The 72,089-nt window shown below is 43.7% G+C and overlaps 1 protein-coding gene and 1 long non-coding RNA gene across 2 annotated transcripts; one reads left to right on the plus strand and one right to left on the minus strand.

The window, feature by feature from the left end:
• Nucleotides 1-13,530: 13,530 nt before the first annotated feature.
• On the minus strand, nt 13,531-17,527 carry FZD4 (frizzled class receptor 4). The gene is made up of 2 exons (XM_021686437.1): nt 17,126-17,527; nt 13,531-15,004 (listed from the first exon to the last, which is right to left on the minus strand). The coding sequence occupies exons 1-2, from the start codon at nt 17,408-17,410 to the stop codon at nt 13,676-13,678; spliced, it is 1,614 nt and encodes a 537-aa protein (XP_021542112.1). The 5' UTR covers nt 17,411-17,527; the 3' UTR covers nt 13,531-13,675.
• A 414-nt stretch (nt 17,528-17,941) lies between these two features.
• On the plus strand, nt 17,942-50,238 carry LOC110577218. The gene is made up of 3 exons (XR_002480107.1): nt 17,942-18,028; nt 20,454-20,581; nt 50,199-50,238. It is a non-coding gene; the product is annotated as an uncharacterized LOC110577218 (long non-coding RNA).
• Nucleotides 50,239-72,089: the final 21,851 nt, after the last annotated feature.

The following is a 72,089-nucleotide window of genomic DNA, read 5'->3' on the forward strand; positions in this document are numbered from 1 at the left end:
GCAACTCGGGACTGGCAACGTAATTTGTGGAAACAAGTGCAAAGTAAAAATATGGGGCCATTTGTTCAGAAATTATTAAGAATTTCAGGACAGTACAGTAGAACATTAAATAAAGCAGAGGGCCTTTCTAAGCATGGGGCCCTGGACACCTGTCCAGGTCACACACCCATGAAGTCTGCCCTGCCAGCTACAATTTACTTTGCAAATAGCATCTCCCAAGGAGCAAAAGCATCATAGTAACTGGAGGCCCAGACCTCAGTGACAGAATTCTCCAGTGGTCATGCTTCATGTGCACACTTCCTGATGTCACCCAGAGGGCTCAGCATGGATCACTTGGTCAGAACTTGGGGGCTCTGTGCAGTAGCTTTCCCAGAGAAGGAACATTTTTCTGTGTGGGGAAAGATAGATCATTCTGGGCTGACAAGGGTTCTGACCACACCCTCACTTTACATTTAGAACCTGAGGAGGGACTCATTTTTTTTTTTTTAAGATTTTATTTATTTATTTGACAGAGAGAGAGACAGTGAAAGAGGGAACACAAGCAGGGGGAGTGGGAGAGGGAGAAGCAGGCTTCCCGCCAAGCAAGGAGCCTGATGTGGGGCTCGATCCCAGGACCCTGGGATCATGACCTGAGCCGAAGGCAGACGCTTAACCGACTGAGCCACCCAGGTGCCCAGAGGAGGGACTCATTAATGCAGCACAAACAGAACACAGCCAAAGCCTCTTAGCCTCTCTTGTTAAAACTGTAGGGCAGGGCGCCTGAGTGGCTCATGATTATGATTGCCCTTTTGGTCAGCAATTGTGAATCAGTGGTTTTTAATCTTCTGTAATCATAGACCCATCTATGAAAATATGGACCATCTCTACAGAAAAAGGACACATGTGTACATAAGTATTTTGCATACAACTATAGACTCCCTGCACTGACTCCAGATTTTTTTAAAAACCCATTTTAGAGCCTAGTTTCCCCAATTACAGAACCTACAATTGCAGAAATTTAGAGACTATTTTTATGAAATTGTCTTATTCCTCGGAGAGGGTGAAGACCGAGGTCATTTGGGATAATAAAAGGCTCTGTACGGTTCCCAGGACTCACTCCCCTGATCATCAACTCTCCCTTGAAGTAGTTGTCCCACTCCTAATGTGCGCCTGCCAAAACATTGTTGCCACGTGGGACATTCTAGAACCACAGATGGCTGATGTCAGGACCTTAGTGAACATTCGGGGAGCACCTGACAAGCCAAGGTGTTGGGGTTAAGAACAGTTCGTGTCCTCGAGAGGCTCACAGACATCTAGAGGAGAGACACATAGCAACAACAGAATATAACAGAACATGTGTAATTACAGACGTTTGAATTAGGCTGAGAGCTGACATATGGAAGGACACCATCGGCTCTGCTTGCTTGGATCATACCATCTCCTGGAGATGGCCCGGGAGAGAAAACTCCTATAACAGGGTCTTGAAGAATGGGCTCTGGGCCATGCAGGGAAAGAGTCTTCTAGCTGAGGGGACGGACACATGGGGAGGCAGAGAAGGATGAGGAACAAGTGGGTGGGATTGGCTAGAACATAGGCTCTGTCTGAGGAAGACGTGGGAGGTGATGCTGGAAGGGACCGGCTTCTGGGGCCTTGGACCTTGGAAAAATGTCAGCCGGAGTGATGGATGAAGGTGTCTCTTCTTGGGGACACTACAAGGAGGGCACGGACTTCTGCCGGGCAGGGATGGGGTAGGGATGAGGGGCAAGCAGCCTCTCTCAGATCCCTATCACCTCTCCATAAAAATCAACCACTGCCAAACACTAGAGAACATAAGAAGGGCCCTGGAAAGCATTCAAAAATGACGGGCAGGCAGCCTAAAATAGATCTCTAAGACGCCAATGAGATTTATTCACCAGAAAAGGATGGTTCTTCTCCACTAAAAGATGGCTGAAGGGGAGGAGGCCTTGTCACAGAGAAAGTACTTTCATTTTAAAAATTAAAAAAATTTAAAAACCTGATCCCAGCTCAATGTATGATGTGTTTCCTCTGCAAGGTCTCACATTTTTTATTCATTCTTAAAATTGAACCAGGTTAGCCTTAGGTGGTGGGCTGCCTCAGAAGAAATGTTAATCAAGAGAAGAGAACATCTGGGGCGCCTGGGTGGCTCAGATGGTTAAGCGTCTGCCTTCGGCTCAGGTCATGATCCCAGGGTCCTGGGATCGAGTCCCACATCGGGCTCCCTGCTCAGCGGGGAGCCTGCTTCTCCCTCTGCCTCTCTCTCTCTCTCTGTCTCTCATGAATAAATAAATAAAATCTTTAAAAAAAAAAAAAAAGAGAGAAGAGAACATCTCCAGAAACGCATAACGGTTGCTGTTTCCTTGTCACCACTTCTCAGGATTCCTGGGCAGTATGGGCTAAGAAGTCCTTGGAAGGGGTGTGTTTTCTCCCAAGCAAAGGCAGAAACAAGAAAAATCCTAATTACTGGGACACTCCGTGGAGTAGATCCTCAGCCCTGAAGATGTCATTCCCTTGATCACCACTAGATGTCATGAAAACCCCGTTTTAAAAGAAAGAAAGCTCCGGGTGCCTGGGTGGCTCAGTTGGTTAAGCGACTGCCTTCAGCTCAGGTCATGATCCCAGGGTCCTGGGATCGAGTCCCGCATCGGGCTCCCTGCTCTGCGGGGAGCCTGCTTCTCCCTCTCCCACTCCCCCTGCTTGTGTTCCCTCTCTCGCTGTGTCTTTCTCTGTCAAATAAATAAATAAAATCTTTAAAAAAAAAATAAAATAAAATAAAAGAAAGAAAGCTTCAAAATTGCAGACCTAAAGAAAACAATTCCCCCTAGCGTTCAGATTTTTTCAGCAAAAAATGCTTTTTAACAAGAACACAAACGGCAAATGTTCAGAACTTATCTCTGGAGTAGCTACATAATGGTTAGAATTCCTCAGACTATCTGTAAATAAGATGGTTCCTACAGGCTCGCCACAGATTTTGTTGAAATACCCATAGTAAACGTATATTGCGCAGGAAATTCCATTGCATTTACACTATTTATTTAATAAAAATAATCTCTGCGATTATTTGCATTTATTTCTGAAGGAGGATGTTTTTCCTTCCTCAGAATAAGTTCAGGAAATGGGTGAAGTGTTCAGGAAGTTAGCTAAATGCTGATGTAAATCCAAAAGGAAGGTCTGTTCTTGTAAAAAAAGCTAGGAAGTGGTTCTCTCTTTTACTTATGGAAAATGTTATACAGAATTTCTCACTGAAAAGGAAAAAGACTAGGAAAAATGTGTGCCCGTGGTATCTTTTTCTGTGGATCTGGTTAGGCCGTGCATACTAGCCGCAAAGAAAACTGTGTCAAGAAATAAAATCTAGATGGAAGGACACGACTGGGGATTAAGTTTGTCCTAAATTCAGCCCTTCCTATGGCTTGGTATCAGCTATTCTAGGAAGTGTGTCTTGATAGGAAACTCTGAGTCCAGAAGAGGTGGTGGGGCCCCTCGGCCCGATAGGAACAACCAGACACAAGCGCCCTGTTCCTTCCAGCGCCCGGCAAATGGTATCCTGCCGACCCAGGCCCTTCCAGGGAAGGAGCCCCATTCAAGGAAAAGCCCAGCTCCCCCCGGGGCCGCCTGGGCAGTGTTTTGCAAATTGCGGAGGCCCTTTGGTGCGGGTGGTCATTTCTCTGCGGCTGGTGGCTCACAATGCAGGGAGGGTGCAGGATCAGGTGCGCAGAGCAAACAGAAAGCTTCTGGCCTTGAAACACCCCCAGCCCAGAAAGCGAAGATTCGGCTCGTAGAACAGGGCCGTGGAGGACGCCGCGTGTTGTGGTTTCTCTGAACGTCGCCCTGGCCTTTCCATCCCTCTGCGACCACCCTCCCTCAGGCCTTCGTGGTTTCTCGTCCAAACTGGTCGGCCGGCCTCTGCCCGGCGTCTGCCCGGGCTCCAGTCCCGGTCCCTGCGGCAGCCAGGGCGAGCTGTGCGGAACCACCGACGTGGACCGGAGCCCTCCCTGCCCTCACACTGTGCCCGGCGCGGGGGCGCGGAGTACGGCACGGCCTCCCAGGCCTTTCCTAACTTGGCCTCCGGCCACCTTCCCTCCCACTCCAAGAATCTCCGGTTCCAATTCCTCTGAGCACAGGCCGCCCGCACCCCCAACAGGCCACTCTTCTCAGCGCGTTGATTCGCACATTTATTCCTCTCATTCTGCGTAAACGAGGAAATGGGGATTGACCACGTGCTTTTTTAAACTTCTACAGAATAGTCTCTTTGGATTTATAGAATTATGACATGAGAGAAGCAAGGGAACGGGCTTGGAGGACACAAGGCACACCCCCCTACGCAGCCACCCATTCAGAGCAAATATTCCAAATTAACATGGCTGCTAGAAAAGATGCTCAGGTGCAGGTGGTTCTGATGATTCAGTGCCTTCAGCGGCACGTCTCGAGTACGTTCTGGTTTTGTTTTTTAAAGATTTTATTTCTTAGAAAGAATACAAGCAAGGGGAGCTGCAAGCAGAGGGAGAAGGAGACTCCCCGCAGAGCAGGGAGCCCGATGCGGGGCTCGATCCCAGAACCCTGGGATTATGACCTGAGCCGAAGGCAGACGCCTAACAGACTGAGCCACTCAGGTGCCCCTCATGAGTACGTTTTTATGTTTTATTTTTTACATACTGAAATCAGCAGGTGGTTGTGATGAGCAGACCAAATCGTAAGAGTGGTGATCTCTGGGGTCCACCCCTTCCTTTCTCCTCTTCCCCCTGCCTCCCTATACATTTACCTATTGAGGCAGAGATGTCATTTTCGCGATCGAATGATGACATGACAACAGTTTGAAGAACTTTTTCCCATTGTACTCGGTACTCAGAAGCTGTTCTTTCTGAGCAAAACCAGCAAGGTCCTGGGACTTCGGTTAGGGAAAAATTACATAGTAAATGAGCTAGGAAGAGGAGCACTGATCCTTTAGCAGGTAGGGATAGACCAGGACGTGAGGTGCAGCCGAACTTCTGGAGGGAGACGTGGTATCTTACTTATCTTGGTGTCCCCTACAGTGCCCTCCGAGGACAGTGGCTGGTGCATGATGGGCCCTCATTCAGCTATTCAACAAATATTTACTAAGCAGTAGAGGATTTGTTTTTCCAGGTTTGGAGTTTTAAGCTTGTTAATAACAGCTGAATTCTTTCTCTGTTTTGTCATCTGCACTTTTGGACTCTGAGTTGGACCTTGTCTTTTTGCGGCTTTTTACAAGCACTCCATCTCCCCCTACCCCAGCCTGGCCCATATTCTACAAACAGTAGGCTCGCAGCAAATGTTGTTCGGGAGGGGAAGGAGGAAAAAAGAAGGGAAGAAAGACAACTAACAATAAGCGACACAGAGGTAGGTGATCATTCTCAAACCTGTCTCTGAGAGTAGAGAATTTTCATTGAGAATTTTGCCAGAGCATCTTTCCAGAAAGTCCTACCTATGTGATGGCTCTTATTGTTAGCTCTGATTTCTTTCCTATGCTGGTTATGTTTGTCAACAACCACCCCTACGCCCCCCCCCCCCCCCCCCCCCCAGTTCACCTACCTAAAAGCCCTGCCTCCCTCCAGTCTTCTTTCCATAGACATTCCTGAGACTCATGCCCTGTGTCAGGCACGGCTAGCACCAAGCCCCGAGGGCACACAGGCAGGCACCTTTGGGCACCCAGAGTCATCCTCAGGGATATCAGTCCAGTGACGAGATGGACACATGAAAAGACCATTATAAATAGTGCCGTGAAGGCTGCCAGAGGCTTAGACTATGGTAAGAAGGAAAGGCCAGAAGTGTAAGGAGGAGAGTCAAGGAAGTCTTCCCAGAAGAGATGACTCAAGACTCGAGTCTTGGATGAAGAACAGGCACAACTTTCCCTGGTTGAGGAAAGATGGAAGGGGCATTCTAGGCAAAGGGAAACACCTATGAAAAAGCAAGGGAGTGAGAGGGAAAGCGTGGACAAATTGTTCTATGTGATTTATCAATTCCATCTCATGGTTTTATACTCGACCCATTTGCCTCCTATCATGTGAAATGATGCAACCCTCGGGCATTTTAGAAAACTTCGATAGCCAATCACTTCATCTCTCAGAAAGAAAGGCACTGATAAGGTGGGCTTGCCAGGAGATTAGGCACGTCCTTGGGTGAAAACAGAATCAGGCGCTTAGAGGAAACCACGCAGGAGGCTAATGAGCATCAGGACACTGAGGTTAAATGTAGTAAATTTTAATTTTTATTCTCTCTCCTGGGAGTGAGACGTTGGAATCCTTTGTGTGAGGGCAGGTGAATGCATGCATTCTCAGCCTGAGAATGAACTGAGAAAGAGGACAGGGTGATTTTAGGAATTTCAGATGGGGCCAAGGCCCATTTCGAAAGCCTTTTGGAATACACCTTTTCATGTCCAACATTTTCACAACATTTAGCGAGATGGTCCCATTCCTCCAACCCTGCTGCCCTGGGAAGGAAAACTGAGGAGAGGATGACAGCCTTCTCCAAGAATGATTTGTTTCTGTCCACGGAACCTCTGAAGACAGGAAGCCGAGGCTGACCTCTCTAGTCAAGAGTGAGCTCAACTTTAAAATTGTGATCGCATGTGAAAGCTAAAATGGGAAAGAAAAAATCAGTTCTCAGGACAGAAATGCTAAAAACCCTTGGGCCACATTCCAGTCAAGGTCCTGGCCCTGCACACACAGCTCCCATTGGGGGTGGGTGGGTGGGAGACCAGCCAAGACCAGCTTAAGTCAGTTGAGTGTCAGGGATCATGGGGTTGATTCTAGAGGTGTCCAGTTTGCAGATAAAGAAACTTATCCCAGTGATTTATGCTACATAATCCTTAAACAACAGAAGCTCATGGCCAGGTCTCATTATTGAGAGAGTTGCCTTCCAAAACATTTACCCATTCCCACCAAACTGTTTGCAGTGGTTGAAGGAATCCAAGGAATCGAGTAGGTTTTCATTTCCTAGGGCTGCCATAACCAATGGTCACAAACCGGGTGGCTTCAGACCCAGAGATGTATTCTCGTGCAGGTATGGAGGCTACAGGTCTGCAGTCAAGGTGTCGGCAGGGCTGGCTGCCATTGGAGGTTCTGAGGAAGAATCGTTCTTGCTTCCCTCCTAGCTTTCGGGAGGCTGAAAATCCTTGGGGTTTCTGGCCTGGCTGGCAGCTGCATCACCCTCATCTCTGCCTCTGCCTTCACAAGGCCATCTCTCCTCTCAGTGTCTGTGTCCAAACTGCCCCCTTACTATAAGGACACCAGTCATTGAATGAGCACCCACCCAAATGTAGTGTGAGCTCATTTTAACCCGATTACGTCTGCAAAGACCCTATTTCCAAATAAGTCCATATTCACAGGTACAAGGGGATAGGACTTCAACATGTCTTTTGGGTGAATGCACACACTCACCACACAGTGTGTAAGACAACAACAAAAATCCATGGGCCGGGCGTGAGAAGACCAGGATGTCCAACCTGTTACCTCCCTGGGTGAGTCCCTTGCCCGAAGTTTCAGTTCTTCCTTAAACAAGACAATGCCTGCCCTGCTTACTTTAAAGATGCCATGAGAATAAGATGAAATCATGTAAGTATAAAAGTATTTTCATATGGAAAGTGTTCCTACAAGTGCAATTATGAATTCATTCCAGATTGTGTTGACTTTTCCTTAACTTCATAACTACCTAATGAGTAGGTTGTGAAATGAGAAACACAGCCTGTCTTCCAGGGAAGAGAATTTAAATTACATACCTCCCTTCATTTATGGTTTCAGATACAAGTACAATAGCAATCTGCAGTGAAGGAGAATAGTATTACAGATCCTTCTTCCCTGGACTTTTTCCTTACACCAAACAGGGTAGTATTCAGGTGAAACCAGGGTGTGGAAAGTAATTTAAAGGCAAACGAAGAGGGCTGATGTTCTCTTCTGGGCCACAGCAGACATCTCCAATGGCCGTGGTTCCCCTTCATCTGTGTCTGTGTGTCCTTATTATTTGCTCTCAGGACAGTGTCCTGATAATGGCTTTAAATTTGCTTTGTCTGATGACTTCTGGTTATGGAGACATAGACCACCCAATTTATAAAATTAACGAAAGAAGTCGTCATCTGGTTGACTGATACAACATACTCCCATGTCTATTATACAAAAATGACCACTGGGTAGCCAGGAAAAAAAATTTAATGAAAATGTTAAAAAAAAAAAAAATTCCCCTCGCCCCTTTTAAAGACCCCTGAAGCTCTAGTGGTGATAGGAAAAACTTTTTCAAGCCACCAGATTAAGTCAAAGGTGCTTGGAAAGAATATTAAAAATGGCACCCATAGTGGAAATGCCAAAAAGAGGTGTCATGGATGACAGCTTGGGAACTATGGTTACCTCCAAAGCATCATGTGACCATTAGAGTGATACTGATGACCACAGTAGTGATAAATTCTGTTGACCTTGGACCTCAGGGGTTTGCTGACCCAGGAGAAATCCCAGAGGGGAAAAATAGCACCAGCAAAAAAGAAACAAAGAGGCTCTCAGAAAGAGGCTCCCAATCTGCCCTGCAGACCAAATTCTCAATTTCTCACTGCTGGGAATGTGTGCTTCCTGGGAACTATGATATTCCTCCAGGAACACGCCACATCTCAGACCAGTTAATAAACAAAACTTTATTTTCCTTTAATACAAAAATTAAATAGCAAAGTTGTTTTTTTTTGTACAGTGATAAATTAGAAATTTACAGTACAGACATCAATGCAGACACACGTTGTACATCCTTAAAAGCAGGGTCCACTTCCTTTGACGTTCAGCAATTCATCAGGGCACGTGTAGCAGGGCTTTGCCTGGTACCTGTATGTCGAACATCTGAAAGCCCCCAGGGTTGGCCTCAAGGTGGCTGGAGCTGCAGGGTGGCGCGGGGGCCCAAGGACAGGCCACAGGGCACCAGCCTGCCTGCTGCACAAGCAGGCCGAGGCCCAGTTCGTCTTGTCACACGTCACACTTGATAGTTATTCCACCCTTCCTGCAAAGAGCTCAAGGGGCCTTCATCCTCAGACCTTCGGAAGTCTCACAACATCCCTGTGAGGTAGGAAAAAATTCTGAACCACCTAGATGCCCCACTGGAGAGAGAGCGAGAGAGCAGCCTCCCTCTCCCAAAGTGCACAACCAAGTTGGGGCCCGAGCCCATGAGCAGGACACGGAGAGGAGCACATCCTGGGGGAGAAGATGGACCAGCCTTCGGAGAGCAGAACTGCTCCCACCCCTCTTCTCAGAAGCCCTTCTGAGATGACAGTGATCAGATCCTGAATATTGCAGGGGATCAGGGGCCATCAAAGCCCGGAGGACATGGCTCACAGAGGACCCCAAACAGGCCCTCTCCAAACTGCCTGGGCAAATACGGGGAATTCGCTGGTGCAAAGAAGAAGGGAAATAGGTAAATCAGAAACAGGAACAAGCTGCTACAGGGCAAATGGGCCGCCCGAAGGGAAGCAGCCTGTTGGGGAGGGTCAGGGTTCACTTCCCTCTTGGTGAGAGCCAGGGTGCCGTGACCGCACAGCGCATGGCAAGCCGCAGCAGCAGAGAGCCCTGAGCAGGCCACAGGGAAACAAAATCCATTATTTAAGGCTCCGGTATCTGATCCTCGGTAGGAGCAAAATGCTCTTCTAGGAGATTCCAAGATCTATGACCTAGGCCCAGAGGAAAAATGATAACCTGGGTCCTTCGCCAGGCATTATACAAACCCAGAGGAGGACTCTGAATCCAAATACAATAAAAGAATACCAGGAACCATTAGAGTCCAGTGACTGGACATAATTGGCTGGAAAGGCAACTCCCTCCAATCTCTCCCATCACAGAATGAAATTCAGGACGTAGGGGGGCTCCTTCCAAAGTCTGTGCCCTGTGGCTCTCCCCACGGACTGCTGCTGGGGCCACCTCCCCAGAAGCCACAGACTGCACCAGCTTGGTGACATCCCTGTAAACTGAGTCTGCGCGCCAGGGCTGAAGCTGTCGAGCTCCTCCGTGTCCTCGGGTCCTGACTTGGTTGCTAACACAGTAAGCCCTGAATTCAGTGACCGGGAGGCTTGGGGGTGGGGGGGCAGAGAAGACAAGAGCTCAGGGTGCTGGTAAAGTCACAATTCAGAACCTCAACACAGAAGTGTCCCTGATTCTGGGTTTCAGGGTGCAGGTGAGGGAGTGACTGGGGAGGGGAAAGTCGGGGAGCATCTCAGGGAAATAAACAGTGTCACCCCCTTCTCTGGTTTCAGGACCCGGAGCAAGCTGCCAGCTCAGAAGCCGTCTCAGAGATCAGGAAATGGGAGGAAAAAGGATATGAATCAACCAAGTAGCTCAACCAGATGGTTCTGGCCAGTTCCAACCTACCTCATGTTCCTCTGCCCTGAATGGTGGCCTTTACAAAGGAAGAGAAAGAGGGGTTTGTCAGAGCAGAGGGTGGACAGGGGTTCCCTTAGGCCCCGCTGAATAAAATCTCCAGAGGCCAAGGCATTTTGTGGGAAGCTCCAATCATCCCTACTTATTCTAGATTTCAAGAAAAACCCCAGCCCTAACCTTTTCCTTTGCAAGATGCCCTCAAATTCCCCTGTGCAAGTCACATGGAACACCCCAAGCCTTGCACGGCCTGTCCCCACAGCCACATAAGGTGTGGGAGCTCACATCCTTTCAGCCAGTGTTCGTAGTTTTCCTCGGTGATCTCCACAGAGGTGGTCATGAAACAGGGCTGAGGCCTTCTGTCAAAACCCCTGTGACTGACTAGCAGGGAATCGTGGGGAGGGCTGAGAGAGACAGTAAAGGCAGAAAGACCCAGGAAGCGGTTTATGGGACGGGAGACAGTAAAATGGATGAACATTCAGAGGCCCGTCCTCCTTCCCCAAAACCAACAGCAAAATTCAGCAGACCCAGGAGCACCCTCAGTTCAGGTCATTGAGAAGAACTGAGCTTTGTATTCCTCGACGTCCCCTGAGGTGCCTAACACAGGGCTTTACACAGAGTGGACACTCAATAAATGTGCTAATAATTGACTTTTTTTTTTTTAAACAAATAGCAACTTAAGAGGTGATGGAATCGTGTCAAGGTAACTGGTAACTGACCTCAGCCACAAAGCTCTTTTCCTGAAACCGTAAACACTCTCCATTGTCTGGAATGTGAAAGGAAAGGCCCACAGCCCTGATAGCTAGGGCTACTAATCCAGGCTGCACCGATGGCCACTTCTGATCAAATATACTTTCCCCTGGGAAGGCCAGAGATTTGCAGAAGGGACATGCTATAAACCCAGAGAGTTGTCGGGGCACTAGCTCCAGAACGTGGGTGTAGAGGTTCACCTAAGTACTCTTATTATTATTTCATTATTCACAAATATTGAGCACCTACTCCGTGCCTGTGACAAAGCCCTACAGTCGCACAGCAAGGCCAGTGCCCCACTGTACCGTCCTTCCCTTTCCTGGGCCAGAGTCTCAGCACAACTCCCAAGACGCTGAGTGGAGCGTGAGTAAGGGCAGGCTCTGCCCCTGGGTGCATGCTCCAGGGCCCTGGCCAGCTCTGGGAACTGTCTGCAAGCAGCACAGGGAGTTCACATTTTGTATTTCAGAGGAGACGTAGTCTCAGATGGAGTTCAACTGGTCCTTCTGGGGATCATTTCTCATGCTCCTGGAACCCTGACCCAGAGTCCAGCCAAGGTACTCGGGTTCGGCTCACACACACACCAGGGACCACCCGTGCCCAGTTAGCATCTGTCCTCAAAGCCCCGAGACTTTCCCTCCCAAAAGACACAACAGACCTTATATGCATCTTCACCTCAGACGGCTCAGGAGCCCCCCAAAACAAAGAAGAAAGCAAAGTGTCAAACCACGGACATAAAACTCAAAAAAGACAGAAAAGGACACGCGTATTTCCAGAATCTGACCACCTATTAGGGAATTTGAGTCCCTGGAAATGTTTTTCCACAAAGAAAGGCGATAAAAGAGTTTTCCTACCTGTTTTTAAAAGGGGAGTGGGGTGGGGCATGAATAAATAAATGAGTCATTGCAAAGTAGCTGCTGAAGCAAAGATAGGTATGAGCTACAAGGAGAGCAACCTGTGACATTGTCGACAATTTGTCCCAGAGAGCTGGTGATTAGAAGGCCTAAGGCAGGTTGAGAGAGTCCAGTTACAATTTTAAAAGAATTGCAACTTTTTGAGAGGCTGCTAGGGGGGTACCCCATTGTGAGGAACATAAAGCATAAATTTTAAAAGCTCTGGATACCCCTGCAAAAGGCAATTAAGACCTGTGCTGTTAAGAGTTTGCAGTTCATTTCATATGGTCTACACTTTATTCCCTACTAACCAATCAAGCTCCTGGCTGGAATTCTGGAGATTCATTAAGCACCATATAAATACTCCAGGCCACACTGCCTCCAATGAAATCTTATAAGGAGCCTTTGCCAATTACTAGGAAACAATTATGCACCAAGTAGTTGGATTAGCTGTCCTTAGTTCTCTCTACAAAACAGAAAAGTCTTCATTGTGGGTAGTAGACTAGACTGATAACATTCTTATGCTAAAGGAAAGAAAGGCACTATCATTCTGAGAATGCAAGCTGACCATAGTTTTAAAGTCAGTTGAGTATACTATTATGTCATGGTGCAAGAATGTGCTTTTAATTGTAATTGACACACACAAATTACACAGCTAATCTGTGTGAACGCAAAGTTGCCAAGAAACTTAACATTTTAGCTCTTCCAGACTGGCGTCTGCATAGATGCAATCACACAAAGTAAAATATATTAAGTCCCCATTGCTCAATGCAATAGGTCTCCGGGTCGGTAAGGTAAGTCAACTTGATAAATCTCATTTTCCTCTGAATTAAATGATTGTCAGAAAGTGAATCACCCTTACTTTCCCCTCATTAGGCATGCTGCAGTGCAAAAAAAAATCCTATAAAAATACCTATTTTGAGTCATTAATGTAAAATGAAGAAAACAGCAGCAGCCCAGAACAGGGATGTTGAAATTTAAGAGGAAGAGAGAGAAGAAAAATCCACTGGACACCTTATGTGTGTTTGTACGGTACTTTTGTTTTTCCAAACAGTTCTGTCTTAGGACAAAGGCACTGAAAGATTCTGACACCACCTCTTGGGAGAGCAATCCACAAAGTTCTAAACAGCAAACTGCGCACCACAGAAAATGTTTATGTTAGATCAGCCCAACTATAAAACTCTTGTAACACTTGTCTGAACCCCGTGTCTCCAGTGTTTATAGATTGCTTTGCTATCTGAAAGACCCAGTTAGTATTTAAGATTTTAAGGGTTAAAAAAGTTAATCTTTCTCCCTGCGAGTTACCTACTCACAGCTCAGATCTCACTCTGCAGGGAAAAGCAGCTTTGCCCTGGACCCTCCTGGAATCTAGGCAGGACCTCCACGCTCCAAGCTGCGAACTGCTAAAGTGATCAATGTTTTGATTTTTCACAGCTTTGAAAGCCTCTAACTGGCTTTTCCATTTTGGATCATTCCAAAGTCTGCAGCAAAATCCTTTTATGATGCTGGGGAGTGGGGGGGGGGGGGGGGGCAGGTGGTGGTGGCTTACAGGGGTCACTTAAGTGTTGCCAGTCTGCTCAAACTGAGATTCACTGCAGGAAACCTTTAGTCGCACTTGCACCAAAATGCTAGCATTCCCCCCCCGCCCCAATGCCTTCAAAATTTGGAAAGCGTGGAGCCCAGTTTGCCTTATACCACAGTTTCGTTGCCTTTCCCAGGCTTCACCCAACCATTCCCCCGCTTTTCTCTCTTTACCTTCCCAGAATTCACCAATCTGTTAGAACACTTCTGCCAGGTGTGCAGAGTTTTGGCAGACCAAATCCACATGCCTGAAGTGATGCCCACCAGCAAAGACATAAAAATTTTCAACATTTCCACTGCCATATTGGAGTCATCTGCAGAATACCGGAAGAGCGCCCAGTTGGAGATTTCATAGAAATAACAGGCAATCACACAGGTGGCAGGCACCGTGTACAGGACTGAGAAGACCCCGATCTTGACCATCAGCCTTTCCAACTTGTCCGTCTTTGTCCCATCCTTTTGCAGATTGGACCGAATTTTGAACAAGGCCACTAAACCGGCCGCGATAAACAGAGTCCCGATCACCAAGTAAGTGAAGAGGGGAGCCACCACAAAGCCCGTGAGGGCATCAAGGTTTTGATTCCCGACGTAGCACAGGCCGGTCAGTTCATCCGCATCCACCAGTCTCATAATCAAGATGACAATGGTTTTCACAGCAGGAATGGCCCAGGCGGCAATGTGGAAATAAGAGCTGTGCATCTCAATGGCCTCATGACCCCATTTGAGTCCCGCTGCCAAAAACCAAGTGAGTGTCAGAATAACCCACCAGATGGAGCTGGCCATTCCAAAAAAGTACATCAGCAAGAAAATGATTGCACATCCTGTGTTCTTAAGTCCTTCTTGGATGAGAACAGGTTCTGCTGCCTCTTCAAAATCGCAGGATATCCTTTCCCGGCCCACGGTCAGCCTGACAATATAAGCAATGCTATAAATATTATAGCACATACTGAGAAATATGATGGGGCGCTCAGGGTAGGAAAACCTGGAGGAATCGATCAGGAAGGTGAGCACCGTGAAGGCGGTGGAGATGAAGCACAGACTGGCCCACACGGCCATCCAGATGTCCGTGAACTCTTTGGCCGAGCGGCTATACAAGCCAGCATCATAGCCACACTTGAGAACACAGTTCAGGCTCCTTTTCACCCAGATGTACTGATCCGAGTTGGTGCCTACGGAGTGGCACTCTTCCCCAGGCTGCATGGGGGTTTTGTGAGGTAATGGCACCTCCTCATCACCTGGCCCTTCCATGCACATGTGGTTGTGGTCATTCTGGGGTGGGAATTTGCTGCAGTTCAGGCTCTCTGGCCAGGCAAACCCAAATTCCTTCAGGACGGGTTCACAGCGCCTCTTGACTGAAAGACACATGCCGCCGCATGGGCCGATGGGGATGTTGATCTTCTCTGTGCACATTGGCACATAAACCGAACAAAGGAAGAACTGGAAAAGTAATGAAATGAACAAAGAAAACAATGACTTGGAAGTCTGACCAAATGCTTGCATGAAGCGGAGTTGAATGCTTCCAGGCAAAGTACATACCGACTTTTAACCAGCTATAGGGACTCTGACTGCTTACTCCGACCTCAGACTAGGGTGCCTAAAAAATCCGTTGCTTGCACACTTTGCTTCTTTGGGTTCTAGCAATCCTTTCCCGCAGAACATAAATAAATAAATATATTAAAAGGACCTAAAGGATTACATAATCCCTTTTTTGCATAATGCTTAAGAAAATAAACCTTAAGACTTGACTTTGCGTCTCCCTCTTTGAAAAAGCTGAACAGACTAATTGAATGACTGAGTCATTCCAGTGATGGGGTGATTTATTTTTGTTCTCATTTCTTTATCACCATAAAAATAAATGTTAAAAAAAATGTAGGTCCAGCTTTTCTCCTATTAATATTCTCTCTTTTCTCTACTTTACTTTATCCCCTAAATTTTTTTTAATCAGTCCCATACTGAAACAGAAAATGTCCTAATTGAGACACTAGTAGACCCAAGGATGGGATGCAGGTTGAGGTCTCTGGTCACCAGGGCTTTGTTTGGCCAGGTTTCCTCAATGAATAATAATGAAGCACAATAGGAAAATATAAATGTGAAGTCCCTGGAACTGCAGTACCAGCAGGGGAGAGTCCAGTTGCTGTCCTCAATTCTTCCAGCATTGATAAACAGTCGGCTTGGCTCCTTACAGATGTTGTCTATGAAGTCTAGAGTTACAAGTAACTATTTTCCAGCATGTAAAGGGATCCAGTCCTGTCCTTCAAAACAGCTTGGCTGCTTCCCCAGGATACATGTAATTAAAAATATATATCCCTGCAAAAGCTGTTTCTCCAACAAAATCGCCACTGATGTCAGGATATGTGCTGTTTCCAAACTGAGAACTAGAGGATCATTTCTTAAGCTTTTATAACCTAGTTCTAAAGTTCTGAAAACTCCGAAGGGACATTTCAGCAGCAACAGGTCTAATCCCAACCATCTTTCTGAAACCACAGTCCAACTTTTAAAATGACCTATGTAAAAACACGCACCTACTAAGTAAGCTGCCTGCCTGTTTCTTATCTCTCAGAAGTTACAACCAGAACCACGGATTTCTGAAGCTTTCAGCCTGGACAACTACCCTCTATTTTTTTTCCCAAGTTCTCTCCTGTCTAAATTTCTAAAACTCACTCATCGCCTCACTAACCAAAACACAACCAGTGCTAACCCTTTTTTAAAAATCTCTTTCAGTTCCTTTTTTAAAAAGTGAATTGGTTGTTGGTTTTGTAAGATTATAATCACCCTGTATATGCAAATTATTTCTTCACCTATTGTAGGCTGAGCATTTTCTCTATCATTACAGAAGCTTTAAAATTTTTAACGACTGAAAAAAAAATCTTCTAATATACAAAATACCTTCCTGGAGCTTGACCACACACTATCACCTTTTCCCCAAGCTGTGTTTTCTCCCCACCAAATCCTAAATCTGCCCTCAACCCTGAAGATCCAAAATGATCTCAAGCCACCCAACCATTCCTTCCTGCATGACCTCTAAAGTCATGCAGGACGACGCGAGGAGGGGCCACTCCGCAGAAAACGAAGCAGTGGGGTTTCATTTAATAACACACCCCCAAAATATGGGGGAGAAAGGAGGTCGGAGAGGGAGGAGAAGTTCCCGGCTCCTTATCTCTCCTTCCAAGTCTTAGTTGCAGCTGGCTGCCCTGCTGCGGACTCGCCCACCGAGCAGCGGCGGCCAGAATCCTTGGCAAAGATAACCCTCAGCTCCACTGGGGTTAGGGGCTTGGCCAGACAAGGGTGAGCAGGGGAGAAAAACGGAAGGGCGGGGTGTAAGAGTGGGTTCTTTCGCAGGCCAGACGACTTACACAACGTTTTGGCTTCCAGTCCCTGAGAAGGGACAGAAAAGTGGGGGTGGGGATGGGGGTGGAAATCACTTTTCCAGGACAGTTTTACCCTTCAGCCTTGGAAGGGGGCAGGGGGCTTGCCTTGACAAGGGCTTCATGGAGTTAGTCTGGGGCGTCCCCGCCCAAGGGGTCCCGTCCCGCGAGGGGTGGGGGTGGGGGCGCCCACCTGCAGCTGGCTGGAGCAGCCGTACTGGATGAGCGGCGTGAAAGTTGTCAGCTGCAGCTCGGCGTCTGTCTGCAGCTCGTGCCCCACCAGGTTGGGCATCTTGGTCACGTTGTAGCCCAGGTTCTGGCACATAGAGATGCGGATGGGGTCGCAGCGCCGCTCCTCCTCGTCCCCGAAGCCCCGCGCTGGCTCCAGGAGCAGCAGCAACGGCAGCAGCAGCCGCAGACTGAGATCGACGCCCCCGGGCGCCCCCAGGACGCTCGGCACTGCGCCCCGCCAGGCCATGGCCAGAGCCGGGGGCAGCGGCGGCGGGGGGGCGTCCAGAAGACACCCCCAGTTTGCACCGGGGCGCCGGCTGCCCGCGCTGCTCCCAACTCCCGGTAAGGGAAGTGTGATAAGGCGCCAAAGGCGAAGAAGGGGCAGCGGCCGGGTCTCTGGCAGCTGCGCGCGACTGTGTGGGATATTAGACGCCCGTGGCCGGGGCCGAAGGACAGGCTGCGAGGGGCATGGCTACAGGCGGCGAGCCCCCAAACCGGCGCCTGCCCCGTCCGCTCTGCCTCTCGGCAAAACCCGCCAGCACCCAGCGCCGCGCCGCTCTCACCGCCCGAGCCCTCCGCGGCGCTAGAGGTTCGCTGGGCGGTGGCGGGGCGGGACGGACAGCGCGCCTCTCCAATGGCCGGGCGCCGTGGGCAGCGAGGGGCGGGGCCGCTCTGCCGCTGGAAGGGTCAAGCCCCCGCCCGCCCGCCAGCCCCCCTGCCCCGCCCCTCCCTCTCTCCCTCCCGGAGCGCCCCGCCCGGCTTCCCGGCTCTCACTTTCCTCCCACCCGGTTCGCGGCGCTCGGGAGCCAGGCGGGGATGGAGCCGAGTTGCTCCCGCCGGACCAGCCTGCCCCCTCCTCTTCCAGGTGAGAAATGCTCCCAGATCAGTCGACTCCCTTTCATTCCACTCTTCCGGCTGTCACCTCGGCCCGTGGCTACCTACCTATCAGGCAGAGAAACGTACACAAAGAACACGGGCTTTAGATTTGCAAAGACTGTGGCTTTAAATCCTGGCTGTGTGACCTTGAGCAAATTGCTCAACCTCTCGGCGTCAGTTTCCTCATCCGTAAAGAGACTTGGGAGGATTAGACGTAATGCGTGAAACGCTTAGCCCGGTGCCTGGTACAACGCAAGCTCGCAGCTATTTTCACTGCTAACTTGCTTAGGTTGGAGCCGGGCCGCGTCTCCCCGCCCCCAGACTCGGCCCGACCTGCGCCCGGGAGCTGCCTGTCTCCAGCCGCTAGTGGGGGAGGCGCCCCGGAGCAGCCGACCAGCCGACGGTCTCGCGCTCCGATTTCCTCAGCGTATGAAATGAAATTCCACAGGGGGATTCAAAAGGAAATGAGACCGGGACGCTCCGTGCTTCTCGGCCCGCCGCCCTTCCTGTGTCGAGGACACGGTTTCTAAATAAGGTTGGGAGGGTGAGAGGGCGGGAGGGGAGAGGCTTGACCTGTGCACAGGAGGCGATGAAGGCGCACAACCACCGAGGGTACCCTCCCCCAGCCTCCCGGGCATCCCTCCCCTGCAGCCTGCATCTCTTAACTTATTCAGCTGCTGCGAAGGGCCCTGGAGGTCTCGGGATCACGCGACCGCTGTTTTGATCCAGTTCCCCGCCCCCGCCCCCCCCATTCCCAGCCCTCCCCCTCCCCACTGCCCACCCCTCGGGTGGAGGTTTGTGCTAGATCACCCTTTCTCTTTCCAGTCAGACCAGTGAAACACTCAGCAGGTGGATTTCTAAGCCATTTACTTACTGCTTGACTGTGGTGAAGATTCTGTGCCTCTCTGAGCTTCAAATGGGCCATCTGTAAAATAAGGAAATTCATGTCTACCCCACACAGTTGTTCTAAGAGTTAAATGAGAGAATGCCCCTAAATCATTTAGCACAGTGTCTGGCACATACAAAGTAAGTGCCAAATAACTTGGTTTTTGTCGTTGTGAGGTGACCTCCTACTTTCCAGCCAGGTCCCAAAGACATCTCCTTGCAGCCCAGGTCTGAAGATCTGGATAAAGAGCTTTCTACTCTCTTCTTGAGATCTTTTTGACCAACACTTGCCAAGGTTTTCCTGGGCCTTGGTGACAGGGACCAGGTTTGTATGCATGTTTGTGTCCTCTATTTCAGCCAAGTCTGGCAGATGGCAGAGGCTGGATACAAGTTGGAAGGATATCTGTTCCACTCCTGTGGTGCTCCTATTTTGCCTTATAGCTTTAGTTTTCATATACTGGCAACTAGACTTGGCTGAGGGCAAGAATGGAATCAACTTGTTTTGGTTTTTGGCTCTGTACCTAGAACTGTGTTGGGCACATAAAAGCTGCTTTGTCTCCCGCCATCATCACAACCTCCCAGAAAAGAAGACTCTATTAGCCTCTTAAAGAGGTGACGAAACTGAGGCTAGAACCGAAGTAATAGTTAGAAAATGGAAGACCTTTCCTAAAAAAAAGAAAAGAAAAGAAAATGGAAGACCAACCAAACCAGGGCCCAAGGGGGCCCCTCAAAGATGGGAGGCAGGGTTTTTTCCCTAGAAATATTCCCAGCTGGAAGTCTACATACTCAGGAGTAGGGTTGACTCTTCCGTTTGACTGTGCTGAGTAATGCAGGAGACCATAGGCCCACAGAGATGAATAAATGATGAGATGAATGAATCCAATGAATAGATGATCCCCACCCTCTAGGAACTCACAGGAGGAGACAAAGAAGGAACAGACAACTCTAACTCAATGTGGTAAGTACATAGAGAGAGAATTGTAGGTAAATTGAGGGTGGAGGTAGCTGAGGTTACAGAGCTGTGCAGAGGCAGATGGCCTGCAGGATTCTGAGCTACTCAACAAAGCAGAGTTAGTGTGCAATGGGCACTTCTCCTGACGCATTTGCAGGAAGGGGAGGAAGGCTTGCCGTGTACTGACGGTACATGTGCATGGTTTATTGAAGGATGAACTCCGCGAGGTCAAGGAGCAGCACAGGGCCTGGCACAAAGAGGCTACACCATCAGTGTTGAGGGAAGCGATACTATTATCAGACCAACAACCAAGAACTTCCATAGAACCCTTACTCTGGGCCGGATACTGGGTTACATGCTTTCCGTGCATTATCTCATTTATTTCACTCAGCAGCTTGAGAAAACTGATGTTTTGAGGGGTTAAGCAATTTGTTCAAGATCACACAGTAAGTGACAGGGGACTCAGACATGTGCCTGTTTATGAGCATGGTACTGTTCTCACAGAGGAAACTGCGTGCGCTTTGCCTAATCCCTGGTTAGAGATGCCCCTTTTGCCATCAGGACTTTTTCTTCCTAGCCCCGGCGTCCCTGCCCTGGCTTGCTCGAAGCACTGTCTCCTTGGAGAACGCTGGAAGAAGCCCCTTCCCTGGGCAGAAGCTTTTCCTGTCAACAGCTTTTCTTTCCCCGGCATGGAACTCATCGCAGGTATTTTCCAGAAAAGAAAGCCAGGGGAATCACATTTCAGTCTGCATGTGGAAAGAAAACAAAGACCACGACTTAGAGCTCACTCTGAATGGCCCGGAGCCCCTCAGCCTCTCCTCTCACAGAGCGGTTTACACAGTCGCCAGTCTGCTCCCAGTGACAGGCCTGGCATGTTTGTCTTTGTTGCAGAAAACACTTCCCTGAGGGAGTTCCACACCAAGGGCTCTCCACCTGTGATAGGCAGAGCATTTAGGAGAGGAGCAGAAGATGGGGACAGGGGAATGGAACCTTCCATTAACCTAAAGGGCAGGCTGTGGGCCCCTAGTGGCTCTGGCCTGAGGGCCTGGACAGTTTCCTCTGTCCACTCTCTGAGTAGGAAGGAGGCAGCCACTTTGGAGCTACAACAAATGTGACTTCAGCAGGCCAGTTGGAGGGCTCTCTGTTTGCATCTAATGAGAGGCTGGGTTCTAATTAACTCCTGTGATGTGTTAATTTTTCAACCTGACATTTTCTGCTCTAATAGATTCTTGTAATGGTTTCTAAATTAAAGGCTGCATTTGAACACTAGGGTTTAGGTTAAAAATCCACCACCTAAGGGGGTGGGGGGCCGTAAACATCCTTTCCCTCCTAAGGAAAACCTCTCATTTGCAGTTCTTTGCTAACCCAATTAAGTACTGAAGTAGTCACCCCAGAGCCTGCTTTTTATTTCCTGCGAAACAATCCAACTAATCCATATTCAGTAGCTTCCAAGAGAAGTCTTATTCCAACCACTCATGAAGAAACCAGCTTCTTTGAATATGGACAGAACATTTAGAACTCACAAAGAGCAGTCTTGATAGAAAATGCAAGAAAATGGTTCATTATTATCCTGTTTGGTTTTTGAGGGGAAAATTCACTGGGACCAAAACCTCATAAGGACTGGGAATTTATCGTGGAATAAGAGAAGCATGGGGAGAAGCCAGGTCACATCCCATCAGTTTATAGATGGTCTGGGTGCTACATCTCCCTTTGCACCCAAACCAGTTATGAAACAAAAACATGTGTCCTGAGTAAAGCAGGAGGGAACCCTAATCTCACTCAAAGTTGAGGAATCACAGGCCCCAAGAGGTTCAGTAACGGCTCTTAAGTGGCAGAGCCAAACCCCTGCCTTCTTATCACTTGCACCACTAGCTGGGGAAGAATCAAGTCACCAGAGAGCTCTTGAATGTCAAGGAATCAAAGCCCTGTTGTTCCTCCTATCAAGCATAAGATGGTACAGAGGACATTCTTATTTGTTGGTGGTGATGGTTTAATATACAGATGGGCAACTGTGAACCTGCGCAGGAGGCAAAAAATACTGCTAACACACTTTGTACCTCTGCAACTTCATTTCATTTCAGTATCTGTCAGTCAAACCAGTAGCAAATGTTCAGTGATAGGTTCTTGTGGACATGTCACTGAGCAGTGTCCTGGGAGGTATGGAGGCATTAGAATGTGGTTCCTGCCTCCAACGAGCTTACAGTCACATTAGAGGAGACTAAGACACGAGACCCACAGTGAAACTTACTTATAATTAAGTGCTTTTTCTTGAGCTCCCTTACTCATTATAAATTTGGGTTTTTGTTTCGGAATTGGTTTTGGTTTGGCTTGGTTTTGATCCCTTTCACAGTCCTTCAAGGTCAGAGGCTGTGTCTTCCTCACCATTGTGTTCCTGAACAGCAAAGGAGACACTACCTGGCCTGTCCGCAGCACTCGATAGATGCTTGTTGAATAAATAAATGAGTAGTTCAGGCTATAAGTGCTCTAATTCTTCAGAAAAAGAGAGCCTTCATTATGTTCTGGGTATAGGAGGCCATCAAAATGCAACCCAACTGGTTCTGGAATGATGGTCAAGTCTACTCTACAGGCCACGCCTACAAGATAGCTTTCTGCTTTCTTCACAGTTCGGAGGATTTGCCAATCACTTATCTTCCTTTTCTGTTTTTCTCTGCAGATTCTTAAATATTTTAAGGTAGAAAGATGTCTTGGCTAGAATTGTTGTTTGATTCAGAAGCCTGTTTCTAAACTTCATGAATCAGCCCAAGATATTTTCTTATCACTGTTCACTGGCTAATTGACCACTGATCTCAATATTGTCACCTGAAGGCATTAGGAATCATATAGGCCATATGTGCAGGAGTATCCAGCCAAAGAGTTATAATAAGTCAGAAGATCACCTGTAAGTAGTAAGTTTGTAGAACAATTGAAATGTGAGTCTAGCTATGAGGGGTGTGCGACTTTCCAAGAAACCCAGGGAAGCATGGAAGGGAAAGCACCTGTAATAATATCTCTCACAGGCAGCATTCTCATCAGTTGATACAGGTGAGAAATGAACAGTAATAAAAATAATGCTAAATAATGAAAAAGTGTGAACTAGCCACCTGCTGTGGATAAACATGAACTAGACTAGACAAGGTGTTAGGTGGTGGTTTTAAAACATAGCCTCAAGTTCTTTGACATTCCTCCCATTGAAGGGCAGAGTTTTTATTTCCTCCCCTTGAATTTGGGAGGGCTTGTGACTTCTTCAACCAATAAAATAGTGTAAGTGACACCAGGTGACTTCCAAAGCTATGTCATAAAAGGCCATACAGATTATTTGCTGGGAAATTCGCTTTGGAGCTCTGAGCAGCCCTGTAAGTAGTCCAGCTACCTTGAGACCACCGTGCAGGTTTTCCAGTTGATAGTGCCAGATGAGCCTCTCCTTCAGCCACCCCAGGCTGAGCACCAGAAGTATGAATGAATCTTGGAAGTAGATTCTCTGGTCCCAGGGGTTCCTACCCCCAGCTGTTTGAGTCATCTCAACCCAGACATTGTGGGGCATAGAAGAACCACACTTGCTGTGCTTTTTCCAAATTCCTGACACAAAATCCATGATGGTTATTGTTTTATGCCTATCTTAGTCCATTTGGGCTGCTATAACAATACCATACACTGGCTGGCTTATAAATAGACATTTATTTCTCATGGTTCTGAATACTAAGAGCTCCAAGATCAAGGCACCAGCAGATTCAGTGTTAATAAGAGCCCATTTCCTGGTTCCTAGATGGCTGTCTCTTTGTTGTATCTTCCAGGGCAGAAGGGATGAGGGGACTCCCTGGGGTCTCTTTTATAAGGGCTCTGCTCTCATGACCTAATCACCTCCCAAAGCCCTTACCTCCAAAGGAGAGGGTGACTCAGCTAGAAAAAGAATGAATATCACCCACAGTGCATAAAGGGACGTTATATCCTCCCTTTGAGAGAAGGATAGAATGTTTTCAGTTGCATGAGGGACCATTGGGTCATGTTAAGTGGAAGCATGATTTTGCTATTGTCTTTATTTAACAGTTACGTATGGTTTTCAAAGGTGTGTATGAATGCCAAGTTGACAAGGAGTGGATTCTGGTAGCTCTTTATTGTCAATTTAGCTGCAGTGGAACTCGTTTGCTAGAATTCCCTTCCCTGCATGGCTCCAGATTGGGATTGGCCACAAGAGAAATTGGCACAAGACTGGAGAGGTGGAAGCAAAGCCGTGTTTTCCACTCTGAAAGTCACAGCTGGGTGCCAGGCACAGTGGCAGTTCATGACATTGAGTCGGCTGGCTCACTTATTGGCAGGGGCAGCACTCGGACCTGCATGAGCTCCTCCTTCATCTGCTCTGAGTCTTGGGCTAGGTGCATGAGTAGCTCCATGGTTAAGGGCTCTAGCTTCTGCAGATCACCTGCATCAAGATTAGAGATGGTTAGACAGACTTGGCATCCTGTTTATCCCTGTGTGTTCCAGTTTGCCCTTGACTTCCCAAACTTTGTGCCTCACTTTTCTTCTTGATTGCAGGGTTGGCTGATCTATCATGACTTTGGGCCCAACACCAGGCACAGAGGCAATGCGTTGCATAGAGTACTTCACTGGTTTCCACAGTTTTGTAAGGTCTACTCCTTGCTATAAATTCCTTGTTCTATCTCACTCACAGTGACTCTGCTTCTCCGAGCAAACCCTGATGATATATGCCATCAAAAAGGTTTGGAGGATGTTAGCTCTGGAAGCTGCCTTAGAGTTCATTTGGCCCACTTCTCATTTTATAATTGGGGAAACTGAGGCCCCAAATGTGACTTTCCTAAGTGGCACATAAATAATGAGTGCTTGAACCAGTTTGCTAACCTGCTCTGTGATCTAAGTATTTGGCAGATTTCTCTTTGATTTATGGAATTGTGACTGGCCTGCTACACCAGGCTGTATTATTTACAGCAAGCACTTAATTGAGCCCCTTCTGTCAGGCACTTTGTGAGGTGTTTTGCATAAATTACCTCATTTAATCCACATGCCTTCCAGAAGATATCCTAAATTTGAATTATTTCTCTCTACTCTCTATCTCCACCACCACAAACTGTCCAGTCCCCATCAGCTCTCACGTGGACAGCTGTCTTCTGACAGGCCTCTATCCACCACTGCTCATTGACAATCTCTTCTCTACGTGGCAAACAGGGATGCTTTCAAACCAGCTTCCACAGATCATGCTCCTCTCTGAAACTGCTGGAAACTCGTCAGTGGTCTCCCATTGCCATTGGAAGAAAATTTATCTGGCCTACAAAGTCCTGTAAGATCTGGCCATCTTCCCTCACCTTCGGTCACACCCCTGCCTTGCTCACCACACTCCAGCTACATTGACCTTCCCTCTATTCCTAAAACATGCCCAGCTACTTCTTGCTGTAGGGTCTGTAGTCTTTCCTCTGCGTAGAATGCCATTATCATATTCTCCCCCATCTTCCCAAGGCTGCTCCTTCCTAACAAATGTCTTTCTCTGAGACGTCTTCTCCAACACTCCTGTTTCATCCTTCCCTGCAGTCACTCCTTAGCCCTGTTTTATTTCCTTCACAGCACTTACTAATGTCTGTCACTGTCTTGATTATTCACTTGCTTATTTGTTAATTTTCTCTCTCTCCTGTCTAGAAAGAATCTCCACAAGCACAGGGTCTTAACTGTCTGATTCACTAAGATGTCCCTGGTGCCCAGCAGGTACTCAGTAAATATTTGTTAAGTAAACAAACCTATACAGTACCTACTATTATTCTCCCCATTTTAAGGTGAGGAAACAGTCACTGAGAACGCTGAATTCCAACTTGTGGAGGCAATGAAGCTGTCTAAAGTAGGATGCCTAATGGTCAAGAGCTCAGGCTGTGGGGTCAGGCAGACCTGTGTTGTAATTCAGCAAAATGTATCATAGGATACTAGAACTACAAGGAACCTTTGATAATCAGCTAGTTCCCTGCCTAATCATTATAGTAAAGTTAATCAGTCAGCAACCATTTCTTGAGTTCTTACAGTGTGTATTGCTAAGGTAACAGAAATTGCTCCCCCAAACAGGGCAGACATTAAAGATCACTCATTTCTCACATCCTGGGAATTTCCATTTTATCTGATTTTCCTTCAGCAGCCCTCAACTTCTTAAAATGTTTTTTCTAATTTTTTTAAAATTTAAATTCAATTAATTAACATATAATATATTATTAGTTTCAGAGGTGGAGGTCAGTGCTTCATCAGTCTTATACCCAGTGTTCATTATATCACGTGCCCTCCTTAATGTCCATCACCCAGTTTCCCCATCCCCCACCCCCCTCTCCTCCAGCAACCCTCAGTTTGTTTCCTATGATTAAGAGTCTCTTATGGTTTGTCTCCCTCTCTGATTTCATCTTGTTTTATTTTTTCCTCTCTTCCCCTATGATCCTCTGTTTTGTTTATTAAATTCCACATATGAGTGAGAGCATATGATAATTGTCTTTCTCTGATTGACTTATTTCGCTTAGCATAATACCCTCTAGTTCCATCCACATCATTGCAAATGGCAAGATTTTTTTTGATGGCTGAGTCATGTTCCGTTTTATATATATATTACCAGATCTGATTTATCCATTCGTCTGTTGATGGACATCTGAGTAGCCCTCAATTTTTTAGTTTCAAGAATTTGACTAGATTTTAGGCCTTCCTACCTTTGTTTTTTCCCATTATCTCTTTTGCCTTCAAGAATCTATACCTGAGGGGCGCCTGGGTGGCTCAGTTGTTAAGCGTCTGCCTTCAGCTCAGGTCATGATCCCAGGGTCCTGGGATCGAGCCCCGCATTGGGCTCCCTGCTCTGCAGGGAGCCTGCTTCTTCCTCTCCCACTCCCCCTGCTTGTAGTCCCTCTCTCCTGTCTCTCTGTCAAATAAATAAATAAAATCTTAAAAAAAAAAAAAAAAAGAATCTATACCTGGGGTTTCATTTCTGTTCTAAAACAAGAACAAGGGACACATTTTAAGAAAACAATTTTCAGACACATGCAAAGGAACAGTAGCATCGGATAGCATCTGTTAGACTACCATAGACCTGGAAGAAACCTTCCAGATCATCTTTTGCAGAACCCCACTTAACAGAAAAAGAAGCTGAGACCCAGTGGGTGCAGATGACTTCTCCAAGACAGAGTTAGCACTAGATGTCCTTTACCCTGCCTTTAGGACTCTTCCCATCACATCACACTGTCTTCCTTCCACCTCCTTAGCAAACCAGGATTATTTGGGTAAATAGCAGCAGACCTATTAATCAGACCTGAGGGTTCAGTCTGCATATACAGAGAGCTGGGGGATAGATTGCTCAGTATAACTGGGCCCTTAGAAACCACACTTAGAGGGGTACCTGGGTGGCTCAGCCAGTTAAACATCTGATTCTTGATTTCAGCTCAGGTCATGATCTCAGGGTTGTGAGATTGAGCCCCATGATGGGCTCTGCACGGGGCATGGAGCCTGCTTAAGATTCTCTCTCTCCGGGCGCCTGGGTGGCTCAGTTGGTTAAGCGACTGCCTTCGGCTCAGGTCATGATCCCGGAGTCCTCGGATCGAGTCCCGCATCGGGCTCCCTGCTCGGTGGGGAGTCTGCTTCTCCCTCTGACCCTCCCCCACTCATGTACTCTCTCTCTCATTCTGGCTCTCTCAAAATAAATAAATAAATCTTTAAAAAAAAAAAAGATTCTCTCTCTCCCTCTGCCTCTGACCCTCTCCACCCTCCCCCCAACTCTAGCGTGCAGAGTGTGTGCACTCTCTCTCTCTAAAAAAAAGGAAAAAAGAAATTCTTAGAAACCAAAGAATCTTAGCTCATCACCTCATTTGCAGATAATTGTGGATACAGAGGGAAAAGGAAATGTTAATTGACTGTCCACTTTGATACTGTTAGCTAGACACAGAGTAAGCCTAGAGAACCCAGGCCTCTGACTTCACAGATCAGTACTTATTGCATCATGCTGAAGCCTTGGCAGGTAGAACACAGAAACACAGTGAGCCCCAGGAAAGAGTGTTGAATGACTGACAGTATCTTCCAGCAAGGAAATCAGGAAATTGTTTCTTTCTTAGAATTAAAACCTACCATGGTAACTCTCTACAGGAAAAACAAAAGCATAACAAAATTTCTTTATCATTGTAGGGCTTTTGTGAGAATTAATGAGATACATATATGAAGGTCCTTACCATTGGGCTTGGAAAATTCTGTTAGCTTTCCTTCACCTGTTTGTTGTGGCATTGAGTTAAAACTTGCCAGTGCTGTACTACTTAAACCCAAGAATTCTCCATTTCTCATTCTAGAGGTAAGTTTTCTGTACCTCTTAGTAAGCTATGGTGAAACTCCAGGGGGAATAATTCATAGTATATTCTAGGTGAATAGTGCCCCCTACAGTTGTACAATATGTGGCTCTTTATACTGTGGTGGGGCAGCAAATACAGACAGTCTGTAACTTAACAATGGTTCAACTTATAAGTATGATTTTACAATGTGCAAAAGCAATACACACTCAGGAAAAACCATACTTTGAACTTTGAGTTTTGATCTTTCTTCAGGCTAGCAATATGGGGGGATGATCCTCTCTCATGATGTTGGGCAGTGGCAGCAAGTCACAGCTTACAACGGTAAACAACGCATATACTTACAACCATTCTGTACCCATACAAGCATTCTGTTTTTCGCTTTCAGTACGGTATTCAATCAATTATGTGAGATAATTCAGCATTTATTATAAAATAGGAATAGGCTTTGTGTTAGATGATTTTGCCCAACTGTAGGCTAATATAAGTATTCTGAGCACCTTGAAGATAGGCGAGGCTAAGACATGATGTTTAGTAGATTAAATGCATTTTTGACTTAATGATATTTTCAACTTATGACGGGTTTATCAGCATATAACCCCATCATAAGTCAAGGAATATCTGTAATAATGAAAGTTTACATACACTAAGTTAAATGTTACTCTAAAAGGTAAGGACTGTTGTTATGTCTATTTCTCAGTGATAGAAATGAAGATTTGGAGGGAATAAGGCACTCACCCAAGGTTACGGTACAGGTGGAGTTAGGAATATTTACAAATAGACCTGCAAATAGAGCAAGCAAATTAGAGCCAGAAAGATCTGATTGAACTTCGTGCTTGACAGTTTACTAGGTGTGTGATGCTGACCAAGTCAATCTTTCTGAGTCTCAGTGTTCATATCTTTAAAACGGGATAATAGAAATTATGGAAGACATTGTTGGTTGTTGAGCCAGTAGCTTCCCCCAGCGCAATTCAAACCTTTCTTCCTTCCTAACAACAATGTATCAGGGTATCAAGTGCTTTCTTAAGAAGAGGAGCTTTCTGAAAGTACCCAGCTTTTGGATGTTGTGTGAGGATGTGATAACTGGAAGTGTTGCTGTCATACCAACAAGGATTTGGGTCAAATGCTGAAGATGAATATATGATTAAATTTAATGTGTCAACTTGATTGGGCCACAGTGTGTTTAGGTATTTGGTTAAACATTATTCTGAGTGTTTCTGTGAGGATTTTTGGATGTGTTTAACAATTAAATCAGTAGACCGTGTAAAGCAGATTGCTCTCCCTAATGTGGGTGGGCCTCATCCAATCAGTTGAAGGCCTAAATAGAATAAAAAGGCCAGCCCTCCCCTGAAATGGGGAAATTCCTCCTGCCTTCCTGCCTTCAAGCTGGGGCATTGTTTTGTTTCTGCCTTTGGACACTAACTGAACTATTGGTTCTTTCCTGTGTCTTGAGCCTGCCAGCCTTCAGACTGAAACTACACCATCAGCTCTCTTGGGTCTCCAGCTTACCAACTTACCCTCCAGATCTTGGGACTAGTCAGCCTCTATACCCAATTTGTTATAATAAATCTCTTTAAATATATGTGTGTACATAGGTATGTGTTGTATATGTGCATAAGTGTATATGTATGTGTGTAACTGTATATATATCCTATTGGTTCTGTTTTTCTGAAGAACCCTAATACAATGAGAGAGCAGAGGGACAGAAAGAACTTGGGTTCTTGCAGTTATGACTGAGCTACTGAGTTAATCAACCCCAGTAATCTTTACATCTTGACTTGTGGTTGAGATAATACAGTTTTCTTCTTGTTTCATCAGTTTTAGCTGGGTTTCCTATGTCTTGCACCAGGAGGCATCATAACTGACCCAGCAACCAAGCAGCAGGATCTTTGTGAAAATTCAATGGTGGTCAGTAAATACTACTTTTCTTCTCAGCATCTAAGTTACAGTACAAGACTCTTTTGTTAACAATGATAATCCCTTAAGTGGTATAGTCTGTCTGCCACAGAATGCTTCCATAGGCATTCTTCTACTAGGCTGAATTTCATGAAGATTGTGACACATTTGATTTATCTCTAGCTTTAGCTCCTAGCATAGGTGTTGAATGTTTTTTAGACCCTATCTTTTAATGAATTAGTTCTTTCTTAATGTTCTCTTATCATTGTAGGAACTGGGCAAGGTAAACTTGACACAATTCTAGATGTGTACCTTGTAGTATAGTTGTTGGTTATAGAACAGGTCAGTTTGGTTCTCCAATGGGCAAACCTTATGTTGAAAGTGATGTGCTCATATATTAACTACCATTATGTGAAACCTATGCTGTATTGAAGGTATCATTAACTTAACAACTCATCATATGGACAGTCCCTGACTGTTAGGATTGCCACCAAGGACACAGTTAGGTTGCTTAGAAGGTCTTGGGTAACCCAGGACTCCAGGAAGAGCAATAGAAAATGCTAGATGTGATTCTAAAAAGTAAACAAGAATTTTAAGGATAGCCATCACCAAGTTGCCTCTGCTTGCTGGGGGATATGTTCTATATACCAGCAACCAGAAACAAGAAAGGGAGAGAGAAGGAAGAGCCCTAAGAGAGATAATATTATGTATGTGTTGGGGGAATTGGATATGGAGTGGAAGGAGGTTATCAAGGAAAGGGAAGCCTATGGCTTTTTTTTATCTTTGGGCTTCTTCTCAGAGGAAGAGCCTTTTTAGGGAACATTCAACTCTTCACCATGACTCTTCTGTAGACTTCGTTAATGAAGGGAATCCTTGACCACGGAAGCCTTCTTTATAGTCAGCAAGCCTGTGAGGAAGAAATTAATCATATCTCAACAGCTGTTCCCTAATTTAATCTCTAGAGATTGTAGAATCTAGAAGGTCAGGTGTATGGCTCAGGATATTGCATTTTTCACCAAGTGCCCCAGGTGATGGTGTTGGTAATTTTTCAGACCCTACCATATTATGATATGGGGACATCAGAGCTAGGCACCATATTTTGAGGCGACCCCTGGCAGGTAATTACTATGGCCTAAAATATCTTTGTCAGGCTTTTATTTGTGAGGGTCAGGCATATAGGTGGGAGAAAGTGGGTCTAGAGAGCATGATGCTCAGGTCTTCTCTTCAGGGGGGGTCCTCGTGGTCCCCTCTGGGGATCTAACCTTGAACAAAGGGCTTATACAATGTCAGGGTTGCTTCTAGCCCAGTTTCTATGAGAACTAGTAAAGTATCACCTCCTGGTGGACCCTACCTGTGGGGTTGATGGCTTGGGGAGAGGAAGAAGGCTAGATTTTAGCCCCGCTTACCCACAGTGGGACACATCTGAACACTGTACAGTTTGCTCAAGCATACAGGATGGCCTTACATTATGTGAGGATCATAATAATCTGAGGAATAATAAAAAAAATTTAAAATTAAATTAAAATAGCTCTTGGGGGGGGCCAGTAGAGCTCTAAATAAACAGCCTCCTTTTCCCGACTTGTTTGAAACAAGTTGAATAAATAAGTAAATAAGTAAATAAATAAATAAATAAGGCCAAAATATCACCCTAATTAGTGAGAGAAGCTAGGCTGATTGGTAGATGCTACTGCTTGAGTGCAGAAAAGTAGCTGCCTTGTATTCACTGGCTAACGTATGCCAGGTGCTAACCTGACACTATTTCTACCTCCCCCACCTCCCAGAAACTTGAGGGAGTGAATATTAGGTTCCCCATTCTGTAGATGAGGAAACTGAGTTAGTAAGTAGGAGGAGCATTCAAACCCAGGCCTGACCAGTCCCTACCCTTCCAGCTTCTTCTTACTGGCCATGACGACTTCTGGAGAACCAGCTGGAACTTCGGCAGGCAGAACCCGATTTAATCAGCCACCCATTCTTAGGAGATTTCCAGAACTATCCCCTGCAGAGCCTTCTCCTTTCCGCAACACTCTCCTTTGGCACAAGCCAAAAAGTCCTGGCTCCTCCAGAAGATGCAGAAATGTGAAAGGCCTCAAGTGCTCCGGTTCCAGGTCATTCTTCATTACCCCTGGGAGCACTAGGTCTAATGCCAGCACGGATGTACTATTTTGAAACTAAATGCATTTCTCAGAAAACGCAGGCATAGTGCCATTTCAAGGATATATTTTATATCATCACACAGGTCCATGGTCCCACAGTGCAATATCACTGCTGCTGTTTAGTCTGGGACCTACCGCCTATGGAGAAGAGTCGCTTTGTTTAGCCACTCGAGCATGTTGGGAAAACCACACTCATAGACCCGAAGGGCTATTTTGCTCTCATGATTTCTTCCATCATCACAGATATGGCTTTCCATGGGATAGTTCTTGTCTTAGGTCAGCTTCCTTGGAAGCAGAGCCTGAGATGAGTTGTGTTCAAGTGATTTACGGAGTGTTTTCAAGGAGAAACCACACAGGACAGGGAAGGGGGGCTAAGCAAGAATTTGGCTTCGGCTTTATCCCATGGGGAGCTCTGGAGCAACAAATTGCACCACAGGGTTAGTGTTGCCTTAAGGTTAGGAGGGCTGGTCTTTTGTGCCTCCGAGACGGTCAGCTATTGGCCACTGGTTGTGGAGGCCACATGAATGTGTACGTGTGCACGTAGTCTCCTGGTCAAGGTGGCTCCCTCCTGGCCAAGGGCAATTCTCCAGAGAAGGGGGTAGCTGTTCATTGGATTAGCCAACTTCCCAGCAGCTCGGGGAAACTGCCTGGTGCGCTGGCTGGTAAAGGAATCTGGGCAGGGCACCAACACCAGTTCTGAATCACAAGACACAAAAATCATTTGAATCTGAGTATTGGTTAATTAATCTCAGAGTTCCCAGAGATTATGCCTCATTATGTATTTCTCTCTAAACATGTATTGGTGAATAAACCAAGGCAAAAACCACATAGTAAAATAGTCTTACACTTCCAAGTAGCTGTGACTAAAGATGATGTTCAAGCAACAGTCACCCTATTTTGACATTCAGCTGACCTGCTGAAATTTGTAACCAGTACTGCTACAGCATAAATTCCCTTTGGTATTCATTTGCAGGACCAATCATACTGCATATAGTCAGTCTTACAGTATGACCAATAGGTGGCACCAGAAACACCCACACTTATTCCAACTAATTGATGCGTTATGTATGTATTTGCTCAAATTTCAATTCCTCTCCACTTAGGTTTTTCATGTTGAAAAGGCACTCATAGCATTAAGTCCAAACCAAAACTTGGTAACTTACCCATTTGCTAGTTGACCTCTTGCTTGGAGGGTTATTTGAGTGTTAAAAAAAATAGGGTGATAGGGCCAGTGAATTCAGAAAGAAAACATCTATTCATTAGCAAAAGGAAGGAAAAAAGACTGGAGCCCTGCATCCTTTTCCTTCAAGGTCTCTTGAGTGTATAAATGCCGAAGATTATTAGGAAATATTTGAATAACAGGATAAAAAAGTCAAGGATACTGTCTCCAAAACATGAACTTTATTCCCCACTGAAAACAGGCTTGGATTGTAACCAAGTTGTTCAAGGATTGCCCTGGCCAGTATCTGACTGCAGGGTTCCACTCCGGGAAAGGCCTCTGAGACTGGCCACCATTTGCGAGTGTGTTTCTTTTGAAGTTTGGACTTTATTGTTGGTGGGGGGAAGTCAAGAGGGGGAGGGGGTTTTGCATCTTCCAATTTTTTTCAACAGTCCAGCATTGCGCTCTTTTTCCTATGTAAGGCTATTCGAAGGAGCAGAACGGACAGAGGAAAAAGTGCTAAACTGAGCAGTAAGCCGCGATATACTAAACTGAGCATTAGGGTACTTTCACGATTTGATCTTCCACCCACGTTAGAAATGAGGATACTGAGTCTCAGGAAGGTCATCTAGGTCTGGCCAGGACCTCAGTCCAGTTCCTCTGGCCGGTCGCAAGGCCCAGCTAAATCTAGACATGCCATGAGCTCACCCTGCAGATTTGGACAAACCATTTCACCTTACTGGGCTTGCACTTCGTGTATAACACGGGAGGCTGATCTACCCGGCCCCAAAACACCTTCCAGCTAGAAACCTCGATGCTGCATAGTACGTGTAGAGCGCAGTGTCTTGTGTACTGATTGGGGCTGGAGGTGTGGCTTGGCACCACAGTCAGTAGGAAGGGAGGGTAGAGCTCACTTTGATAGTGTTCCAAAGTGGAAGGTGACACGGCTATTATACAATGCGTTAAACAGTCTGGTTCTTGTATTTTGGGGGAAAAGTAAATACCAGGTCCTGATTAGCGTTTCCTATACCTGTCGTCAGCTTGTGATACTGTAAACACTGTGCCTCTGGGAGCTTGCCCTTCCAAATGAAATGATCCCCGGGTTTGGAATGCCTCTTTTCATGGCATGCTCTTCTGCCATGCATGCCACACATTATTTTCACTGCCCTTCTCTGAACCTTTACTATTTTTGCTCTGCCTTTTTGACAGCAAGACTGATTAAAGGGAGATTTTTTTTTTATTTTACTTAAAGTGTTCTTCCAAAGGATACATATGGATTCCTTGCTCATACACCTCTCCGTTATGTGAATAGGAAAAGTCAGGAAAGAGGAAGAGAAGAAACTAACCTGAATGGAGTGCCTACAATGTGTCAGTCTCTCTACCATGTCCGCTCGAGAGCTGATCTGTCTTCATCCTCTGGGATGGGAGGCAGTGTGGTGTAATGGCTATGTGCCCAGGCCCTTGCATCAGACAGACCTGTCTTCTCATCAGGATGCTGTGCACCCCTGGGCAACCTGTGTAACCTGTCAAAGCTTTGGCTTCCTCAATGAGACAACATCCACAAAGTACTTAGGATTAGCCCAAAGTAAGTAATCCATAAATGTAAGCAAACACCATGACTGCCACCCCAAAGGGCAGATCTCACACCATTTCACACTAGATCAAAACAAAACAAAACAAAAAAGCAAAAAAACATGGTTATCTGTTGTTTCTTTTCCCCCACACCCCTCTTTACCCTCAAAACTGTCCTACTCCCCATCCCACATTGTTTGGCTGGAACAGACCTGAACAGTGGCCAGTGTGTGACCTCTGGAGCCAAATGGCTTGGTTCAAATCTCAGCTCTACCACTTATTTGCTATGTCATTCTGGACAGACTCCTTAACCTTTCTGTGCCTTAGTATTTTTGTCTATTGCATGGGGATAATAAAAGTTATTATAAAGACTAAGTAAACTAATACAAATGAAGTGCTAATAACATTGCTTCACACTCTAAGTGCTCAACAAGTGTAAAGTATTACTACTTATCTTAACCTTGTCTGTCTCCTAGGTGTGGGCGCATGATTCAGATCCAACCAGAGTGTCCTGTCTTCTTGTTTACCATGACTGGTCTAGGGCAAGGTCAGCACAATTTTTCTGTAAAGAGCAGATAGCAATATTTTAGGTTTTGTGGGCCAATCTGGTCTCCGTTACCACTACTCCACTTCTGTTGTAGAGGAAAATAGACATAAACAATATGTAAATGAATGGCTGCGGTGTGTCTAGTAAAACTGAAATTTATGGGCACTAAAATTTGAATTTCATATAATTTACAGGTATTAGAAAATATTATCTTTCTTTTGTGCTTTTTTTCCCCATTTAAAAATGACAACAGCATTTTGGACACACTGTCCAAAAGCAGGAGGTAGGCTAGATTTGGCCTGTGGGTCATAGTTTGTTGACTCCTGGTCCAAGGAAGGGGCACGTGACCCACAAAAGGCCAAAGTCGTGCCATGAGATTTAAAACGTGGAAACTGGGAGAGAACGTGTGCCTCTTCCTTTTGGAAAATGATTTTCATGGCTGTCTTCCTTCCCACATGGAGAGAGGCTGTTTGTGGCAGGAGAGAATGAGGCCAACAGCAAAAAGAATTAGAGCTAAGCAGAGCCAGCTAAGAGAGAGAGAAAAAGAGCCCTGAAAACCTCCTTTGAGCCTCAAGGTCTAGGCACACCTACGAATTCCATGAGTCAGTGAATTCCTTTTATTTTTCTTCTAATCGACTTTGAGTCAGGTTTTGGTCACCTCTACAGCGAGAGAGCTCTGAGAGAGACGTGTGGGCTTGTTTTCCTCACCCTGCGCAATACTGCCTTACACAATTCTTCAGAAAAAGGCAATCCTAGCGTGCATTCTGTACTCATCACAGACCACACAGTTGGGTAAGTGCTTTCACGTGTGATCTCTCATTTACTTCTTACTGCAACCCTCTACGGTTGGCATTATCCTCATTTTACCAAGAACACAGACCCATCTGATGGCAGTAGATCCATAGATGGCTTGTTCAGATGCAAAATGCATGGAGTGGTTTGAAGGGAATTTTAAGGGGGGAAGGAATAAGTGGTTCAGGTCTCTTTTCTCACCCACTTCACTCCCCAGGAAAGAATGATGGAAGAGTGAATTTTGTCAGGGCATGCTTAATCCCTTTTCTGGGAAAGAGAACTTGTCCGGATCAGGAATCCCCACTGTTCCCTCTGGCCGTTCTGGGCCCCGGGGAGTGGTGGTCCTAGAGTTCTTTCCCAGTTGCCCGGCCGGCCGAGAGGATGAGCAGCTGAGACACAATGATGAACAGCCTGGGTTAATCCGGGCTGCAGTTTACAACTCCCTTGCAGGACTGACCCAGGATTTCCTTCAGACGTATCACTTCACGGCAGCTGGCTGGCTTGACTTTGCCAACTGCTTGACCCCTGGCTGCACAGGAAGCTTCTGCAGGTAGAACGTGGCCTGCCGGAGGAGCCGAGACACCCTGAGCTCCTGAGGAGCAGAGACACCCTGAGCTCCTGAGGACAGAACAGAAAGGCTTGTACAAACAGGGTTTGCCTGATGCAGGCTGAGAAAGGAGCCAGGGAAAACTAATCCTCCACCGCCATCCGCTAAGCCTCACCTTGATGGATCAGCCCTTGGAGTTTTGGATTGAGGACAAAGAACTACCATATTAATAGCTATGACTTATGGGACAATTACTGTACCTCTTTCCATTTCTTATGAAAATAGCTGCCATTGTTTTTCAAGCAATCGCTCTGTGCCAGGCACTTCACTTATGTGATTCTTAGTCCTCTTAACACCCCTACAAAGTAGACAAGAAATAGTACCTACTCTTTTATGGACAAGGTAACTGAGATGACTAGAGGTTAAGAAATGATGAACATGAGGAAGGAAGGGGAGCTTGTACCCAATCAGTCTCTACTTCACTCCCCCTGCCAAAGGGGATGAGGGATTAAATGAGAAGAGGGGGGGCAATTCTTTCCCAGCCCTCAGTAGTTTGTCAGGAGGTCAGGAGGGGTCAAGCCACCCGAAATAGAAATGGGGCTTGAGGCGTGAGTCCCTCCTGAGGCTCTGGGCCTCTTTGAAGGGAGGGATTATTGTTATTTTGTGTTTCCCTGGTGTACCCTCAGCATAACTCATCCTTGGCTCTGAGCCGGGGCACAAAAAAAATGTTTGTTGAATGAATGAGTAAATGAGTCCAAGTGTCTGCTTTCTGTAAAACAGGAAATGGCTGAGGGGACCCTGACTCGATGAGGTCTTCTCTTTGTTTAAGTTGCTTTTGAGAACTCTAAGAAGTCAGGGGGGCTCTTAGGGTCATCCACGCTACCATTCAGTGTGGTGGAGTAGAAATTTACCCAATTTCACAGGTCATTTCATGGGCAGTGATTAACCTAAGGACACTGAGATGGCCTGCAGGAGTCTACGCATCTTTCAAAAACACCTCCTACTAGACTGCTGAGGAATACTTCGGAGCAGGAAAAGGGTCTGATTCCATAAACTTTCTACAGAAAGTAGGTCTTTTTTTTTTTTTCTGAAACTTAACAAGGCAGTGTTCAAGTCAAGTGCTGGGTGCTGAAAAAGTTAAGCAGAGACCTCTAGAAGGCAAGTCTTTCAAATGGGGGAAGGGCACAGGAGGGAAAATTTGGGCAAAAAGGTCAAAAATTGGAACTTTGACTATTTTCTGCCTAGCAGGCGGGCCCTGAACCAAATTCCCCTTTGCTTGCTCTTTGGGGCAAGGCTGAGTTAGCAAGCTATAAATTCCACTAGTGTAAGTGTGAGGAATGTGGAGATGAATGTGGGGAAGTCTTCGTTCCAGAGGAAAGGGCATGACAGTGGGCCAGCTGGAGATGGAAGACAGAACATATCCCAAGTGTGAGCCAACGGAGATTTGAAATTAGAATCTGGGCTCAACCTGCATCTAGGTTTTAAGAACTCTGTAAGTGGATAAGGCTGTCAAGTAGTTGGAGGAAATTTTCTAGAGACCTGAAGTGACACAGCATTGATTGGCCAAGAAAAATGATCAGCATAGTTATCTGATCATTTGAGTCAATGTATCTTCTTGGCAAAGAGGAGCATTTGTGCAGGGCTCTAGGAGCTGGAAGGGAAAGGGCGACCGAAGAGGAGAGCCCCGTGAAGGTGAGCAGGAGGAGGTCAGCTGGTGCCCAGAGAAGCCCATCTGGCTTTGCCATCAAAGGCAGCTTGATGGAGACGGGTTGTCTAAACAACGTGCCAAATTTCTGGTGGGTTGTGGATGACACCCTCCCATAGAACTCATGGCCTGGGATCCAGGCCTGGAGCTTACTTTGGAACTTGCTCTGGAGGATCATTTTTATTGGGAAGTGTGGTTTGGAATGTAAAACTCTTGAGAACTCTATCTTTGAAGATCAATGTTTGCTGGCACAAACTAAGGCGCTTTGGGTTCTTGGATATTTAAACTACCGCCTATTTCCTTACCGTGATTAGACTAGGTGTAAAACAATGGTTTCAAGGAATTCAAGGATGATGACCCTCTTAAGGTTTGTTTGGAGTGCAGGGATTAAAACTGTGCTTTCTTAACGTGAACTCACCCAGTCTTTGGGTGGGTGAACAGAAGCAAAGGTATCGCATTAATGGCCAGAAATGGGGACTCTGGACCAACTCTGCCGTTCAGGTGTGAAGTTGGGCAAGCCATTGACCCTCTTCGTGTCTCATTTTCCTTACTTTTAACGTGGAGATACTACTATCTTCTTGTCAAAGTGAAATAAAGTAATAAGTGACCAAGTGCTTTTTTAAGTATAAAAATCGATTCAACTGCATTATATGAAAAAGGCCCGAGAGTCTGCGTTTAAATCCCAGTTCTGTGATTTACCGCCTGTGTAATCTTGGACATACTTCTTAACTGTCAGTGCCTTTATTCCCCGATCTCTAAGCACCTCTCTCAGAAAGGTGTTGTGGAGATAGAATAATGTAGGTGAAGCACCTGGCTTATAGATGGGACTTATAAATGATACTGGTTGTGATTATGACTCTTATCAAGCAAGACAGACATGCTAAGTTTTTACACTAGTACTTAACCTGGTATATGGTACATTCTGATTATTATTACCATTATCCTTAATGTTTCTACCAGATATGAAAACCATGTAGAACATTTAGAGACAGAATTTCTCTTGCCTGTCTAGATAATGGCTGAGTAAAACAAGTAAATCCAGTCTATGCAGAGAGCAACCTGGCCTTTATTGAACCTAAAGCTTTTCCCACCACCCCCAGAAATCCTGTTGCACAAGAGTTTTTATTTTATTCAAATGGGAACAATGAATGGACTAAAACCACTAACAGTATTTAATGCATAGGCCTTTGACATGATTTCTCAGCAATAACCTAGTGGTAACCACAGCCACACAAGACTAATGTTCTCCCAGAAGCCTCAAAGCCAGGCTGGTGTCCTTCCTCTAACTCACCACAAGAGATTGTACCAAAGCAATGGGGTAGAAGGAGCCCATATTTTAAAAATTACAGGACAAAGAAACTGGAGTCCAAAATATTCATAGGCAGGATGTATAATCATCTCATAATATCCGTAACTGCTAAGGGAGAACTAACGACACCAGCATGCTTTATCTGGTAAAACAAAAAGAAAATGGTAGGGAAACAAAATTGGTTAAGCTTGCTAGAAAGCTCATAAAACACCTAGATATTTCTTTTTCTAGCCCAAGGGTCTAATGGTTACATTAGTTTTTTTTTTCTGCCCATTACATTTTTTTGGAGGCAGGTCTATTTTTGTGTTTAATGAGTCTCTGAAAATGTACATGAAAAGTTTAATATATGAAAATCAAGCAATAGCCTTACATGTTATGTGGGGAATTTTATCCTCAAGAGCTAAAAAAAAAAAAAAGATAATGTCCCTAGTAGATGTTATAAATGTTTTAATCTTGGATTGAAAATAGAAACCTGAATGTTAATACAATATATGTGATTATTAAAAATGTTCAAAATACAAATTAAACATTAAATACAGGCAATAGAATTTCTTTTTTTAAATTTTATTTTATTATGTTATGTTAGTCACCATACATTACATCATTAGTTTTTGATGTAGTGTTCATGATTCATTGTTTGTGTATAACACCCAGTGGTGCATGCAATACGTGCCCTCCTTAATATCCATCCCTGGGCTAACCCACCCCCCCCCAAAACCCTCAGTTTGTTTCTCAGAGTCCACAGTCTTTCATGGTTCGTCTCCCCCTCTGATTCCCCCATTTCATTTTTCCCTTCCTACTATCTTCTTTTTTTAAAACATATTGTATTATTTGTTTCAGAGGTACAGGTCTGGGATTCAACAGTCTTACACAATTCACAGTGCTCACCATAGCACATACCCACCCCAGTGTCCATCACCCAGCCACCCCATCCCTCCCACCCCCCCTCCACTCCAGCAACCTTCAGTTTGTTTCCTGAGATTAAGAGTCTCTTATGGTTTCTCTACCTCTCTGGTTTCATCTTGTTTCATTTTTTCCTCCCTTCCCCTATGGTCCTCTGTCTTGTTTCTCAAATTCCTCATATCAGTGAGATCATATGATACCTGTCTTTCTCTGATTGACTTATTTTGCTTAGCGTAGTACCCTCTAGTTCCATCCACATCGTTGCAAATGGCAAGATCTCATTCCTTTTGATGGCTGCATAATATTCCATTGTATATGTATACCACACCTTCTTTATCCATTCATCTGTTGATGGACATCTTAGCTCTTTCCATAGTTTAGCTATTGTGGACATTGCTGCTATAAACATTGGGCTGCACATACCCCTTTGGATCACTACATTTGTATCTTTGGAGTAAATACCCGGTAGTGCAATTGCTGGGTCATAGGGTATCTCTATTTTCAACTTTTTGAAGAACCTTCATACTGTTTTCCAGAGTGGTTGCACCAGCTTGCATTCCCACCAACAGTGTAGGAGGGTTCCCCTTTCTCCGCATCCTCACCAACATCTGTCGTTTCCGGACTTGTTAATTTTAGCCATTCTGACTGATGTGGGGTTGTATCTCATTGTGGTTTTGATTTGTATTTCCCTGATGCCGAGCGATGTTGAACACTTTTTCATGTGTCTGTTGGTGTCTTCTTTGGAAAAATGTCTTTTCATGTCTTCTGCCCATTTCTTGATTGGATCATTTGTTCTTTGGGTGTTGAGTTTAAGAAGTTCTTTATAGATTTTGGATACTAGCCCTTTATCTGATATGTCATTTGCAAATATCTTCTCCCATTCTGTAGGTTGTCTTTGGTTTTGTTGACTGTTTCTTTTCCTGTGCAAGAGCTTTTTATCTTGATGAAGTCCCAATAGTTCATTTTTGCCCTTGCTTCCCTTGCCTTTGGCGATGTTTCTAGGAAGAAGTTGCTGCAGCTGAGGTCGAAGAGGTTGCTGCCTGTGATCTCCTCAAGGATTTTGATGGATTTCTGTCTCACATTTAGGTCTTTCATCCATTTTGAGTCTATTTTTGTGTGTGGTGTAAGGAATTGGTCCAGTTTCATTCTTCTGCATGTGGCTGTCCAATTTTCCCAACACCATTTGTTGAAGAGACTGTCTTTGTTCCATTGGACATTCTTTCCTGCTTTGTCAAAGATGAGTTGACCATAGAGTTGAGGGTCCATTTCTGGGCTCTCTATTCTGTTCCACTGATCTATGTGTCTGTTTTTGTGCCAGTACCATACTGTCTTAATGATGACAGCTTTGTAATAGAGCTTGAAGTCTGGAATTGTGACAGGCCATAGAATTTCTTATCTAATGTAATTTTTTACTTCAAATTCTGCTCCTAGCCTACTTGAAATGACATTTTGCAGACATAAGATATTGATTTCATGTTAGGAAGGAGGACTTTCTGATGGTAAATTTTCACTGGTTTGGGCAGCATATTTTGCATTGGAATGAACAGACTAATAAATGGATTATGAAGCTACCAGTTTTCTGCCAAGTTTCTATCTTGGATTAAGATGGTGGAATGATCATACAAGTAAATCTTGTTCCTTCTACCTTCCAAAGGTCTTAAAATACCTTACATGATAATAAAAAGGAATTAGGGTGGGCGTATTTAGCAAAAAAAAAAAATTGAAAAATACAGGACACCCAGTTAAATATGGATTTCAGGTAAACAAAGAATAATTTTTTAGTAGAAATATGCCGTAAATGAAGTATTTTGGACTTACTGCATTTTATCTGGCAACCATAAAAAGAATAAATCCATAACACTGTACCATTAGTGGATCATATCTATGAAGAATTCTTGGATTGCGTCAGATTGGATTTGTCCTACCCTTCTACTTCTAGGTATTTACCCAATAGAAATGAAAAAATATGTCCACAGAAGCATCTGTACAACAATATTCACAGTAGCTTTATTTGTAATAGTCAAAAATCTAGAAACCACCAAATGCTCATCAGCGGTCTTATGGATAAACAATTTGCATTTCTAACAAGTTCCCAGGTTTTGCTGATGCTGTCGGCTCAGGCACCGTAAATGGAGAACTACCGTTCTAGAGAAATCTATAAAAAATAGATCAGAGCAGAAAGAAAAAGGCTAAAAGAAACTCCCAGCTCAGAGTTAGGATGACTACAAGTCAAGAGCAGTAGGGGGTTCTGAGATACTTAATTATCGGGATCATTAATGACAATATAATTAATTACAGACCAGTCTTCAGAGTAGCAAAGCCAGTCATGTCTTTGACCCCACCATCAGCACCACCATGGCCAGTAGCAGCAGCAGCCTTAAACCCTGAGATAAAACCCCTAAGAGAATATCCCTTCAAATAGTGTGGAGAGGGATAGTGATGTGGGGGGTGGGGGGAGGGATAGAGGGCTAAGAGAGATAAATAAAAAATTCCAAAATGGACTCAGAAGGAATAAAATATCTAAGTCATCTTTGCTGAGGTGAAAAATTCATTGAAGTCCAACAGTGCCAGGCAACGAGAGCAAGAGGTGAGAGCCGAGAGGGTAAGGTGTCTTCAGCCTGTCTTCTCCATGTCCAAGTCCCTGGAGTGGAGTCTCTTGGTCAAGGTCTTACCCACTTAAGTGAAGATCACAGCCACCCTGCCTTTTCGGGGAGAACCCATGGGGGGAAGCAAGGGCCAGCAGCTGTAGAGGGAGCCCATGCCAGTACCCCAAATCATAAAAATATGAATAGACAACTAGGGATTCCCAGGCATCTGGGGATCACCAGATGTCAAGACTAAAAAGGAACAAGAAGAACAAACGACCAGAGGAAGCAGAAATAACTCCGGGAGCAGAGGAGAACTTGAAAGAAATACAAATTTGTGTCAGTAGGAGATATTTGAGATGTTATCCCATGCATCAAACAAAAAACCCAAACAATCATAGCCTAAGACTGCCAGAGAAATGGAAGAAAAACTAAACATGGGCGAGTACTGTGTTGCTTACTGTTTTCCTCCTGTTTTCTTTGTAAATCATAATGGCTGAGTGCAATAAAATATGCACAAAAACTGTGAAATAGGAAAAGATGTGACCCTGCCAAAGCAGAGCTGTGGGTTGGCAGGTGGTGCAGCCATGGGATACCTCAAATTGCTCATTAAATTGCAAGTGTAGGAAATTCCCGATTCGGTGTGGGAAAGGCATTTTAGGGGTGGCATAGATAATGTGTGAAAATCGACTTGTAGAAAACTTGAATATGTGAAAGTTAAGGACCCTCTGTGTCCACATTCCACTTGGCTTTCCCCAGAGCTTAGTGATATAAATCCTTCAGCTGAAATTCAAGGTCACCATAACGATAACTAATATCTATATATCACTTTACCACCTAGTTTACAAAACACTTTTACTAATTATCCTGCTCAATCCTTATCCCGGGAGGCAGTGAATATCCTTATTCTACCCTTGAGGGAACGGGGGCAACCAGCAATTTTTATCTTCCTTCCAGGAAATATAGAGACTTGTCAGAAATGCAATTTTGCAAATTGTTTCCCAAAGGGTGTTCTGCATGCAGATTGTTGATCCCATAGGACAGTGGTTCTCAGACTCTAGTGAGCATCAGAATTGCCTGGATAGCTTGTAAAAAAATACAGATTGCCCCTTCCCTCCCCACCCCCCACGCCCACCCCCCTCCCAGTTTCTGATTCAGTAGGTCCGGAGTGGAGCCTGACAATTTGCGTTTCCAACAGCATTCCCAAATGACACTGCTGTTGGTCGAGGGCACGCACTTTGAGAACCACTACCATAAAATATTCTCTGAAGAAGGGGTTCCATGATCAAATTCGGAGATATTTACTATGTAATAGAATACAAAATAGCTTCAGCTCTGAAAGGGAAAATGTAGGAAAAAAGAGTAGTTGTACTAAACTAATAAGATTGTGAATAATTTTTATCTAAAAGTTCTTTTTAAATGTCACGAATATCTTCTAAACTAAAATGGAGGGGGAGGATATAATGTACTGAAAAATAAAATGAAAGATCATCTACAAATCTTAATGAAAAATTCTTAATGGTTTAGGAGAAAGTTTATGATGAATGATGTGATCTTAACCATAGACCTTAAAATAGATTGATCTTTTTCTGTGTGTGTGTGTGTGTGTGCGTGTGTGTGTGAGAGAGAGAGAGAGGAAGATGGTGGTTATCTTTGGATTTTGAGCATATGCATAATTTTTAGTTTTTTCTTTGGACTTTCAACAGTATGTGCATATTATTTGCACAGTCAGGAAAATAAATATGTAATTTTTTTTAAAAGGCGCTTACACTCTATAGGCATCTCAATTTTAAAAAGATCCCTATGGTTTTTTTTTTTAAGACCACCTTCAAGCACTCTCTCTGATAAAATTACACATTTCTTATAACATAATTCATACAAAAGGCAATTTGGGGCTATTTACTAGTGCAAAAAATCAATGGGGATCAAATTACCACATTTCATTGCATAGAGGCTGTAAGGAAGGCACATTTAAACTAGACTGTTCTTTTCTCTTCTTTTTTCTTGTTTCCCGTAATAATCTAATTTCTCCTTACCTATTAGTCTTCTGTATTTTACTCAACTGTGTTTGAAAACTGCCCCAAAGTTACTGGCCAATTTTTGATATTCATACATAACAATAAATGTCTTGTCAATTTCAGGAAAAGAGGGGTAAACCCATGCCTATTGTGATAGGCTAATAGGAACAACCATGTGCTAAAAGACTGTTCCTGCAGGACAAGTTCATACTATACAAGTTCCATTGCAGGGAAAATATTCCCCCCGAGGGAAAGAATGAACCAAGAGTTCAAAATTAGCTGAATTTAAAAACATTTCCCAGATAGACTCAATACAATTTTTTTTTTTTTGCAATAGGTAGCTTAAATCAGATTGGGGCTGCTTAAAAGCTTAAAATGACTACCAATGGTTCTTATTTCTGTAATATGTTCATGAAAATACCCCTTCAAAAATTCAGTTAATGCATATGTTGCATACTGTTAGGTGCCCAATTTTGTCAGAGCTACAAAAAGTTCCCTACCATGAAAGAGCATCTCTCTAAATTGGTAGAGGTAAAATCCATACATAAGAAACAAAGAGACAGATGAAGGACACTATAAATGAACAACTCAGTGAAGTTTGCCCACGAAACAAGGGCAGGAGCCATATCCCAATCATCTCCAAAGCTCTCTGGACACTACTGTAACAGAGAAGTGATAGTTCAGGGTGTTTGGCAGTGTAGCAATTCCTAAAGGTTTTAAAAATCTCCTAAATTAAAGTGGATTTTTGTTTAGACAAGTCTTCAGTAAGGAGGCATTTCTTTTTTCCTTCTTTGTCCTACTGCTTTCAGCCCTCAGTACATTTCCTATTCCACCATAAGCTAGTGAGGGAAACAGACATGAGGGAGCATTTCCTCTAGGGAAGTCTGGTAGCTAGGATGCTCTTGGCCACCAGAGAAAACCCACTCAAGTGGACAGAATAAAAAGGAAATCACCTATCTCACAAGATAAGAAACAGAGTGAGGATGGGTTCCAGGTGTATCGGGGTTAGCGGTTTCTGCCAATGGACCAGGTTCCTTTAACTGGCGCCCACCGTCTCCCTCCTCAGGTGGGTAGCAATACGGCTGCTGTAGTCCCAGGAGGCGCTGTCCCAGATACAAAGTAGAGAGCAGGGGCAGGCAAACTGTGACCCGTGGGCCAAATCCAGACCATCACCTGATTCTGTAAGTAATGTTTTATGGGGACACATCTCTAGGAGTTCCTTTACATATTGTCTGTGGCTGCTTCCACTCTATAACAGAAGAATTGAGTAGCTGAGACCAAGAATTTGAAAAGTTCTCAGAAAGGCCAGGCCAGACCACTGCTGCGCATCACTCACATAGCCAGTCCTGCCTCTAAGGAGTCATCCATCCATCCACCCGCCCATTGACCCGTACTTTCACAAACATTGCTGGGATACTGCGTGTCTGCATGGGTACTTTCAGCTGAGGTGCACACATGCTCACACACACACACACACGCACATACACACAGAGCACTATTTTAAGAGAAAGAGATCCCAGACACTTGATTCTCAGAACTGCTTGACCCTTAACATTTCTAAACCCGTTTCTTTTTTTTTTTTTTTTAAGATTTTATTTATTTATTTGACAGAGAGAGACACAGTGAGAGAGGGAACACAAGCAGGGAGAGTGGGAGAGGGAGAAGCAGGCTTCCCGCTGAGCAGGGAGCCCGATGAGGGGCTTGATCCCAGGACTCTGGGATCATGACCTGAGCCAAAGGCAGATGCTTGATGACTGAGCCACCCAGGTGCCCCTAAACCCCTGTTTCTTCTTGCTCCCAGTCCTTGGACTAATCATTCTCTAACCTGTCCTCCTCCTTCAGGCTCAGGTATCTTCATGGGGCTCCCTTGCATACTGAGCCTGATACTTTAATAAACTAAGACTGCGAGGGTGCCAGGCCTGGCAAAGAGAGGAAGGGAACTTCGAATAGCATCATGGAGGGTCTCCTGTGAGCCATGCATGACTCCAGGCACACTACACGCTTCCCAGCTTCACATCTGAAGTCAGGGGCAGGCAGGCAGGCAGGCATGCAGCTGGGGACGGGTATGTGGAAGGACCCTTTCATTAAGAGTTCCTAGGGGAGATTGTTTCTCCAATTTGTTTAACAATTAACTGGGATCTTCTCATGTCAAGCTCCTGCTAAACTAGATATTCTTTCTAGTCCTTCCCTTTCCTAGTCTCTCTGAGGCCTCGGAAAATTAAAATTGGAGTGAAACCAGAGATGGCTCTGAAAAAATATTCCATCCTAGGTGACTTATTCTTAAAAGGGCCTTGTGCAAACTGTTAACAATACCGAACCCAGGGGCACCTGGGTGGCTCAGTTGGTTAAGCGACTGCCTTCGGCTCAGGTCATGATCCTGGAGTCCCTGGATCGAGTCCCATATCGGACTCCTTGCTCAGCGGGGGTCTGCTTCTCCCTCTGACCCTCTCCCCTCTCATGTGCTCTCTCTCTCTCAGTCTCTCTCTCAAATAAATAAATGAAATCTTAAAAAAAAAAAAAAATACCGAACCCAGACGGAATGATATCAATTCTCTGGGAAATGAACTGTGAAGAGAACCATCATTTTTTTTGAGCATCTACTATGTGATTTATATATTAATCCCATCTCATATTCACAGTAAGCCTGTGATACATTGAAATTACTTAAAAATAGTATTCACTGCAAAATGCAGAAAAGCTAACTACAGTGACTTAAAAAATTAAGTAGTGCAGTAGGTGATGCTGGCATCGATTCAGCTTCTCAGTGATGACATCTAGTGATGACAACTAGTTCCTTTTTCTGCATCATTAACCTTAGCAAGTTGACATTCAGTCTTACATTTGTCGTCTCTTAATTGCAAGATGGCTGCCTCAGCTCCAGATATCACTTCCACATTCAAGGTAGAATCAAGAGGGAAGTACAGGGCCGGCCACATTAGTCTCCATTTTATCAGGAAAGCAGAAACTTTCCTAGAAACCTGCTCATGAGACTTCTACATAGGTATCATTGGCCAAAACTGGATCGCATGGATACCTTTAGTTGCAGAGGAGCTGGAGAAAATCAGAATAGAACTGTCAGGTGCCCTTAGACTACAGATGGGCAAACAACAACCAAATCTGGACCACGGCCTGTTTTTGTAAATAAAGTGTGGTCTCAACACAGCCACACGCATTCATTTATGTACCGTCTCTGGCTGTTTTCATGCAACAGCGGCAGAGTTGTGGCAGAGTCAAGGGTCTGCCAAGTCTAATTATTTACTATCTGCCCTTCTGCAGAAATGTTTACCAATTTCTGCCATAAGCCACTCATGAGCCATCACCTAGGTTAGGCACCTCTCTTCTGAAAACAAAACTGGGAGAGCCTCAAGAACAACAAGAAGAGGACACTGTCATTGGGTAGGCCACTAACATTATCTTCCAGACACAGCCACTGTTACTTGTTTTAGATGAGGAGGTTGAAGACCAGAAAGGGAAGTAAACTGCCCAAGGGCTCAAGTTGAATGAGTACGGTCCAAGTTCAAAGGGCTCTCTGAATTCATGGTTTTCTGATCATATCCTATTTTTGTGAGTTTTCCCATCTGTGAAGGAGCTGTGAGATACTCACCTGTTATTCAATTCAGTTCTTAAATGAGTTGTACAAAAGGGCAGAGGGCCAATGGATCTATCTTAATAGGTTCGCAAGATAATTAAGCATTTATTTTTAAATTGTATTTTTTTTCAAAGATTTTATTTATTTGACAGAGAGCAATCACAAGCAGGGGGAGTGGCAGGCAGAGGAGAGGGAGAAGCAGCCGCCCACCCTCCCTCCACTGAGCCAGGGGCCTGATGAGGGACTCGATCCCAGGACCCTGGGATCATGACCTGAGCCGAAGGCAGATGCTTAACCGACCGAGCCACCCAGGCGCCCCTTAAATTGTATTTTAATACTCATTTCCCATCTGATTCTCTTTCAACTATGCGTATACACAAGCTGATAGACCCTGATCTACTTTAGATAGGTTTTTCTCATCTTTTCTCCCCAGCACTTGACATAGTGCCTATCACGTAATGAGGGCTCAATACATTTGTTTGTCGTACCCCCTACTCCATAATGTCTCACACCAAGTAAATATATGCCATTCATGGTTGCATATATTATGTCCCCGGTGAGGCTGTTAATTACATCAGTGGATACCCACTGTGCAGTCAACGTAGACAGAATGACAGAACGACATCCCTGCCCTCACCCTTGGCCCCTTGGAACTGAAAGTGATTGCAGTTGTCGTATTTAAGGGCAGCAGGAGTCACCTTTGGCCTGGCTGGCCAATGTCATCTGTTTGTGGCCACAGCATCCATGTCAAGCTCGGGCTTCAAACTTGGGCTGCCTCTGTCCCTTCATCTCCTCTGCCTGGAAACAAGAGCATAAGGAGTACAAGAGCCAAGAACAGCACACTCTGGGACAAAGGAAAAGGGCAAAGCTTTGAGATGACGAAAAGGAGGGCTTTCACAAATCCGTGTTTCTTCTTTTTTCCTCTCCTTTTCTCCACAACTCAATCTAAGGGGAACCGGGAGATACCATGTCCCTTCTTCCCATCTTCCATTCCAGAAATCTTAGGCTTCCTCAAATGCTCTCCACCTCTCTTGCTTGCAGGAATTAGCCATTTCTTTAGCCTGGAAGACCCTTCTTCTCCCCCACCCCCTTCACCCTCATCAAGCTAACTCCACTTCTGAGGACTGACTTTGGAGTCGCCTTTCTCCAGAAAGCCTTCCTCCATTAGTTGACAATGCCCCCTGATATCACAGCCATAGCCTTCTGTGCACTGGACCTAATTGTCTGCCTCTTTGTCTCTCGTATGAGTCTAGAAGCAAAACCGATGAGGGGCCACATCCGGCTTATCCTCCATGCTCAGTTAATAACCAGCAAAGCAAAGAATGAAGAACAGGATGAAGAATTCATCGAGCTCCTCGGCCTTCCCCTGGACTCCTACCCACCTGTGATTCCCTCTTCCTGGAGGTTTCTATTTGCTCCTCAGACTGAGGAAACTGTTAAGCTGAACAAGTATCTTTGTTTGGAGATTGTATCTGTGTCCTTCGCCACAGGGTGTCATTTTCCTCCATCTCTCCAGCCAGGCGTTCCTCAACTGCCAGAGCTGCGCACCTCAGCTCTTGAAGTGGTGGAGCCTGGCGTCCTGGACAGAGAGCAAAAGCTCCAATGTAATCTCGCCTTCTTTCAGGGCCGCTGACCAGAGGGAACAACAACAACAAAAAAGCACTGATTGGGCTCTCCTGATGCAGACCAGCCAGTGGCTCTGTAGTTTCCTTCTGTGTTTAAAATTCCTTATCTGGCCTTGCTAGCAAATCAGCAAGCCTGCAGGTCAATGCGGGATTATCTCCAGAGCTGGTGCTTCAAAGAGATCGGTGCACACCATTCCCCTGGGTCAGATAGCTGTGTCGGCGAGAGGCGAGAGGCCCCGCGTAATTGGGAGCACTCAGCTCCACACATAACACAACCCATTAGCTGTTTTTTAAAAGCAAGGTTTATTTTTATTTCTTCCCATTATAAAGTGAATCAGTGCTCATTATTAGAAAATCTGGCAAAAAAACAAAAAATGGAAAGAAAAAAATTCCTTAACGATTTAGCACATTTGATAGGTCTTGCTTTAAGTCTTTTACTAGGTTACTTCTTCAATAGTTGTGATTATATACGTTTTGCAATAAGTATAAATTTGTATTCTGGCTTTTTTTAATTTAAAAATAGAATAGGAATATTTCCCTGATTTTTTACATTCTTGGATAAATAAAATTTCCATGGTAGCATAATATGTATCATTGATTAATTTGTTTCACTGTTTCCTGATTGTTAGGTATTTACATGGGTTCCAGTACTTTTCATCTGAATTGTCATGAATGCCATTGAGCATAAGGTCTTTTCTATATGTTTAATTCTTTCTTTAGGCTGGATTCCCAGGAGAGATCAAATGATAGGAATATTTAAGTTCTTGGCTTATATCACAGGACGATTTGATAGAAAGTTTCTACCAGCTTATGCTTGTGTCAGCATGTTAGAGAACGCCAGTATATTTCACCCTAACCAAAACTAGATAGTCTCCTTTGATATTGTATAGTTTTCTTACTTGATAGGAAAAAAAAATCATCGGAGGTGTAACTTGCATTTCTTCCATTATTTATGAGGTTAAGTATTTTTTCTCAAGTAAGTGTTTCTTCTTGGACATCATCATCTATTTATATCCTTTTCCCCCATCTTCATTTGGTCCTTGAATAGTTTTCTTGTTAATTTTCATGTGCATTAATTCTTATCTTACATATATACTATAAATACCATCTTTTCATTTGTTGTTTTCCATTTCATTTTGGTTTGTTTAGGATTCAGAATAACATTTTTTGTACTTCAATGTATTGCTTTTTAACTTCACGTTATCTTTCGTGACTTTGACACTTAAATAGCCTTCCTCCCAGATATTGGATAACCATTCTTTTCTTTGTTTGCTTTGATTATGTTTGTTTGTTTGGCTCAGGAGGGTAGTGATTAAGACCGAAAAATCTAGAGTGAGACTTCCTGAACTCAAATACCATCTCTACCACCCACCAGCTCTGCAGTGTGGGTCAAGTTACTTAAACTCACAGCACCTCAATTTTCTCATGTGCAAAATGGGGACACTAATGTACATGCAACTCACACAGTTGCTATGATGATTAAATTTGGTAATATACTGGGGCGCCTGGGTGGCTCAGTCAGTTAAGCGTCTGACTCCTGATTTCAGCTCAGGTCTTGATCTCAGGGTCGTGAGTTCAAGCTCCATGTTGGGCTCCACGCTGGGCATGGAAGCCTACTTAGCAAAAACAAAATAAAATTAAAAATTAGGTAATATATGTAAAGCACTTAGAACTGTTCTTAGAGGCTTATAGTAAGTGCTATGGAAGTGCTGTCTATTAATATTTAATTATTGTAGATTTATATTGTTTTAGAATCTGTTAGAGCTACAGTCTCTTTTCCTGTTTTAAAAAATCGCTTATTTTTCAGAAGTTTCTTGGATAGTTGTATCTACTTGCTTTTCAGGATGAAATTTCAGTCATGTTCTGAAGAAGATTTCCAATGAGAATTGTAGGGGCCTGCTTCATCTACTTTTATGTGGCCTCTACAAATCTGTATAGCATGGTCAGAGGCAGGGGTGTTGTGGTTAAGAGTAGGAATTAAAGCATCAGATACACCTGGATTTGTGTGCATCTCAGTTCTGTCCCTTTCTAGCAGACAGGTTACTTCCCTGAGATTTAGTTTCCTTATCTCTAAAACAAAACAGAAGTAGTAATAATAGAAATTGCCATAACCCAAATGTCCGCCTACTGATATATGGATAAACAAAATATGATACATATATACAATGGAATATTCCTTGGTTATACAAAGGAATCAAGTATGATATAGGCTATGACACAGGTGAACCTTGAAAACATGCTCAGTGAAATAAGTTCACATATTGTGTGATTCCATTTATATGAAATATACGAAATAGGCACATCTGTAGAGATAGAAGGTAGATTCATAGTTGCTTAGAGCTTGAGTAGATGGGGAAACTGGAGAGTAATAATGAAGGAGACTCGTGAAGTCTCACATAGTTTGAACTGATTGATGTAGGAAGATTGTGTGTCTGCAGCCTTATTGCAAAGGAGACAGACTACTACATTGGAAAATTTGCAACTGAAATATGGGAATTTCCCCTAACATAGAAAGGCTATGCAGAAGACACTGGTCAATCATGATCATAATCTCTACCTACTGTAAGAACAAAGAAACCCCCAGAAAACCCAGAATCTAAGGTGTGGGCAGAGGAAGAGGATCCAGAGAAGAATACCAAGGAGGAAAGATGATAGAGATGGGAAGAAAATTTAAAAAGAAAAATAAGGAGGGCACCTGGGTGGCTCAGTCAGTTAAGTGTCTGCCTTCAGCTCAGGTCATGATCCCAGGGTCCTGGGATCGAGTTCCACATCGGGCTACCTGGTCAGTGGGAAGTCTGCTTCTTCCTCTCCCTCTGCCTCTTCTCCCAGTGGTACTCTCTCTCTTGCTCTCTCTCTCTCAAAAAAATAATTAAAATCTTTATTGAAAAAAAGACAGAAAAGTAATGGAAGAAAATTGATCAAAGATTTTCAAGAAGGAGAGAGCAGTGATCAAGAGGATTAGTATTATACAGAAGGCAAATCAAATAAAGGCTGAGAATTATCCACTGGCTTTAGCCATTAAGAGGTCATTCATAGCCTTGGTAAGAGAAGTTTAATTGGTATGGTGAGGAGGAACCCTAACATCAGTGGGCTGAAAAGGAAGTGGAAGATGATGTGGTAAAGATATATACTCTCTCAAGATTTGGGGATCTCGTCTCAACATGTGCATGTTGTAATAAACATCACATTTAATCCTTGTAAAGTCTTATGAGGTAAGGACTGTTATTACCCTATATTATACATGTAAACAGGCTTTAAAACCCAACGTCATGTGAGGGGCAGATCTGGGTCTCACACCCCAACCTGTTTGACATCAGAGTCAGAAAGAACTCAGGCACTCGATCACACTGCCAACATTTATAATAGCTGTGTGTTTTAGGGCAATCCCCATAATCACAGATTCTCAGAATAGGAAGAGATGTGAACTCTCTTTCTCTTCTTGGTCCTACTTCGTAGACCCTTAAAGTCAGAATATATCTGTACCCCATCCTCCCATCATACAATGTTTATTCCTCTGTTGTATTTTTTTTTAATAATTTCTCCTTTTTCTGGTAATAAAACTCTGATTTTTTTCCTTTGAGGATTCATCCATTCTCTCAACCTTGGTCCACTTGCTTTGGCAGGTGCTGACTCCAGCCTTGTCCCCAGGGCTGGGCAATTCACACAGTCTTCAACAATTAGAACATGGCATCCCTGTGGCCATTGTGAAAAGTTTAGGGAGAAGCTTGCAAACAAATCCAAGCCACTGCAATTCACATCTGAAACTTACATCACCCTGTTTTGGAAGAGAAGTCCTATTTTCTGTTAGACTTCTATCTGGGTGAAGACAGACCTGGAGCTGTGGGAAGCAATCTTTCCTTCACATAAACTCTGCAAGTGAAGCCTACACTTGGGAGAACAGATCCAAAAGGTGGAGAGAGTTGGGGTCCCAATGAGTACTTAGATCAAGCCTTATTTAAGCCCAACACTTCTTGCCTTTTCATTACATGAACTAATTATTTTTGTTTGTTTGTTTAAGTCCATTTGAATGGGATTTTTCTCTCACTTGATGCTAAGAAAGAGCTAACGCATAACTTATCACTGCCTGCCTTGTAGTTTCTCCTCCAATAGAATGTTAGCCATAGAGTGCTTTAATCCTGCCCGTATTTCTCTTTGTACTCCACCCCACCAATGCCTAGGATGACATCTTGTATGCAGCAGGTATTCAGTAAATGCCTGAGGGGTTTAGTAGAATTGAGTGTGGACTGATTCTGCAACATTCCCCAAAGTTGCTTCAGAAAGACTTCCTTTCTATTAAGCTTGCTGACGGTCACCTTTGTCTACTAATCACAAAAGTAATCTGCAGAAGACATTCCAAATATTTGATCTTTCTTTTTGTTTGAATTCATGTTGAACTGGAATTTAGTGTAAACATATACCTGGAATGCTCACTACACACTCCAGCAAAATAGCTTGGAAGACAAAGAGTGCATTGCTCTATCGGTGGCTTAATAAAACGATTTGTTTACTTTCTGTCCTTTGTAAAAAAAAAATAATAATAACTGGTTTTTCTCTGGGGCTTGATTCCTTTCACACAAAGAGACTGACATCCTCTCAAATAAAAAAGGGCTAGAGAAGTAGGACACTTTATGTTTATTATTGTGAACGTTTTGCGGCAATTCTCTACCAAAATGGCCATGACCTTTGCAGTTATACACAGTTTAGGATTCGTAATATAGATTTTTGTAATAAAGGACCATTCCTGGCCAAGAGAGAAAGGATAGAAGCCTTTTTTAAGAAAGGAGCAAGTCTGGAAATCAGAGGTCAAAATGAGATGAAATTAGGTAGTGTGGTCAATTCAGGGCAATGTGAATGTGGGTTCTCTGAGGCGTGGTGGAGGGGGGGCACTGCCGAGCATCATGGGCCAGGAGCCCAAGAGGAAACAGTCAAGGCAGCACTGAGGTAACAAGGGACTGGAGGCTGCTGCCACCTCCATCCCCATTCCTGATTGTGACTTGTTTGGCCTCAAATCACAGCTGCCTTTGATGTATATATTTATTGAAGTACCCACTAGCAACTCTACAGCTTTGGAAACTACTTATCTCCATTAAAAAGGCATCTGCCATCTCTCCACCCATTCATTCATCTGTCCATCCATTTATCCAACGGTTCATTCAATTAGGATTTGTTGAGTTCCTCCTATGGCCAGGCCATATGCCCAGTGCTCGTTCTGTGGTAAGCTTGCTTCTGCTGTAGAAGATCAAAAACCTTCCTCCCAAAAACCTTGTCTAAGCATGAACACGCTCACTTACCCTGCTCACTATGTAAAAGAGAACAGAAAGGAATGCTTTTTCTTATATTGGGGTTGGATGGGCATTAGACTTTTCATTGGGGTCCATAATGGCCGTGTTGAATACCCATGACTTATCATGGTACACGAGGCTCTCCAATCTGATACTGACCCTGTGACCTATTTCCTCTCTTATCACTTCCTACTCTATCAAAACAACCATACCAAATTTCTGAGCATTCCCAGAACATATCATGCTTTTGTAAGCCTCTTGTCTTTTTGTAAATGTGGGTCACTTCACTTGGAAAACCCCTACCCATCCTTTATGAATCAACTCATTTGTCACTTCTGTGACACCCTCGGTCACCTCCGCGAAAGATCAACTCCTCCATTCTGGTTGTCAGTACTGGTTGTTGTTGGAACTTAAGGTCTATAGTAAGTCCAAGAAATTGGAAACCTGTAAAATAAACCACCCACATGATACTGAAACCCTAACGTCAATGAATAAGAGCAGAAATGAAGAATCACCTAGAGATAGGAAAGTTCCCAAATTGGACTGTAACTTGATTGACAGAAAAAAGTTACAACTCTGAGAGAGATCGTTCAGTTGTAAACCACAGATCAACAGTCTAAGCAGCAAAGGTGATTGTTTCCCATCTCAATATTGCCCCAGGGGGTGAAATGCCCTTGCTGGAGATAAACTTTGAATTATTTCCAGGTCTAATGTCAAGGCTCTTCCTACAGTGGCAATAGATACAGGAGATTCCTAATTTCCAGTTCCACCAGCAGCCTCATTCTTACCGTGAGAAATATGTAACAGAATTTCTTAGGCTCACAAAGCAATCATTATGATTATAATTAGGCTTGCTGTGCAGCTTAATAACAAGGAGCAAAAGCATCCCTCAATATAACACTGATATTTTAATCTATTTGACAGTTTCGTTGCTCATTGAAGATTATTAAATTATCATTCTGGTGTCTGTTTTTAGTCTCGTGTGCTATTTATTTATCATGAGTCACCAGCAGGCCCCTGTCATCCCTGAGCACTGAACTCAGCAAGCATATGAACTAGCAAAGCAGAGGAAGAAATCTTGGAAATTGGTGATCATTGGAACACAGGCCAGCAGTTCTCAACCTTTATTCCCCAACACACGTGGTGAATGTTGTTCACGTGAACAGTTCCCGTGGGCAGTCCCAGGCTGACATGAATTCCAAGGTGCTGGTTCTAGCTCCATTTCTTTCTTTTCTACTTAAGAAAGCCTATTAGAATACAAGTGAGTACAAGGTTGCCATAGAGATGACCTTGAATCTGCTCTCATTTTGAAAAAGAAAATTACTCTTACTGTTTTTGTCTAGCAGCCTGACTCTGGTCTGTCCAGTTTTGAGGGTGAAGTCTGTAAAGGATTTTAGCAAGTAAGTGACATGATGATATTTGTATTTTAGAAACAAAATGGCAGCTAAAATTTAGAATGTTACTGCACTATTTGGGCAAGAGGTAACGATGGCCTGAATCAAAGTTGTGGCAGTGAGGATGGAGAAGAAAGAGTAGAGGGGCACCTGGGTGGCTCAGTTGGTTAAGCGACTGCCTTCGGCTCAGGTCATGATCCTGGAGTCCCGGGATCAAGTCCCACATCGGGCTCCCTGCTGAGCAGGGAGTCTGCTTCTCCCTCTGACCCTCCCCCCTCTCATGCTCTCTCTCTATCTCATTCTCTCTCAAATAAATAAATAAAATCTTTTTAAAAAAAGGGTAGAGTTGAGAGCTGTGTAGGAGTAGAATGATAGGATGGTTGGATACTGGGGTGGGGTGGGGTGAGAGAAGAGGAGAAGTCACAGACAAAATCAGCTTGCTTGAATGACTGGGGAATCATAATACTGCTAACAGGAGAAGAACTACAGGAAAAGGAGCTGGTTTTGGGTGGCAGAGGACACATTCTACTTTATATACACTAGGTTGAGGTTCCCAAGGGAAATCCAGGCATCAGGTAAAATGTCAACAATTCACATAGATAGAAGTGTGAATATAAATGTAAGTAAGGGTATTTAGGTTATTGATCACAGTTGAAGTCAAGGGACTAGTGTGCGAGGTGAAAAGGAAACAGGTAAAGGATTAAATCTACAAATGGTAACGTATAAGGGCGGATCAGCACAGGAAGAAGCCAGCTAAGAAGGTTGGGAGATGTTGAGATGCATCAGAACAATCAGGAGAATGGATTGCCATGGAAACCAAGAGGGGAGAAAATTCCAAAAAGAAGAGAGCGTCTGGTGATGTCAAATCCTCCAGAGAAAGCAGAGGCAACAGTGAGAAGTATTCATTGGCTTGGCAGTGAGACCATTGAAGATCTTTAACACAACATCCAGGGTGTGTGGAGCATGGGCAGCGGATTCCGGTGGGTTCATGTGTGAACGCGAAGAAAGGAGAAAAAGGAAGCAGAGAGGAATTTGGTGATAAAGGAAATACTAATAGTGACATTTATTCAGCACTTATTAATTTATTCAGCACAGTGCCTGACATATAATTTCTCATTTCATTTTATGAACTGTGTGTAATTATAATCCCCTTTTATACACCAGAAACATACTTTAGATGTTGAGTTGCTGAAGATCACCCAGCTAATAGGTTGCAAAAACAGGATTCAAACCTAGCACTGACTGACCCAAAGCCTAAGATCTTGACTACCACACTGGGGCCAGAAGAGAATGTGAAGCTAGGGGACACTTTTATCTGGTTATAAAATTATAAGTGGAATGTTTCTTCTGAAATGATAGATTTAGGTTTTTAATCGGAAAAGTCATGCACATAAAATCATAAGGAACTTATTTCCTTGAATTGTTACTCTGATCTCATGTCTGGAATCAGCTGATAATGAACTACTCCAGTTCTTTCAACATCAAACCTTTGCACTCAGCCAGCTACCTGGCCAATCATTAATATGTGATGAGCACGCACCGCACAGAGCAGTGAATTCACCTGAAATGCCAATGAGACACCAACCTCAACTTCTTGGATGCTTGAGAAAAAGCAGCAGGTGAAACACAAAGAGGGGGAGAGTTCCAGATTCACCTCGGTGTCTCTGACCTCTACTGGAGGTGGTCCAAAAAGGTATTTTGATTACAGTGTCCCTGTGGGGATTCAGGTCCATTCTCGAGTTGGCCTGGGAGTCTGTTTCACACTGGGACTCTGGTTTCACTCCAGATTCAATCTAGAAAGACCTGAATTCTCAATTTTATTGAGAAAATAGACTTCCGGAGGTCCCTTGGTCTCATGCATTGCCCATTATGTGCCACATAGGTGGCAGACGCTCTGAGTGTCTAAAGCTAGCTGATGATGATGAAAAGGAAGATATTTTACCATCTGAAAATCCAAATCTAATCACATCTCCTTAATTTCTTCAGTTAACTGTTCTACCTCTATGTCTTCATTAGCAGAAAGTCCAATATCACTCTCCCTTGAATTATTCAAGAATTCAAAACATTTTCTCAATCCAAAAGGTCATTACCCACTTCCAACAGCCAGGTTGAAAGAAAACTGGGGAGCTGATCAATCCAAAGGCTTCTTAGTTCTCTTTCTGCCATACTGGGTCCTTGTTGCTCCTTCATAGTCCACTGCTGAGGCAGTACTATTGCTGGTCCAGATCCTGCCCTGGCTGCATGAGGCACCAAGGTTTGCCCTCGAGGTCCAGCTTCTCAGCTCACTTAGTACACATTCAGCATGTTCTGTCCCTGTATCTCAATGGCATCGTCACTCAGAAACCTCTGTTGGGCCCAGCCCTCCAAAGAGAGTACTTTCTTATGGCAAATCCCTCTCTGGGGCCCTTCATCTTCTTTCCTGCCAACAGATCTCAGTGAGCACCACCCAATCCATCTGTGGCCCAATAGCCTTGAACTTAAAGAAAAAAGGTCAAAGACCCTTTCCTCTCTTCTTCCTAGGGCTGCCTCCTTGTGCAATTCCAGGGACACCATTTATATTATATTCAGAAGGAAGAGTATCCCTTGGAGCACATCTCCAAAGAGTATTTACATCCATCACAACAGATTACAGTATGAATGGTGCCCCCTGGTGTTGTGCAACTCAGCACCAACTTTCCTACGTAACCCCAGCCGCAGGTTTCTATTCAAGAGGAATGAGAAAGGATGGATATTTCAAGACTAAGACATCCTACCTTCTCCCAAGGCAGTAGGTCTCTTGTAGTTGTATAATTGAGAAAGGCAACTCAAGTGACTTTTGCAAAACAGAGATCTGTTTCAAAGTTATTTTCTGAAGTTTGTTTTTTTAAAAATAAGATCTATTTTCTGCTCCTCCAGAATTACACTCATTACACAAGTAATAAGAGCTATCATTTACTCAGCAGATATGGCACAAATACTTTACATGCATTATCTCATTTTCCTTGTAGAAAAAATCTGACTCTGATAATGGAGCTAAAATGTACAGAAATGAGAGTACAAGATAGAATGTGAAAAAAATTACATGAGTGAGGTAAGTGTAAAGTACCAAGAGAGCCCAGAGGAGGGGGATTATTTCCAGCCAGAGAAGCTCATTCAGTCAATATTCAGCACATAATTATTGTGTGCCTTTCACATCCTGATCTCAAGAAGCTCACAGGCTATGGGGAAAAGGTTGAGGAAATAGGTTTTCTTGACAGTGTGATGTCATCTGATGACTGCAATCTGGCCATCAGGGCAGGCTCCTTGGAAGAGGAGGCATTTGAACCACAAACATCGAAGGTTTGGGGGGCTTCTAAACAGACAAGGATGGGGATCTCTGATATCGCAGGGCTGCACCTGGATCTCATTACAACAGCTCCATCTTCTAGAAGAGGAAGAGAAACAAGGGGTTGTTAACTTTCCCTTTCAACTCTCCTCCAAGGCCCTAATTTTGAAGCCTTTAATGGTAACAAGTCCTTCCCCTTTGTGCAACTGGCTTTACTTCCATGGAAGATGGCACTGCACTTTTCCCTACTTAATGCCATTCAGGCTGTGACTTCCTCTCCAATTTACCAATCCTGAACCACATTCTCCACCTTTTCTCCCACTGAGAACAAACAGCCAACTTTTGGACTTTCAAACCTCCTGGAAAGAGGCCAAGCTTCCATAAACTCCAGAATATTATTGTGTGAATTAAAATGTTCACATGGTATCAACCATGCAGTTACTCCAACATTTATTTTGGAAAATATTACATTTGGAAAATGGGAAGGATTCCAGAGCGTTCTCTTACCTTGAAATATCAGTAGACACGAGAGGATTTAGAGATCATTTCTTGCTCAAGAGTTAGCAAACAATCTACAATTAGATATACATAAAATTGCCTTAACATTAGTGAAGGGCTCTGGGGCTTAAAAAATGCCTATAGAATATTTGTGGAGAAATTTGGGGCAAAAGGCTGCAATTCTAACTCACTGAAGCAAACTTTCAAAACGCCTTTGAATTCAATCCCAGTTGGCTCTTATTGCACATTTCTCTTCCAATCACTGATGATTAGACCTTGCTCAGTTGCACATTTTCCAAGATCTTACATGCTTCAAACTCCGTCCCTCTGGCGACGAGAGGCAAAGCAGTCTAGAGCCCTAGTGAGAACTGTATCTAAATCTAAAGCCCCAGACACTTAGGGTCCCAAGGGGCCCATCACGTTTCCCTTACTCTCCTCTCCCTTCCATCTGTTTCTCCTCAGCTCTGTTTTGTAATGCGAAAGCCACAAGAGAAGAGTGCTGGGGAGTCAGCTGTCCCCGGGGGATCTTACTGATGCACCTCCTTCTTTAATGTGGCTCGGCTCCCATTGCCCATGATATGTTTGCAGTGGCTAGAGTACAAGTGAGATTGGAGGGCTTTGGGAAAAAAGGCCGGGAATGATGGATAGGTTGCAGTCCTTCTTGTGTGTTCTTTCAGCCTTCGAAATTTGACAATTCCTGAAATGTATCCCATTTATGAAAAAGAAAACTCACCCCCAATGCACACGTGTGAGTGTGTGTATATAAGTGTATAAAGAACAAGTAGGACATATGCCAAGAGACAACAATGGTTACCTCTGAGAAAGGAAGTGTGAATACATGGGGGTAACAGCAGACCATTGATGTCCATCTATCCCTTTTTTACATTGACATTTTATTCATGTAGTGTGTAAATAAACATAAAGAAAAATGATTACAATAAAATAATATATTTTTTAAAAAGAACTAAGTAAAATTCTATGAACTAATATGGAAGGATCTCCAAGAAATGTTAAATTAAAAATAGCAAGTTTAAGCGGTAAATATCCTAAGTTCTATGTTGGGGAAAAATGTAGATATATCCACATGTAATTGGTAGTGTGTGCACAGGAAAAATCATGAGGAAAATATACTAAATTATTGCTGTGGTTAAGTCTGGGAGATGGAATATTTCTGGGAGATGGAGATGCAGGCGGGGATTTTAATTTTCTACACTGTATAGTCCCTAGAATATTTAAATTTTTCTATATTGGCATTATTGATTTTTCTAACAAACAAATTGGCTCACGTAGGATTATGACCATGTTTCTTGACATTGCCCTCAAAAGAGTGACTGGCTATTTTAATGGACCTACATGTAACACCGTGTTGACTGATCTGAACAACTAACTCACATCCCAACCCAAATGATAATGTTCCTGGCAGGTTCTCATGTTTAATAACAATCCCAGCTTTTACCTGTTCTTACCTTAAATAAGCAGTTCCTTCTGCTACAAATTCCCTCCTCCTCTTCTCCTGGTAAACTTCTGTTCATCCTTTAAAACGCAGTTTTCTCCAACTCCCCAGATAGAGTTCCTAATATCCACTTTGCTCCCATAGCATTTACACCTATCCCCATTTCCACAAGTTACTCCATCTATGCTAGCTCCATGCTTCAACCTCTGTCTCCTCCTCTGGATTGTCAGCTCCTCAGGGCAGGGATAGTAGCTTATTTTCTGCATAGCTGTCTCAAGAGTTAATATAATGAACAGCACTTAGTAAATATTTAGTTAAAAGGGTTGGTTTCCTCAGCCTTTCCTAGTGTAAGAGTTGTAAATCCAGTGGAGCCCAAACATGGCGGTTACCACAATCTCCTGAGGGAGCATTTAAAAACACAGCTACTGATGTTCCACTGTAGCTCTTCTCAATGCAGATCTCCCAGATGATTCTTCCTCTACCTCTTTCCCCTCCTCTTCCCGTTGTTTTCTTTCTTGAACAATTCAGTCCAACGCCGTTAACTGGACAAGGTAGATATCCATAGTGGTGAGGGGATGGAGCCCCAGGGTGGGGTGATAAAGCCTAAGCTGGATGAATAGTGTCCCTGGGTGGGAGGGTGATGTGGTATGGATGTCAGAGCCACAGCGGAGTGAGAAGGGCAGTCACACAGAGGATGATGCAGTGTTGGCCTGGGAAGGAGCAACAGAGCCTGACAGAGTCAGATGGGCATCCCCATGGGGTGTCTAAGCAAGATGAAGGGTGGTATTTCCGTGCAGCATCTTCCTGCTTGGATGAAGTGTCAGAGTCCCAGAGGCGTAGGAAGGGTTTTACCTGTTCTTACCTTAAATAAGCACTTCCTTCTTACTTAAGTTCCCCTTACCCTGGGGGTAAGAAGAAACTAGTAAATAAACGCATTTATTGATGGGAAGTCTCTTACTGTCAGACGCTTACAAATATGGAACAGGAGAAAACTAGGATGAATCCTACGGTGTCAGATTGTCATTGGAGGCTTTTCTGGTTTTCAAGATAGAAATAGATACAGAAATATAGATGTAAATAGTGTGTATGTGCAAATATGTATGAATATATATGTGTGTATGTATGTACAATTATTTGTGTGTATATGTGTAATTTATACATATATATCTCTGTGTGTATATGTATACCTTAATATTACACATGCACACATCTTAGCTCTCTTCACTTGGAGGACTTGGGAGCAGCTTCACCCCAGTAACAAGGAGCATACAGAGCATCTTGATTTCTGTAAGGTAATGGAGTTCTTTGCAGGATTGTCTGATTTCCCTGCTGGGGCAGTGAAAGTAAAAAATGAATCTGGATATCTTGTACCAAAAAAAAAACCCAAAAAGGAGTGCTCGAAGAATACGGGGACATATCTAAAGAACACAGGATCCAGCTTGAAGGAGCTCCCACTGGCCATACCTGGGACAGTTTGAACATCAAAATAATGAGTTCTAACCCATTGGATAAAATAGGAATCCATCAAAATATACTGATAGAAAGAAATGAAAAAATGGCAAGTTTGATAAGGAACTGGATATTTACGTAATCTTCAATTTCTCTCCCATAAAAACGTATTAATTACAGAGAGGAAAAAGAATGACTTCATAGTGGACAAGACTGGCAGACACCATTTTAATCAAGTGATCAAAATACTCATCACCAGGGATGGGACAAATCAAAATCATGGGCCACCTGATGGGATGCGGTGAGAGGAACGTGGCATCGCTTCTTTGATGTTCCTTTCAGAGGCCCAGAGCCGGCATCAATCAAATCATGAGAAAGCTTCAGACAACTTGAGGGTGATTCTACAAAATAAATGACCTGTACTCTTTAAATGTCAAGGTCATAAAAATCAAGGAAAGACTTGAGTTTTCAGAGTAAGGGAATGAAGATACATGTCATAAACTCTACACAGGATTCTATACTCTTCTTTTACTTGAAAGGTTGTTTGGGAAACAATTCACAAATGTGAATGGGATCTGAGGATTAGAAGGTAGCAACATATTAATGTTCACTTTCCTCATTTTGATGGGTTTTCTTTGGTTATGTGAGAGAATGTCCTTGTTTGTAGGAAATACTGAAGTATTTGAGAATGCTAGGGCACCAGGTTAACAACTAACTCTTGAGTGGTTCAGGAAAAAAATTATTTGTAGTCTTCTCGCAACTTTTCTGTAAATGTGAGATTATTTCCAAATTAAAAAAGAGAAATCCCAGGTAAGTCCACAGATCAAAAGGTGGTCTTAGGTTCAGTATTAGAAACTACTGGGTTAAAGGGTGTGGATCCTTATTCACTTGGGCTTTCCATCCTCACGTGAACTTCTTTGTCATATGAGAATGTTGGGGAAAATGCAGATTCCTAGGTCCAACCTAAAGCCCACCAGATCAGAATCTCCAGAAGTAAAGCCTGGATATCCTTATTTATGATAAGTAGCTTTTAGGTTCAGAGAAGTTTGCGAAATATTAAAATTCATCCCTGAACCTTCTGTCCAAGGCATGCAAGGTGTGTAAGTTTAGGATCAAAGTTGTGAAGGGTATTTGTGCATTAAGGAAGGTGGCCAGAGCAATCTTTCTAAATCCTATTGCCAAGGAAAGACCTTCCGTGTTTAGAGGTCAACAAAGCTGCTAGCAAGGGAGTGGGAGCCCTGGAGACCTCCTAGGTAGTCACTCTAGCGGAGGGCATGAAAGGGCCTGTTGTCTGGCAGAGGATGCAAATAGCACGGTTGGAAAGGAAAGTGAACCGGCCTCTGGTGGGCCCCCAGCGACTGGCATGCAGTGGTCTCACAGTGTATGCAGGGCTGACACCTGAGCTGATGTGAGTGGAGTGTCTTATGACCACTGGTGGGGCTGGAGGAGAATGGTGGTGCGGGATGGAGAGCACTGAGCACTAAGGGCTGCAGACCTGGAAATCTGGCAAGGACCATTCTCTATTGATTGTAGCATCGAGAGCGTGGAGTGTTCGTGGAGGTACCGTGCTGGGCTGTGCAGGGAACTGGACCAGCAGGAAAACCAGGCCGTCAGTCAGGGGACTAACTTTCGACAGCAACACCTTGAGGCCTCAAGGAATCGTGTGGATGTTTGTAAATCAGAGCATATGTTAGCCTGAAGGGGAAGTCAGATGCACCTCCTAAAGGGTTAGTGTATAGCTTCCGGGGTTCTTAGAAGATCCAGAAGAGGGCAAAGGGACCCTAAGAAAGCGACACCAGATTCCACACTAATCTAGCATGAGGGGGCTTGAGTCATTTTCTCTTTAATTAGAAGAGTTGGATGTGTGATCATAATTCTACCTTGAACATGAAGGAGTAGTTTATACCAGTGACATTTCAGTAGATCTGCTTTGGTTTCTACCGTACTGCTTGGCACAGGCGGGCATCTGGTACATGATGACGAACAAGTGGCTAAAACAGAATGTGATCAATATCATGTCCACAGATTTGGTTGGGAACCCATGTTAGGCCTGCTTTTGTATTCTGCAAACTTATGTTAAACAGGTTACTGAGATACAAGGACTACATTTTATAGTGCATTCCAGACATATGTACCTAGTCTCCCAGACCTCACCAGACTGTGATTAACAATGAGGTCAGGTTTACCACGTAACGTCCAAATTACTGTGGCTCCAACTTTCATCTTATCTGATGACAGGAAGTTTCATTTTTTATGAGACTCCTCCACAAGTAGGCCTTTGCACTTCCCAGCTGCTCACGCATTCCACAAATCCATACTGTTCCAGCCACCTCTGTGGTTCTAGATTGCTCATCACAGATCCCCGCCCCCACCCCCCATCGCCTCTCACCTCCTACAACTCCACAATTGAAGCCACCACAGCTATGCTGGCCTCAAGAGAAGGCTTTTCTTCCTTTCACTAAATGTTTCCAAAGGTGGACACAGACCCTTTAATTTCCCACATCATGACAGGGACTAGGCTGTAACATTTAGCAAAATTTTACAGAATGATTAAGGATAAGAGGAAGGAATTATAAAACTGACAAACTTAAAGATGGCTGTGAATTCTGAGTGCTCTATGTCCACAAGCCAACACATGAGTTGTCTTGGGCCCTGGAGGTGCCTTCCAGCCAAGTTCCCAGGTTTAGACCATCTGGTAGGGTCTGCACATATTTTCCCCTTGGGGGTGACCTCCAGAGAGTTGGCCCTCCTGCAAGTCCAGGCCCCAATATCCAGAAGCCCAGGAGGAGAACATATTTCTCCCTGTGGTCTCTGTGGTCTCAAGCCACCTCCCCACTCTGAGGAAACCCCAGCCCTCCCCACTCATGGTACCAGGTCCATTCCAATGGCCTCTGTGAGATCATCACATAAAAGCAAAAAATTCAGTGGACTACCTTTCCCAACCTGTGTTTGAGTATTAGCACCTGTGAGATAATAGCAAGCCAGTCTTTTCGGACTTAGCTTCACCCAGTCCCATTTCTTTTTTCTTTTTTCTTTTTTTAGATTTTATTGATGAGAGAGAGATGGAGAGAGAGGGAGTGGGGAGAGGGAGAGGGAGAGAGAGAATCTCAAGCAGACTCTGCACTGAGCACGGAGCCCGACCTGAGCTGAAACCAAGTGTCCTATGCCTAGCTGACTTCGCCAGCAACTCTCCTCATTTCTTTTTATGACATTTTATCCACATGAGGTAAAAAACCAGAACTGTAGCTTCCCGGTAGTCCCTAAAGTCTTTACTCCCAATCTCCTGTGAGAAGCTTTTTAACAGGCAGTACAAGTACCTCAACTAAAATAAACAACACCACATAGACTGGGGGTGTCTACACCCACACCTGAAAGGAAATATTTCTCCAAAGGTATCGTAAACTACAGAGATGCAGCTCTGCCCATAATAAAGGTAACTTTTAATATGATTATGCCGAAAAGTTGAGATCTCTGGAGTCACATTGTCAAACTTCCATTCCAGAAAAAGTTCTGGTTCAATGTTAGTATATCTAATCCTGTCCATTTAGATAATTTTCCCCAAACCAAGGATGAATCTGCATCGAGATGGATGAAAATTTCTACTTTTTGAAAAACTACTTGAAGATCTCAAATTACAACGTTTAAACCACTCTGCCTACCCCAGCCTTCAAAAAATCTCAGGCTCATTTTTGTCGGGGCTCTAGTTACAAGTGCTATATGGTTGTCTACCTCCAGAGGTCTCTGCTCTTTGCAAGGGTCTCACTCACTGGGGAGTCCAAGCTCTGAGGTGAGGGTAAAAGAGAAACTGCTTCCTCCATCCAGGGGACACAGCCCTTCCCCTGCCACATAAATATGGAATGAATTTTGATTTCTTTTCCTTGAACCTTAGATGCCTGGCTTGTCAAAACAGTCATTCAAAAAGAATTTCATAAAGGTAAGATAATTAGAGTTAGCCAAATTGTGAAATTGAGATTCTTTAGGGATTCAATTTCTGTAGTCATAGGTCATTCAGAATTAAATTAATTTGGAGGTGTGGATTTTAGTGGGTTTAGGTGGTGGAGATTGTTAACTCAGATAAATTGAAGCAAAAGGTGGATTTTCTCCATTCGTTTCTGAATAGACTTTAGGATTCTATAATTAACAATAGCTGGCAGGTGCTCACATCTATTTCTACTTATATTGGCCACTAGCCCAAACAATAAAAATGGATTTTGCCAATCATGAACTTCAAAATCATCAATGGGGGATGCCACTTTTAATTTTAAAAACATGGTATAATAAATATATACAGTATACAGAAAAAGGAGTCATAGAGAACTTCCCATTCTTTTTTCTCCACTTCAGTTCCGTTCATTCAAATTTTTATTGCCTACTGTGTGCGAGGCACTGTGCTAGGTCCTGAAGTTGCTATCAAGATGAATGAACAAAGCTGCCCTCAAGTTCCTTACCACCCGGTTAAGGGATAGAGGTGAGTGGTTTGGCAGGAAATGGTTAACTAAAATATTAAAATAAAAAGCCTATTCTCAGTTTATAATAGGGGTGTGAACTATGTGTTACAGAAGCACTGAAAAGAGCAACTAACTCTAGAAAACTTCTTGAAAGATGGGTAGAGGGTCACCAAAAGAAGGGGAGGGGAATTCAATATTTGATTGATATTACAGATCCCCTTCTTACTAGATGAACTGTAAAAACCACATGGGTAAGGACTGGGTCCTGTTCATTGTTGTATGCCTGTTCATTGTTGTATGCCTCAGCACTGGGCACACATCAGATGTTCTAGAATATTTGTTGACTAAATGACTGAAAGTGTCTTAGGCAGATAGAACCACATGTACCATAACAAATAATACAATGATTTTTTTAGACCATGGTTTATAACATTAGCACCATTAGCTTCTGGAAAGGAAAGAGATGAGTCCTAAGATAACTCAAAAGAGCAAACTCGAGAGAAGCCAGGAGACCTGAGTTCTAGTCCCAGCCCTATTATTAACTAGTTACATGACTTTGAATCAATGATTATCCTGCACCACCCTCAGTTTTCTCACTTGTAAAATAGCCTTGTAAGAGCTCATTTTAATGATATTATATATTATAAATAATAATAATAATAATAACAAAAACAGAAGGGGAAAGAATGTAGCATTGCCTCTCCTTCTTTTTCTAAATGCAAATGAATACGTACATCCCAGCTTTAAGATAGCAGATGGAGTACATACTGATCATTTCTCCCTCTCTCACCAAAATTGTAGGACTCATAAACAATAGATTAGTAAATATTCAAAAACAAGGAAGGAACTTTCTTTGGATCAGAAGCTGTGATCAAATGAGAAACCAGAGCAGGGAGCTGAGGCTCCTGCCATCTCAAAGCTATTGCTCTTGGTCATGTGCTGCCCTGATTGGAGGCCTTCTACTTCTCTCTCATTTAAACAAAGATATGAGGAGATGGAAAGACTGAAACTGGAAGAGAAGCTAAAAGGCATTGGAGTTACAGAGATCTTATCATTGATCTAATGCAGGTGTTTTAAAAATGTGTTGTGCCATGGATCTCTTCAGCAGCTTAGTGAATACTGTGGATCCCTTCTGTCTTAAGTCTGATTGGGTTGCTATAACAAAGTACCACAGACTCCGTAGCTTATAACAGAAATCTTTCTCACAGCTCTGAAGGCTTGGAAATCCAAGATCAAGGTGTCCACATGGTTCTGGTGAGGGTCCTCTCCTAATTCCTAGCTGGTACCTTCCTGCTGTGTCCCCATCTGGTAGAAGGGGTAAGAGAGCTCTCTGGGGTCTCTTTTATAAGGGCACTAATCCCATTCATGAGGGCTCCACGCTCATGACCTAAGCTCTTCCCAAAGATGCCATCTGCTAATACCATCACACTGGGCCTTAAAATTTTAACAAATGAATTTGGGGAGACATAAACATTCAGATCATAGCACCTTCCCAGAATATTACCTTTAAATGTATAAAATAAAATATATGAGATTATAAAAGACATCAATTATATTGAAATGCAGTATCAAAATATTAAAATTTTGTGATATATTAACATTAAATTAAATAAGAAGATTTGATAGTTTACTATGATTTTTGACATATCTGCTACAATTATAATATGATATGAAAATATCTGTGATTTCTATTGGTGTTAATGTCACAAATACTGTGGTGTATTGCCTCCATGCAAATGATGGAAGATATTTTATTTCAGTTAGAGGTTAATAAAATGAAATTGTCTTTTCATCCAAGTTCATGGACTTCCCTGAATTCTATCAACAGACCCCAAGTTAAAAACACTAATAGAATTTCCAGGAAATTTCCAAGATTTCCCCAGAACAGAGGAACTGTGATACTTTAATTTTTTAGAATTGAAAAAGGACATGATAACTTCAGATTAAAATAGTTCACTAAATTCTAGCAGAATAATACAAAAAAATGAAATAAACATAACTAGAAACATACAGCAAAACATCAGTGATAAAGAGAAGACCCTAAAAACTAAAGTAGAAAGACAACCTACCAAAAAAAAGAAAAAAAGAATCAAATAACACTGAATATGTAATTAACAGTGCTATGCAAGAAACAATGGAGAAATATTTTTAGGATACTCAGGAGAAATATACTTTGAATTTATAATTTTCTTCATAACCAAATTATCAGTAGTTTGAGGTGGAAAGAGGGTAAGATAATGCTGTTTTTTAGACTTAAGAAGATTTACAACAATTAGCACTCATGCCCTAAAACAAACTCTAGCAAGAAACAAAAAATCCAGAAGGAAGTGTTAGATTGCAAGCATAATGTGTACTAATTAGAAAAAAATTAAATAATATAGTATATGTAAAATAAAAAGTGAACGAGCTCTATCCCAATGCCTTTACTTGTTGTGTATTCTCATACACCTTTTTCAATGCCTAGATAAATATATACACAAATACATATATACAAAATATCTTTTATTCTTTAAACAATGAACTTGCTCTATATGAAAGAGTCTGTGGATTTTTTTCCTCATTCATTGGAATGTCATGAACATCCTTCAGTGTCGATATATGCAGATCTACCTTGCCCTTTTTACTACCCACATTCCACAATCTGGATGTACCATAATTTATTTATTTGTCATGTTCCTAGCATGGACAGTTAGATTATTTTTAGTATTTGTGTTCTTATAGATAATGATGGAGAAATTTTTTTGTCATTATTTCTGTAGAATAAAGGCCTCGAATCAGGATTGCTGGGTCAAAGAGTATGTATGTATTCAAAATGTTCATAGGTCCTGCTGAAATGGCTTCTAAAAATATTACTAATTTATAGTCAGACTACAAGTATCTGAGATGAACTATCTTAAGGAAGGAAATCTTCAAACATGAGAATAGACACAAAATGGAGAGAATTTGGTTGTGAATTTTTTTAGAAAAGAGACAGAAAATAAACATTACTTTGAGAACATATGACAGATGGTTTTGTCGTTCAGACTATGTGAAAAAAATACTTTTCCAAAATTGATCACAAACTAATCCAAAGAGATTTAGTAACTCTTCAACTATTTAGTTAGGTCTTATTCTACTAAGAGCAGAGCATCAAATAAGTCCTTGCAGATAACTTTATCTTTCATTTTTTATTTTTTTTTTTCAAATGCAGATTGTTTTATTTCAGATATTGGGAGATGACAATTTAATATCTGCCATCAAACATTTGAGCAAAAGTCGCACTGGGAACTACTATTCAAGATCCGATTACAAGGAGGACACACTCTTAGGGTACTATGGTATAGAAATATAGGAAACTTAAGTTTACAAATAAATATAATAAAAGGAAAAAATATATGGTTACTCATCCTGGAATGTTCCTCCCCACTTCTTCCTAGCTCACTCCATTCCTTGCTACCTCTTTTCTACACATACTCTTTTTTTTTTGATGTAGTGTTTCATGATTCATTGTTTGCATATAACACCCAGTGCTCCATGCAGAATGTGCCCTCCTTAACACCCATCACCAGGCTAACCCATCCCCCCACCCTCCTCCCCTCTAGAACCCTCAGTTTGTTTCTCAGAGTCCATAGTCTCTCATGGTTCGTCTCCCCCTCCAATTTCCCCCCTTCATTCTTAAGATAGCAGGAGAGAATAACTTTACCTTTTACAA

This window comes from Neomonachus schauinslandi, chromosome 11, assembly GCF_002201575.2.
Source record: "Neomonachus schauinslandi chromosome 11, ASM220157v2, whole genome shotgun sequence".
NCBI classification, from domain to species: Eukaryota; Metazoa; Chordata; class Mammalia; order Carnivora; family Phocidae; genus Neomonachus; species Neomonachus schauinslandi.

What these genes read in the sequence shown, in the direction of transcription:
- FZD4 (XM_021686437.1), bottom strand. Translation starts at nt 17,410, where the DNA reads ATGGCCTGGCGGGGCGCAGTGCCGAGCGTCCTGGGGGCGCCCGGGGGC. An exon ending in GCTGCTCCAGCCAGCTGCAG is followed by an intron (nt 15,005 to 17,125) that starts GTGGGCGCCCCC and finishes TTACTTTTCCAG; the next exon opens with TTCTTCCTTTGTTCGGTTTA.